At 41.0% G+C, this 51,126-nt stretch overlaps 2 protein-coding genes across 2 annotated transcripts; both read left to right on the forward strand.

Annotated features, from left to right (window-relative positions):
• Positions 1-345: 345 nt before the first annotated feature.
• Positions 346-1,281, forward strand: LOC101795902 (taste receptor type 2 member 40). Its single transcript, XM_005016437.3, has one exon. The coding sequence runs from the start codon at positions 346-348 to the stop codon at positions 1,279-1,281; it is 936 nt and encodes a 311-aa protein (XP_005016494.3).
• Positions 1,282-21,260: 19,979 nt separating this feature from the next.
• LOC101795583 (antigen WC1.1) lies at positions 21,261-48,154 on the forward strand. Its single transcript, XM_072032531.1, has 16 exons — positions 21,261-21,396; positions 24,185-24,499; positions 26,938-27,246; positions 28,363-28,677; positions 29,438-29,749; positions 30,186-30,503; positions 31,440-31,754; positions 38,239-38,553; positions 39,466-39,525; positions 39,608-39,922; positions 40,098-40,130; positions 40,437-40,574; positions 44,354-44,581; positions 45,012-45,145; positions 47,128-47,455; positions 48,054-48,154. Exons 1-16 carry the CDS (start codon positions 21,327-21,329, stop codon positions 48,152-48,154), a joined length of 3,606 nt encoding a protein of 1,201 aa, XP_071888632.1. The 5' UTR covers positions 21,261-21,326.
• The last annotated feature ends 2,972 nt before the right edge of the window (positions 48,155-51,126 follow it).

Consider the following 51,126-nt stretch of genomic DNA (forward strand, 5'->3'; position numbering starts at 1 on the left):
TCTCCATCTTTACATAAATAATTTCAGAGGTCTCTGTAACAACCGGATTACAACACAATCTTAAAAACCCATCTGAGCCCTTTAAATGCAAATCCTTTCTCTAAACTGAAAAGACAGTAATTGAATACTTATCCAATTTGCATGTTTGGAGATAGCAGCTGAGCTATTTATCATCAAACAAATGTAAAATAGCATAAATATTTAATGACTTGTTATAAGAGTTCTTCCTCTGAGATAAATAGATGGACAAGTGCTAAGCTGGGTATAGCATTGCTCTGTATGTCTAGATCTTTCAAGAGCCTATGAAAAGCTGAGTAAAAATTCTGAGTTCTTGATATGTCCAATATGTCTGATTTATTTTCTGCTATATGCCTAATAATTGCTATAATTGAATCAATGATGGGACTTCTTGGAAATGCGACTATTTTGGCTGTCAGTTCAACTAGCTGCATCAGGAGCAAAATATCATCCTCCTATGATATGATTATGATTTTTCTGAGTTTATCCAGATTATTTTTGCAGTCCTGGATGATGCTGGATTTCTTCCTAAGTCTGTTTTGTGAAGCCTCCTATTATGAAGAAAACTTGTATGTAACTTTCAAGACAGTTTTCGTGTTTCTGAACTACTCCAGCCTCTGGTTTGCTGCCTGGCTTAGTGTCTTCTATTGTATTAAGGTTGCCAGTTTTACTCAATCATTCTTCATCTGGCTGAAGCAACGGTTTTCCAGTTTCATGCCCTGGATGCTGATAATATCATCTCTTTTCTCCTTTGTAATGTCTCTGCCTTTTTCCTGGGATATCTACGATGTGCACAACAACTTGACTACTCCTTTAACCATGAGAAACTCTTCAGAAAGGAGAGGCACAATGAAAACTAGTTTGTTAATATTGATCCTTCTCTGTAATGCTGGTATAGCTTTACCTTTAATAATGTTTGTTGTTTCAAGTATCCTGTTGATTAAGTCTCTCTGGAGACACACCAGGCAGATGCAAAATAATGCAACTGGTTTCAGGGATCCTAGCCAAGAGGCCCATATTGGTGCTATCAAGTCAGTCTTTTCCTTCCTCATCCTGTACATTACAAATTTCATTGCTTTGGTTCTCATTTTATCCGATGCTTTCTTACCTTTCAGCATTGGAGAAGCCATATGTATAGTTGTAATGGCTGCCTGTCCTGCAGGACACTCTATGGTCTTAATCTGGAGCAACCCCAAATTTCGAGAGATGCCAGCTAGGATTTTGCAACACATAAACTGTCATGTTAGAACTAGATCCATGTAAAAGACCATGAGCTGTGTAGGATTTTCTATTTAGATTCAAATAAATTAAATTGAAGTCACTGTAGTTGTAAAATTATAGAAACACAAAAGAGTAATCTATAGTCCTAATCTGGAATTATGAAATGGGATTTTGCTTTGTTTGAATGTGACTCTTGCAATGAAGAACTTCATAAACTCTCTCCTGTTTTAAAAGATGATTGCCTGCAGCATGTAAGTATTGTACCTGCTGTATTTTTGTTTGGAAATCTCTATTGTTTCTGAAAGACAGCAGGGAAAAAATAATGATAATAATAAATAAAAAAAAAAAAAAAAAAGACTCAAACAATAATGTAATCTAATGAAATTCTCTCTTAATTCTTCTCTCTTGCCCAGAGTTGTGAATGCCCATCCCTGGAAGTGTTCAGGGCCAGGTTGGATGGGGCTTTGGGCAACCTGGTGTGGTGGGAGGTGTCCCTGCCCATGGCACGGGGGTTGGAATTAGGTGATCTTTAAGGTCATTTTCAACCCAAACCATTCTATGATTTTATGATTCTACAAAATGATTTATATTCTGGGTTACAAATCAGATTCTCACGATGCTAACAGACCTGCTTAAGCATAGACATGCTCAAACATCATATGTGAATTTGAGGCTTGAAGGCTGTTTCTGGTGAGTACACGCATGTAATGAGGATGCTGAGACCCAAGAATCTGGAAATTTCTTACAGATCATTTTTGACTGCTTGTTGATTCTGAAACTGGAAGATTCAAATTGAGTCAGTAAAAAGTAGCAGGTTTTGAGCTTCTTGGAATTGTTGAATTAATAATCAGTGTCTGTGTCCCCAAGAAAAAGATGTATCAGAAAATTGTCTAAAAATATATGATTGAGGCTAATATAAAAAAATATAAATTTTTTTTCTTAATAACAGACTTCTCTGAAGAATGAACATAAAGATTAATATTTCAGATTTTGCTATGGAAAATGAATTCCTCAAATTTAGAATAACTGCATATGTGTACCATATAAATATTGTCAAAATGTATTAAAATACTATTTTAATATTGAAATTAATCATCATTATTGAGAAATTAATTCACCATTTTCAGTGTTAAATAAAAAAAAAAAATAAATATATGGTTTGAAACTCTTTAAATGTTTCTTGAAATAGGCCCATCTCCATAAAGTGTCTTGCTTCTGATAATGGTGTGTCCTGTAAAATTCTTCTACAGAGGGATTCCTTCACCTTTAGAAATATACTGCTACTTCCTGTACAAATCATATATTTGTGAATCTGAAACTCAGCACATTATTGTTACACTCGAAGTGGAATTTTATGATCCCTTTCAGTTGCAGTGGTATGCAAAGTTTACATTCTCTTAAAGTGATCATCACTAAAACTTTTATATATGGTTTGAGCCTTCTGTTGTGATTTGCATTGGACTAAGCCCATTCTCATGTATAATATGTAGTTACAGCCAATCTGTTAAAAGCAATTTATGTGTATTTAATCTTGTTTTGTTCTGGAATGTGCTTTTGTTATCTGTTTTTTAATTTTTAAAATGCCAGATTAAAGAATTATTTCTCTTGGAGTCTTTCTTTCCCGTACAACATAAACTGTTGCACAGGTGATGGATTTTTATTTTTTTTATTTAGCATTTAACATAGCTGATGAAAATTAAGAATGGAAACAATGACACCATTGTTAGGGAAGCATCCATGAATAGCAGTGGTTCCCAGCTTAGCACCATGAAACACTTTTGGAGATTTAGTGTCCTCTCTCCTTTCTTGCTGCCATAGCAAAAGCATCTCATATCTCCCTGAGCACAAGAACAAACAAGGCATACGGGTTATGGCCAACCCATTAAACAGGTATTTTGTCCTGCTCCAGGCAGTTATCAAGTATGTGGCTACTCAACAGAGGCACCCTGAACAACACCTATCACATCACGTGTTTTACTTCATATCCTTTCTTTGCAAACAACTTACATTTTCTAGTGGACATGAAATTTGAAAGAGATTGTTATATTGTTTTAAAGGCTTTCCTCCACAACTTTCTTGAGAGGGAGGATTCTGGAATCTAAGAGGGAAAGTAGACAGAAATACTGGAAGGCAACTTCTAAGGTCTACCTTCTGCTAAACTTTTTTTTAATTATTATTATTATTTTTCCTCCATTGCCCAGTTAACTAAAAATTGTCATATTAATAAAATCTATTTAAAATATGTTTTCTAAACTGTTTACCAAATCTGTTTTGCTCTTTTTGACAAAAGATTAAATAAGATTGATAAGCTTTTATTTTTTTTTCCCTAGGGAAAAAAATAACACACTTGTTAGTAGGAAAAAAAATATAGTTAACAGAGTCTATGATTCTTTCAAGTCATGTATCTTATCTCATAGGAGGCATTTTTCTCTTTCATAAAAGTTTTGTAATCTAGAAATCTAGAGATGATAAAAATCATGCAATCCTGTAACTGTTTTCATTGGGATTCCAGAAAAACTACAATTTTTTCTAAGCAATTGCTACGATGTAGCATAAAACAGATGCCAGCTTTTGGAACCAAACCTTTTTCCATTAAGTAGATTTTTCTGGGTTTCTATAAGTTGCTGGTTTAATCCTAGAACCATAGAAAATTCATTACGGTTGGAAAAGACCTATAAAATCATCTGGTCCAACCATCCCCTTACTACCAATGTCAGCCTCTAAACCCTGTCCCTAAGTACCACATCCAACCTTTCCTTAAACACCCCCAGGGATGGTGACTCCACCACCTCCCTGGGCAACCCGTTCCAATGCCTGACCACTCTTTTTGAAAAGAAATGTCTTGTAATTTCTAACCTAAACCTCCCCTGGCACAATTTGATGCCATTCTCTCTAGTCCCATCACTAGTTTTATGCGAGAAGATGCTGACCCCCAGCTCCCCACAACTGCTTTTCAGGTAGCTTTAGAGAGCAACAAGGTCTCCCACAAGCCTCCTCTTCTCCAGATTAAACAACCCCAGTTCCCTCAGCCAATCATCATAGGACTTGTGTTCCAGACCCTTTACCAGCTTCATAGCCCTTCTCTGGAAATGCTCCAGGGCCTTTATGTCCTTCTTGTACTGAAGAGCCCAAAACTGAACACAGTACTCAAGGTGTGGCCTCACCAGAGCCAAGTACAGGGGGACAATCACCTCCCTGACCTGGCTGGCTACACTATTCCTGATACAAGCCAGGATGCCTTTGGCCACCTGGGCACACTGTCGGCTCATGATCAAGCGAGCATCAATCAGCACCCCCAGATCCATTTCCCCTGCACAACTTTCAAGCCACTCTGCCCCAGGCCTGTAGCATCGCATGGAGCTGTTGTGCTCCAAATGCAGGACCCAGCACTTGGCCACATTGAACCTCATCCCGCTGGCCTCTGCCCATCAACCCAACCTGTCCAGATCCCTCTGCAGGGCCTTTCTATCCTCCAGCAGATTGACACTTCCCCCCAACTTGGTGTTATGTGCAAACTTACTGAGGGTGCACTCAATTCCCTCATCCAAATCATCAATGAAGATATTAAAGAGGATGAGCCCAACACTGACCCCTGGGGAACACAACCTGTGGCCAGTCACCAGCTGGATTTTACTCCATTCACAACTACTCTCTGGGCCCAGCCATCCAGTCAGTTTTTAACCCAGCAAAGAGTATACTTGTCAAAACCATGGGCTGCCAGCTTCTCCAGGAGAAGACTGTGTCAGAGGCTTTGCTGAAATCTGTTGACTATGTCAACAGCCTTTTCCTCATTCTCCAGGTGGGTTACCTGGTCATAGAAGGATATGAGGTTGGTGAGGCAGGACTTGCCTTTCATGAAACCATGCTGACTGGGTCTGATCCCCTGGCTGTTTTGTACATGCTGTATGATTGCACTCAAGATGATTTGTTCCATAACCTTCCCTGACACCAAGATCAGACTGACAGGCCTGTAGTTCCCTGTTTCTTCCTTACAACCCTTCCTAGACAGGCATTACCCTAGCAAGTCTCCAGTCACCCAGGACGTTTCCAGACAACCACAGTCTCTTATAGATGATGGAAAGAAGCCCATCCGCCAGCTCCTTCAGCACCCTCATGTGGATCCCATCTGGCCCCATGGACTTGTGGCAGCCCAGGTGGAGCAGCTGGTCTCTCTTTCCACCTGAACTATGGGGGTTTCTTCTCCTCTGTCACAGACTTCCAGGTCAGGAGGCTGAGTACCCCAAGGATAAGTGGTCTATCTAGTAAAGATAGATGCAAAAAAGGCATTAAGAACCTCAGCCTTTTCCTTACATGTATACTCTATAGTCAAGTTCTCCCCTGCATCCAGTAATGGATGGAAATTCTCTTTTGCCCTTGTCTTGAATTTAATTTATTTATAAAACATTTTTTGTTATCCTTAACCATAGCGGCCAGGTTAAGCTTGTACTGGGCTTCGGCCCTCCTGATTTTTTTCTCTGCATAAGCTGACAACTTCCTTGTACTCTCCCCAAGTTGCCTGCCCCTTCTTCCACTGGACATAAACTCTTTTTCTCCCTCTACCAAACATAAACTCTCTTTTTCTCCTGGACACTCAGCAAAACCTTTGTTTTTGCCAAAAGAACAACTTCCTTGTAAACTGCTGTGTGACGTGATTTCAGTTCCCTGAAAAAGTACTATACAACTACAATATTATGACTATATTTTAATAATGTCTATGAGAAGCCTTGAGATTCCTTTGTAGAAGACAGAAAATCACTGTATGTTATACTACATGGGACTATGGACTATTGCATACTAATGAACTATTTGCAGTAAAGGCACTGAAAAAAATGATTAATGAAAGGGGTCACAGTCAGAACTTCAATTTGTGTCAATATGTGACTTTTTGTGACTTTTTGTGACAATATCCACATATTGTACTAAACTAACCTATAGATCCCTGATAAATCACAAAATCCTTCATAATGATTAAAAAATAAAAATAAATAAATAAAATCAAAGAGCCAGTCAGAGAAAAAGGAACATCAACACTCATTTGTTTTCTAAATCACAGTCTGACAGTCTGGCCTCTTTTTCAAGTAATGAAACAGTAATTTGATTGTATTAAGTAGCTCAGGACAAGAAATGCAAAGATATGCAATGAAATTGACAGCTCACTGCAGCATCCTCTTTAAATTTGCATGCTTATAAACACAGCTGGAGTTTTCATGACTGAAATGCTGGAAAACATGCCCTTTCCCACTAAAAATGTTCATTTAAAGACAACTCAGCATCTGTACAGTGTGTGTGTGTGTAAAATGTTCCTGAAAGTACATATTTTGTCAAATCCATTGTCTGCAGAAATCGCTTTTCTAAAACTTCTAAATTTCAATTTTCCCATTCATACCCAGGCACTCAGCTTTGAAAAAATGGAGTGACAGACATCATACTTAATAGTACAAGAAGAATTAGGTACCAAATTCTTTTCCAACATGGTTTGAACAAAGTTTAATAAGATCCCACTGCATAAGAGTAAGGCATGAAGTAATTCACACACTCTAACTTGGAGACAGTTGGAAAAGAAGACAAGCAAGACGCATACCATGTGCAGGAGACAGAGCCAGCAAAAGGGTCAGAGTGACTAATATTAACCTTTAATTTGTTTTTGTTTTTTTTTCTCAGCATTCAGGTAAGTACTTCTTCCCCATTTGTGTTGGAGGTAAAATAATTTTTCAACTCCTTGACAGTCAAGATCATCAAAGTCTTCACTGTCTGGCACTTTTCTTCTAACCAAATGCAGGAGAATAAGGACACATTATAGGAGTAGCCTATGTCATTTCTCAATAGATTGGTTCTCTTATGGCAAAATGGGGTCATTGTCTGGAAAAGAAGCAGTGAGGGTAACATGTTCACACGTTCCAGTTTTAGAAGAAAAATATAGTGTCTCTTAGGAAGCAAGAAAGACATTGTATTATAGAAAAAATTCAGACACGTGGATCTTCCCTGATCATTTGAAAAATGATTGAAGGAATGTACTTCTGAATAAATCAAAGGTTCTTTGTTTAACATTTTTTAGGAGAGTAGCTGAGTCTTAGAGTCACACCATAAATGAGGTGGGATTTTGTACATTCTTCTGCTTGTTAAATACAAATGAGTCTTAACAGTTAAATGGGTGACTTGAAACTCTATACACACTTTTTAATGTACCGAATATTTTTAAAATAAATTAATACAAGATAATCTTTCAAACTGTTTTGAAATTCCTTGTACATGTATCATATAATTGTATAATTATTTGCTTTGAATATAAGTTCTTACTGTAACTGGCATTGTAGTTTCATACTGTATTTACATACAGTTTCAGATACTTCATAGCTTGAATAATTTTAGGTTTTGTATTTGTAGGGAAAACTTTCTAATGATAAAGCTGTTTTTAGTCCTGTAACTTCGTTCATCAAAAAACACTGTGCTATAGATTAAAGTGTTCTATATCGCATATACAAATGTACAGGCATATGGTATCTGTGTGGGTTTTTCACAGACTATTTGTACAAGTTTGCCTGCGAACACTGACTGAGAATTTGAAATCAAAAAGGTGTACTGTAGTTGCGGTCAAATAGTGTAGTTTATTTTTACTAATGGGTTAATCAAAACATTCATGAACTGTGATATGTGCTTGTCTCATGTATGAACAACATTACATTAACAGGTCTGTTATTCTCAAGGAATCATTTTTCTCCTTTCACTGACATGAGTTTGTAAAAACTCCCAGGTGCCCATGTTCCTGATAGGAAGTTGTAGGGCCACAGGCTACCTGCTCATACATAAAAATGGTGTGATAGTGGTCTCTTCCTCTAGTTATTGTTGCACTTTTTTATGTTTTTGAGGTTTGCCAGCAATAACTCAGCTTGAACATTGGTATTGTCAAATATAAGTCATTGTCACTCTGTTCGAATCAACAACCACACTGTTTCTGCAAGCCAGAAGAGGACTTAAAACCCTCATTATTTCCTTGATATAGCATGTTGTATGAAAGCCAAATACTAAAGAGAGGTACAAAAAGCACTGGAAGAAACTTATAAAATTTGCTAGATTCTATATTGTCTGCTTATTTGTGAATTTGTGAATTTTGAATTTCAGTTGTGTAAGAACTGAGAAATAGTCTATCCTATTTCTCATTTTAATTCTGGAGAAGATAAAATAAAACCTAGGTAAGGCAGCATATACCTTCTTCATGCATTATGTTTGTCCTGTCCATAGCTAGCAGATCCAAAGACTGAATCACAACTGACTTACTTTCATTAAAAGTTGGTAGGAGAGGAATGTGCTTCTCCTCCCTTTCTTAGTCTAATGTCTAGAATACTTCTTCAAGGAAGAGGAGCAGTATTTAATGTTCTCTTCAACCTGATAACAGGCAAACAAGCATTCTTAACTTCAGGATGCTTACTATGCATTGAGGGGGTTGGCTGCAAAGGAAGTTCTTTCCATTCATTTACTGATGTTTCATTGTGTAATACTAATTGGACAGAGAACATGACTACCATTTAACATAAACTGTCTGGGTCTAGGAGAGAAGAGTCCTTGTTTCCAGACCCTTCCTATTGATAGATTATCAGTTTTACATGAAACATTTATGGAATTAATATCCAGTAGTATTTGGGGAAAAAAAAAAAAAAAAAAAAAAAAAAGACAATACAACATGTAGACACTTAAACGTCTTCCTGGGAATGTGATGTCATATTCATGTTTTAGTTATACATTTTTGGCCTATATTTTTCAATAAAACAACCCTAAGTATTCCTTGTTTGTATATGGATTACTGCGTCCTTGTGGGAATCCTATCATTTTGCATTACCAAATCAATTTCTTACAACTGCCAAGAGCCTTGATGTTGATATGAACAAGGTCTATTCTACTCTAGGTGTAAAATACTCAATTCTTTGTAGGCTGTCTAGCCACCAGCTACATAAAAGATACAAATTAACTGGCACAGCTTGAAATGTTTTAATTGCCTGTTCTTTCTGGGTGCGTGTTGCAGAAAGGTGATACATAGATTGACCATAGAAAGAGTTAAATTATGAAAAGAAGATATGCAAACAGGCATGCACTGTAGTTTGCATCTTTGTGATTACTGATTGGACTTTTAAAATCAAAGTACTATTTATTGAGTGAAGAGAAGTAGAAAATCCTCTTGTATCTCTGAGGCTTTCACAGAGTTCTGGGCACTTTATCTTAAAAGCGGTAATATTATCCTGATTTTAATTCCCTTAATGCCTGTACACATATAGTAAATATGTAAAAACTGGAAAATAATTTTAAGAGAGTGTGTAGAAAATACATAAATATATGTAGTATATATATGTGGTATATAATATAAAAATAGCTCATATTTTTCAGTGTCTCTCTTTAAGTAATTACTTTCACAAAGACAACTAAATTCAACAACTTCTGCTTCTTGACATCTTTCTATCTATATTTTCCCTTTTTTTTTTTTTTTTTTTTTTTTTGGCCTGAAGTGGGCTTCATGAAACTTACCTCATTAAGCAGATAAAATATCCTTCTAGATTATGACATATATTCCTTATGGCAAAAAATAAAACGGAAGTAAATAAATAAAGTGCTTTACAGAGGCAGAAATGAAAACTCAAATATCACATCAGTAAGGGCTAGTAATAATTGCTTTAATCGTATTATGTCAGTCAGTTAGATAATTTGAAAGAAAAGATTTGTTAGTATCTCTGAAGAAACCAGAAGAGAGGTAGTTGGGATACAAAAATGAAAGCTCAGAGAGACTCTGTAGAAATGACAGAGGCTAGCAGGAAGTGGAAAATCAGTATATTTGTAAGGGGTCATAAAGTCATAAAGTCCAAGATTTTAAAAATCTTAGACAATAATGAATTTTAATCCCAAGGCTCATTTTTAAAAGGTGTTTTCTAGAGTTTCCCTTAAGATCCATGATGAATACATGGCAAATCATTGTTTATGACCCTTATTTAATGTTTGTTACTTGTGTATTTTTATTATTGTGGTGGAGTTCAGATGCCTAGCAAGGCAAAACCACCACAGCTAGTATCATTGATCCTTCAGAAGGAAATTTGCATACATGAGGCATCACCCTTTCCCTGACATTTTAGGACACAACCAACTACATTGGATCTCCAGGAGGTACACTGTACTATTTTGGCTTCAGCAGTTGTTGTGCCTTTACAGATAGTTTCTCACATTTAGGGGTGTTTTGTAGCCTTTTTTTTTTTTTTTTTTTTTTAGTGTGGCACCACACAAATGCTGATTGAGGTGTCCATGGTTTCTTTCTCCTCTCGATCCCTTTGCTCCTTTATGGAGGGTCATAAGTCAAACTGAGATCTACCCAAGAAGTGAATGTTTCTTTTGAGGATTTGTTGATACGTTTCCTAATAACACTCTAGAAGTTCAGAAGTGTATGCTTCAATACACATTCCAGTTCCCACACTATAAATAGCAAATTTCAGGACTATTAAAAAAAAAAAAAAACACTTTTCAGTCGTCAAGATTCCTGAGACAGTTAAGTTCATAGGATACATATACTTCAGATTACTAAACAAAAATCTGTTTAAGGATATCTGGCTAACAGCTATGCAAATAAGCATAAATCAATAGGAAAAACAGTGACAAATTAGGAACTCAGACAAACTAATCACTCTGAATCAGCTACTCCTAAAACCACTGAATAATTTAGTAATTGCTCCTGTTGTAAAATACTCATTGGTGATTCAATTCTCTTTGGAATGCTGTAAAAACTAAGGCAGACTATTGCATAAAAATGTAAAGCAGTTAAAATGGGGTGCTTGGGGGAAGAGGAGAATTTGGGGATTGAACAATGCAATTTTGAGGGGTACAGGAGGAATTATGGGTTGCTTACAGGGATGGGGGTGGATCATGGAGGGAAATAGAAAAATGGGGGAAGTGGAGTATAAAAAAGCATTTGTACATTGGTATTGAATTAGTCTGGCCAATCCTTGCACCTGATCACTACGGGCTGTCTTGTTTCCTTATTAAACTCTAACTATTTTCATGTAAGTATGCTTTCTATTTCCTCTTGTGTGTGGTTTGTCAGCAAAATTCAAGCTGGACTAGCTTGTCAGTAGCACAAGAAATTTTGGATGAATCTGAAGGTCTGGAAGGCAGCTACCAGAGATGCCTTATCCACTGTTTTTTATCTGTGCCTTCAAAATCAGGAATGAAAGGTTTAAATGTTCAGACAAAAGAAAAACTTAACTTATAAAGAGGGACAAGCACAAGCATGCATATATCATCTCCTTCCTTTTGGAACTGGAATCATTTGGTCTTAAGAATTGAGATCCTGACATTTAATAACAGCTACAAAAAGAAACTACCAAAGTTTCTATGTATAAAATAAAATATCTCAGAGAAAGCTCACAGAAAACATCTGCCTTAGACCATAATCCAAAACAGAATAATAAAATAAAATAAAATAAAATAAAATAAAATAAAATAAAATAAAATAAAATAAAATAAAATAAAATAAAATAAAATAAAATAAAATAAAATAATAAAATAAAAAAAACTTTAATTTCAATTTGTTTTTTAACTCTTGGGGACAAATGCTTCATATATCATAGAATCAAAATGTGGTTTATTTTTAAACTGAATGACATTATAACATGGCTTAGAAAACATATCAAATTGGTTTGTACTTGTGCAGTCTCTAAAAACAAATTGTGTCAAATCTATATGTTTCTTTAAAATATGCTTTCCTTAAATCATTGTTTTTAGATACATACTTTTATTATAAAATTTGATTGTCATTCCTCCAAAAGAATTTGGGTCCACTAGACAGCAGCAAATGTGTGACTAACTTTTGGAAGTTTTTGAAAAATACATTCATAAGAATTTACAAAGGCAAGTGATTCCAGATAACCTAATTTTAGATATTTGCTTAAACCATTGTCAGTTTGAGATACAGAGATTAATCCTTCTCAAAGTTCAGGTTTAACTTAACCACAGAATACATTTAATTTCTCTGAAATTCTAAATTCATCCAGCACAACCTGAGCAAGGAAGAAGGTGGTTTCCTTCCTAACTGCTCATTTTCCTTCAGACCCACTCCCTCCCCATCTTTACCTTATCATTACATATATTAGCTCCATCTGTTATAAATATATATATATATATATATATATATATATATATATATATATATATATATCTTTAGTTTAAAGATAACAGCAGTTCAAAGATGTGTGTACTTTTATAGCCCCAAAACAAGATTTGTAATACCCTGTATAAATTTTGGACCACAAGATATGACTTTATATATGTTTATCCTCCTCACTCACTTTTCACAGATGTATGGGCCTGAAGGTCTTAATACCTGGAGGTTTTTATAAATTTGTACAGCCTTCCATACAAAAGGTTCTGCATTCTGATTAAATCCATTTAATAGCACTATAGGACAAATACCTAAGAGTTTTTGGTTTTGGTTTTCACCTGTAAGCCTGATGATTTGAAATCTTACCAGAAGCCATTGTCTAGTAAGCAGAGAGTACAGTGGCTTTTTCTGAACACTATAGAGCAGAAATTGCCATATTATTGGGGCAGTAGCCCCTTCACCTGCCTACTTATAGCATGCTAGATAGGCTGGTGAGGGTAGGCAGCCAAGGGGCAACAAAAGCAGCTGCAAGACGACAGTCACAGGAATGCTGCCTAACTTTTCTGGATGGAGACTGAAAAATTACAAAGATCTGCCATGCTCTGTCAATTTTAATTGGAAAGCTGTGCACGCCTGGAGTCCAAAGTGTGGAAAATAGCTGTAGAGTGATACAGTTCATGCTATTTGTGGAGAAGACTGTGTCAGCATGTAGTAGAGGGTATCAGAAAGGTCAGACAGGAGCTATTTACTACCTAGTTATGTTGCGGTAAGTTGCAATTCTAAGTTTTACTGTACCATATCACTGGTATACATTTCACATAAATAGAAGAGAATTGTGTCCAGAGGAGTCAAAGCTAAAGATTACTTTTGCAAGCTGAAATCCTGGGATAAGGGGGCACCTTATGGGACACATGCTGGTTTATGCCTCTGCTTAGATACTGCATTTCTGTCATAATGTCATAAAAGATCCTACTAGGCAAATTTGTGTGAATGAGCTGTGCCTATGTGTGTGAAGGAAGAAACAGTAACCAGAAATAAGGACGTCAAAGAAAGGAGAGGTAGGTGCTGAAAGGCAGCACGTAATGGTCTCCCAAAATACGTAAGATGAGTATTCTTGCCTACCCTCCCAAGAATATATAAGATGTGGAGACTAGCAATCTTGTGGATCCACAAGAACAGACTAAGTCAGAACATCAAGAGTCAGACAGATTAGACAGAGTCACCCAGCACACAATAATCTCAACAGTGTGTTGCGTATCTTAGTCCTAGGATGCAGTGACTGCTATGTACAAAGATAAAGACTGGCTTATCCTGTTGAAAAATATACCCTCAGAAGCCTTTCTGAGCATCAGTCAGAACCTTCTGGTAAAGCATCCCTCTGCTTCTGGGATGAGTTTCTTGGATCCTGCTGTAAACAACTAACTGTTACTGAATGTCTGTGTGTGAGGCAATAATTGAACATACTGTGTGAATTGTTATCTGCTATTATAATAACAGCTTAATCCTATGGATAGCAGTTTAACTAGCAAAATGTGATCTAACATACATTGATTATGATATTTTTCTCTCCTGGCTTGAACCATTAATGAGGAAAAAATATAATTCTACTAATGAAACCATCCTGCTCTGTGATATATTTCCTACAGCCAATTCACTGTCATCCTCAGATCAGCCACTTCCAATAGGATCCTCCTTTGCACAGTTGATGTATGCTAACTTTGCTCCACCAGCCCAAGACAGTTTTCCCACTTTCTTAAAGGAACAGCATACTTGTTTCTGTAGACTATCTAGATAGATGTGGAAATTTCCATTCAAAAGTACTTTTACCATCAAAAAGAAAAAAGGGAAGAAAAAAAAAGTTATAAAATATAATAGAAAAAAAAGAGAGAGAGAGAGAGAGAGAGAGAGAGAGAGAGAGAAGAAGCATGCCAATTCTGAGAAACTGAGAGTATTGGAAAATAGCACAGACATACAGATTAAGTCTGATATACAGGGAAAGGTAGAAGAGTACAAGGTAAAATAAATAAATAAATAAATAAATAAATTTAATGTTAGGTAAAGAAGACCAGGTCTGGGGATCACAAAAATGTGGACATTTGAATTAGATCTGTCAGATCTGAACGATGCCACACAACAGTATTAGAGCAGGAAAGAAGAAATGAAGGATGGAAGGGAAAATATATGGAAAACAAGCAAAAACTTAGAAATAATGAAAAAATCTGAAATTTCTTCAGAAATTGACCTCAGAAGACTGAGGTGACAGGAAGATTCTAAGAATAAAAGCAAAAGTAAAGATATAATCATGACCTAAAAGGAAAACAGTAGCGTATATCTTGAAATACAGTTGTGTGCTGTTCCTGAAATTAGGGTGTTTCCAAATCTGGGACCCCAACAGCAGCAAGACAGCCAGAACAGTACTGTGGGTCCAACTAGTAGTGAGGCTGAGCATGTGTTCCAGTAGTCACAAAAACAAACACATGTATACAATACACATACATACATACACACAGCTGGCCACAGAATATCACAGACAGAAGCATCCAACACTTATGCAAGCATGAACAGCACCAATGGCCTCATTCTGTGCCCCTCTTTGGCTTACCAGGTTGAAGACTGTGAAATGTATACATACAGTATACGTACCTCCAGTAGCTGGACATAGATGTGCAATCTATCCAGTTGCTGGTCCTTGAATTCCCAATTCTCCCCAGCTGCTGACATCTGAGCATACGAGTTTGTAGTGGGTTTATGTGGCAAGGTGGCTTCTGTGAGAAGAATCCAGAAGCTGCCCCATGATACATATGGGGCCCACCGCTGGCCAGAGCTGAGCCAAAAAGTGATGTTGTTTGTGCCTCTGCGAGAGTATAAGAACAGACAGAGAGAAAAAAAAAAAAAAAAAAAAAAAAACACTACTGCAACAGCAGTTGGGAGAGTGAGGAGTGAGAACCAGCCCTGTAGACACCAAGATCGGTGAAGAAGGAAAGAGAGGAGGTACTCCAGGACTTCTGCCAGAGCAGAAGTGCAGCCTCTCCTGCAGCCTGTGGAGAGGACCATGGTGGAGCAGGCTGTCCCCCTGCAGCCTATGGTGTACCATGGTAGAGCAGGGTTTCATGCTGCAGCCCATGGAGAGGAGCCCACGCAGGAGCAGGGGTTCTGGGGGGAGTTGCCACCCATGGGGGACTTATGTTTGAGCAGTTTGCCCCTGATGGATGGACCCTGTGGTACGAACTGATATCTGGAGCAGTTCTTGAAGAGCTGCTGCCTGTGGGAAGTCCACATAGGATCAGCTTGGAAAGGACGACATCCCATGGGAGGGACACCACATGGAGCAGGGGAAGAGACTGAAGGAGTGGCAGCAAAGTGCTATACGCTGACCACAATCCCTATTCCCCTGTTCCCCTGCGCCACTCGGGGGGAGGAGGTGGAAGTGGGTAGATGGAGTGAAGGTGTTTGCAGTAAGTTTGCAGATCACACCAAGTTAGGTGCGTGTGTCGATCTGCTCGAGGGTAGGAAGGCTCTGCAGGAGGATCTGGATAGGCTGCACCGATGGGCTGAGGTCAACTGTATGAAGTTCAACAAGGCCAAGTGCCGGGTCCTGCACCTGGGGCGCAATAACCCCAAGCAGAACTACAGGCTGGGTGAGGAATGGTTGGAGAGCTGCCAGGCAGAGAAGGACCTGGGAGTGATGGTGGACAGTCGGCTGAATATGAGCCAGCAGTGTGCTCAGGTGGCCAAGAAGGCCAACGGCATCCTGGCTTGTATCAGAAACAGTGTGACCAGCAGGGCTAGGGAGGTGATCGTCCCCCTGTACTCGGCTCTGGTGAGGCCGCACCTCGAGTACTGTGTTCAGTTTTGGGCCCCTCGCTACAAGAAGGACATCGAGGTGCTTGAGCAGGTCCAAAGAAGGGCGACGAAGCTGGTGAGGGGCCTGGAGAGCAAGTCCTGTGAGGAGCGGCTGAAGGAGCTGGGCTTGTTCAGCCTAGAGAAGAGGAGGCTCAGGGGTGACCTTATTGCTCTGTATAAGTACATTAAAGGAGGCTGTAGCGAGGTGGGGGTTGGCCTGTTCTCCCACGTGCCTGGTGACAGGACGAGGGGGAATGGGCTAAAGTTGCGCCAGGGGAGTTTTAGGTTAGATGTTAGGAAGAACTTCTTTACTGAAAGGGTTGTTAGGCACTGGAACGGGCTGCCCAGGGAGGTGGTGGAGTCACCATCCCTGGAAGTCTTCAAAAGACGTTTAGATGTAGAGCTTAGGGATATGGTTTAGTGGGGACTGTTAGTGTTAGGTTAGAGGTTGGACTCGATGATCTTGAGGTCTCTTCCAACCTAGAAATTCTGTGTGTGATTCTGTGTGATTCTGTGTGTTTTTGATTTCTTTCATTTGGTTCTCATTTCTTTAGCTTGTTAGTAATAGGCAATCAATTTTACTAATCTCCCTAAATCTAAAACTAATCTGAGTCTGTTTTGCCAGTCACAATAATTGTTCAGCAAGCTGCCTGTCCTTATCTCAACCCTTAAGCCCTTTGCATCGTATTTTCTCCCTCTTTCCCTTTGAGAATGAGGAGTGAGAGAGCAGTTTTGGTGAAGCTCAGATGCCCGCCTAAGTAAAACCACCATAAATCTTCTTAAGATTTATGTGTATCTGGTGATTTATGCGTATCTGGTGACCTGTGTCTTACAGTATCATTCCTAATGAAGAGCAGTTGCAGGGTCAGAGTTACTGCAGTACCTTCACATAGTCTTGCTTGGACCCATGGACATTATGCACCTTTTGTCTTGTCTTAGTATGGTCAGTGATGCTGCTGAGTTGTGTTTTGGTTATGCAAGCTGGCGTAGGAGCTTCATTGTTTATAGTACATAGGTAAATAAATTCCTATCACTTTCACAGATCACTGAGTGCCAGGACAACACGTTCAACACAATAACATAGTAATTCTGTGTAGTTGAGACTGTTTTAACCCTGCCAGCCTTAAAGTACCTGCAGAATCAATGGGGAAGGTACCAGCCATGTTGAAAGGATTTTCAACACAACTGGCACAAAATGCAAGGTATTCATGTGGGCTTTGGGCAATGACCTTGTGTGACCCTATTTTTTGTCACAGGTGACCCTAAAGTATACTGTTTCAGAACTGGTTGTCAAAAAAATACACATTGATCAGGCTACCCCAAGATAACTCCAAGAGAATTTAAGAGGCTATTTTGCAGACACTGTGAGGGAAATCACGTCTTTCAGGGATTTCATGTATCAGGCTGAGACAAAAACTGTGATGGGTGAAGCTGTCCCACACAACCTCCCAGAAGATGTTGAGGACTGTATTAGGCGTGGTAGTGACCCAAATCACATCTCTCAGAAGCATGATTTAGTAATCTAAGTCACTGAAAACAAGTTGAGCAAAGCTGTTAATGGGGATGGCCAGGAGTGTGCCAAGTGACCAGATTTCTGTGGTCATGTATTTTTACATTGATGATAGAGACCTCTTGAACTGATTGACTAATTTCTACTGTGAATTTACAACATGTGTTTGAATATCTAACAATAAGACTGTGGTATCTGAGTAATTTACATCATTACAGCTTTTAAAATGTCTTGTATAGCACCACAGATCCTGTTCCCTTCCTAGGCTGGCATTGCAGTGGGGTTTTAGGGAAGGTTTGACAGTGTCTGCCTGGTCTTCCCCTTACTTCCAGCCCTGAATGCTTTCTCTTCCTATTAATGAATATTGGTCATCAGTCACTACCTATGGTAATATGATGTCAATTGTGAAACCAGCTATATATTCCATACAAACGATTAGGAAAAGAATTACAGAGCTTTCAAAGTTCTCTGTAAATGCTTTTTTGAAGTCCCTGTTTAATTTCAACTGAGGTTGCAAACGTAGCTGAAAAGTTGGTAGTGAGAATGAGAATTGCATTTCCTGAGGGGAAGTGATCAGTTGGGGCCAGAGGAAAGCAGCTAGGGGAAACCAGTGATCAGTTGGGGCCAGAGGAAGGCAGCTAGGGGAAACCACTTTTTCCTTTCTCTGGTCTTGCTGGATGTATTTGTGTGTAAGAAAGCAAGTCAGAGTATTTACTGTGTCTCTACAGTGAAGTGCTGTCTTCTAGAAGATTAAATCTTGTATAGGACTGATAATGTTTTAAGTAGCTACCTGAGAAAAGTCTTTCTGGAGCTACATGTTTGTGTGTTTGCTGATTTCCTGAAAGTATATATTATTTCTTTTGTTTTCTATTGATTATAGCAAATATTTTTAGGGACAAGATCTGAGATAATCACATCAAATAAATGTAATAATTCAAATGTCTCAAGTTTGACTTACACATATCTTGTAACACACACACAGTTTCAGAGCTGCTCCCTAGGACTTCCTGTATTGCTACCTTGATGTTGGCTCTCAGTTGTACATCAACCAGAGACAAGAGGTGTTTGTCCACAGAAGTGAGCTGTGCACAGAAGACAGAAAAGTCTTAGACATTCTTAGCAGTGATGTTTTATTTTTTGTGACCACCAAATGAAGGTCCAGAGGTTCTTATGTGTTCTTAGAAAATTTTAATGGATGCTTAGCAATCATTGTGATTGTTTGTTTGTTTGTTCTCTTTAAGAGAATAGACAAAGAAGTCTTTCTTCTAACAAAGTTCTAGATTTTCCTTTAAAGTGAAGGATTTTCTGCTGTGCCTGGAGATATTTTCCAACTGCACTTTAGCAACAATATTGCTAATTCCACTCTTCCCTTCTGCTTGCACCATGATGCCTTGTAGTGAAGTTTGTGTTGTAAGTGCTGTGCTCGTAGAAAGAACACTCATTCGTGTTACTATTTTTACATGTCTCATGAATAGGATAATAGCAGAGCTGATCTCTCTCACCTGGTTTAAGGTCCTCCAGAAGTTGCTTTCCTCGACATGAGATAATCCACCTGATTTTGCCATTATGAAAACAACAAAAATTCCATATGCTGTGAAGCAGACTTCATTCCTGGTTAATTCCTTACCTACTTTACCGTATTTACCATGAAGGTGCACATCTGGCCACAGAAGCTGTGATATAAGGAATGTAGATGACAAGCATTCCTGGTGAATAACTTAACAGCTGAGATACAGTAGAGGGCTTTAATTATGGAGCTGGCCTAGCTTCAAGTATACTGTGCCAGTGTAGGAAACATACATGATGAACTGACAGCTCTGTTTGTCATTAAACCATGAGACAGCCAAGAGTGCTGCATGGGCATCAGTATATATTGAAGCATCTACTTGGCAGTATGATGGTTTAACAGCAATGGTTACCTAAACATCATACAGCTTCTGTCTCACTGCCCATCCACAACAAAACAGATGATAAGTTTTTCTGAACCACCCACTTTTTCAGATGATAAGTTGTTCCTCAACTTCTTATTTTATCGATGGTATCTTCAAAATGTCTCCAGTTCTTAAAGTGCCACAAGGATGTCCCTGGTTCCCAGGCCAAGTTTTGAAGTCAAAGGCCAAGTTCCCAGGCTGAGTTCCCAAACTGGCAGTTATTTTCTTCTGTCAGTGTTTAGCAGCCATTTTATATCAGTATTTTCTCAGTATATTCAGGCTGGCCCTGTAACTACTGCCATCAGTGCTATTGCAGAATGTCACTCCATCCAGACAGAGAACACCAACAGTAATGATGAGTTGTGCAAAGGTAACCTATGGATTACTTCTCCATAAAGAAATATGTCATGTCCAGGTCAAGTGAGAAGATACCCTTGAGGTCCTTCATAAATGCTGCTAGGTACATAAGGCTGGATGGCAGACATGCTGTCATGTTGCCATTGATCTTGTCCTTAAATAAATGCCTTCTCTTGGTCATTTGACTATAAAAACATCCTGGTGTCAGTAGATAGCATCCATGTACCTGGTTAATTGGTTGTAATGCCCAGGAGCCATACTCTGGTCATCAAGGGCCTGCATGATGAAGAACAGATCTCACTCTTAGAGGGTTTCAAATGTTAATAAGAATTCTGTTCGTGGCCACTAATCAGTAAGGAAAAGAGTTCTAAGAGAAGCCAATGAAACTAAATCTCACTAAACTTGAGATTTGGGATGAACATCAGATAGATTCCATCAGGTAACAACCACACATGTATCAGTGTCATAAACTGTGTGTTCACATTGGTGCAAACAGAAAGAACATTGCAACTTGTTCCAGTTTCCAAGAACATGCCAAGTAGCCAGAGTTAAAATTAGAAGCAGCTTTTATTCCCTAAATTCATTGTTTATTTTTACTTATATACATATATATGTGTGTGTTATAAATAGAGTGAAAGAGAGAGTAGGCGGAACTACCAGAAATGGTCATACATAACAAAAAGAAACTCAGCAGAAAATACAGGAAGTCCTACAATTTTAATACTAAGGAAGATGTTCTTTCAACACTTGAAGAGCCCTTGCCTCAAAGACAGAGTGGATGTCATTTGTTACTTACAAAACTACCGCCAGTGATACTCCACTTGGGGATTATATCATGAGAGTATAATTGCTCCCAATGAGATTGATGAGTTGCAAATTTACGAATTTTCTTTCCCTTTTTACCTTCCAAAATGATTCACAAAGTGACCAATGTTCTGCATTTTCACAATGCTTTATTGGGTGAGAAATAATGGTTTTACTTATTGCTCTGCCTGTACCATGAATGTCAAACCCATAGTTAAAAAAAATACGGCATCGATGATGACATCAGAAGCGCAAACATCCCTCAAATATGGTCACAGGTACAATTTTCAAATTTTATTGGAGGTTTTGGTTCTTTCAGATTTGAGATTAATCTGTTGATAATGTCTAAAAAGGTGAACAATATTTCTATTGGTTCCTTCTTATAGCGCATGCTAGGATGTGAATCTATATATTTCCTCCTTTGCAGTCATTTGTGAGGCAGAGAAACCCATGAAGTGGGTTTCGTCTTTGCAGTGCCTAACAGAGAGTGAAGCTTCATCTGTCTGCAATAAGGATGGCGACAATGGGGCATCTTTCTACTCCAGTGTTGAGGCTCCTTCTCCTCTCCATAAAGGTTTCCCTGGGTAAGTATGTACTTTATTTTTCACTAGTCACTGAGCTAAGAAGAGGATGTATATTCAGTATAAATGGGTTGTTACTCCATTTGCCTATAAGCTAAAGTGTCAAGAAGGTGTTTAAATGAAGTTCTCTTTGATTCAATCTCTTTCCTGATCCTGGGAGAAAGAAGGATAAGCCGGTCTCAGTATTTTACTGAGATATCGGTGACCAGACATTCTCGCCAGACTTCGAGTCCATATTCAGTGAAAAGTCTAGCTGTAATGGAAACCAGATGTGTATTTTTACTACTGTCCTGCCTTCCCTGTTGAGCTCTGTGTAGATGCAGTGAATAACTCTGGGTCTTTATTCAATCACATTTAAAATGATGTTGCTGTGCTCTGTGGGTCCTGTAGAGTTTGACTGGGTGAGGTACTATCCTCTCAGTTGTTCCTGTATATCTGAAGTTTACCGCTATTTGTCTCTCTGCTGTTGTAGAGCTATGTGCAGATGTTTGAAACTGACAATGAGAACCAGATTTTGGGGTCCCCATTTTTGTTTCTGTACACATGGAGGTGGTATTATGGCATTGTGTCTGGGGGTTGCATCCCTGTATAATGAAAATAAGACTTCATAGTTGATACTTCATTTACCATTGCAGGCCCCTAGTCTGTTAGATTCCCTCCAGTTGTATGGATGTAAATGGATGGGAAGAAGAGGCATATAGCGCATGCTAGGATGTGAATCTATATATTTCCTCCTTTGCAGTCATTTGTGAGGCAGAGAAACCCATGAAGAGGGTTTCTGTGTAAAGGAGAAGGAACAAAAATATTAAATATTTTTATTTAGTCATCTCTGTAGCAGTGTTTGAGTGTGAACTCAGCAGTACTGTACAAAGGAGAGTGAGTTTTCTGCCATCTTTTTTTTAGTAACAGGGAACAGTAGCAGAGTGACTCACTAGCAATGCAGACAAGAGTAGCTTTACCTTGACATCACCATCAACATCTACGATCCATGATTTGGTCTGGCTCTGGCTGTACTTACACTCTCCGTGCTATCACAGCCCTCTGCTGGTCCCCAGGAAGGATATAGAGTGAGAGGCACAGACATCAAGGAGTGAGATGGCATCCTGAGATCGAGGCAGCCTCCACATACGGTCTGAGTACAGGGGCACATGCCTCTTCCTCATCCCTGGCTGATGAAGGTACCCAGGTCTTCAGATGAAGCAAGCACAAATGTGATGCCTTCTTTTCCAAGCAGAACCACTTCCTGTGACTAGTACCACTGAGTTTAATGAAGATCTTTGTGGGATATGCTATGGAGTGTGAGGAAACACAAAAGAGTATGTCTGTAGGTATCAGAAAATCACATGATATTGATTACAGTAAATGGCAGTTTTAATTAGGGAAGAATAAAATCTGTTGGCTACTGTATGCCTAGCTTTTCCTCTGCATACAGCCTTGCATTCTGTCATGTGTTGAAAACACAAAATGTTGGATTATTTAAAAATGCAAGAGAAGATCAGTCAAGTGAGGAGCTGTCTGTTTTACTCCCATATGTGGCTAAAGGAAATAGGTTATCTGGTTCCTTTAATAATGTATTATGACTTTAACTTATCTTAGAAATTACTTCTCTATAAAATGTATACATTTTTAAAGTGTACAAAGTGTCTAGGGGACTATATTCTTTAAACAAATTGTAAGTTGATCTCCAGAACATATTTCATGAGGCTCTAAAGCTTACCTACAAAAAAATACTACCTCTGAGACAATACGTCACAAGTACAAAGGTTTTTTGTAGTTCTTAGGTGCTTGTGTTATGTATTTGAGAGATTTTACTCAGGAAATCTGAGAAAAGATGACAGCATAAAAATAGTTCTTTGATGTTACTATTTGTCAGTCACTTGAATAATCTCCCTTAAACTTTTTGTGTTTCTGAATCTAAACGATAAGCAGAAAACTGGGGGAGTGCAGCAATATCATCACAGAGGTAGTGTTATTTTGTGGTTCCACTTTTAAAAGGACTGAAATATTAGTGGAATTACCATATCAGTGGAAAGAGATAGAGCAGCAGACAGTGGGAATACAGCAGAACAGAGAAGACTGGGGGGGAATCAGTCCCACCCCAAAAGATGGTGGGGTATGAGGAACAAGATGAAGACCTACCTATCCATCTCTGCTTATCCCGCTTCATCTCCTAAGATAGATCATCAGATCATCAGCCCTTGATGACATACTCATGGGTCATTATGAGACATCCTCTTCTCTTGTCACATACCCTTGAGTAGGGGACCCAATGGCTATGGCAGGGGAGGAGGGGAAGACGAAAGAGTTTTGTGACACCTATTTGCAAATAATAGTTTGTCTGAGAGGAAGAAGTTGAGACGGATGATAGAAATTGCTTCTTCACAACATATTGAACATGTGAATAAAGAAAACAGTGCCCAGTGAGCATTTTCAATTGGATATCATCATGGTAGAACAACAAAAAGAAATTAGAAGCTGCTACAGAAGCCTTTGGGAGTCACACAGCAGGGCATTGCTTAGCATTTCCCATTTCTGACAGGTCAGGAGGAAAGAAATCTTGCCTGTCATTAGGAATAACTTAAATTTTAGCAGTTTGGTTGGCTCAGACTTGTAAACTCACTATAAACAAACACACAAACAAAATTAAATAGGACTATTTAGAAATGTGATCCTAATAAGTCTGATTTAAGTGTAATTTAAAAATAATAAAAATCTCATTAACCATCTGCAAGAGATAATAGTGATAAGTTTCTGTCCTTTCTATAACCTTGTTCTTTCTCTGTGTATGAAGGGGATGATGAATTGAGGCTGACAAATGGAACTGGCCCCTGCTCTGGGAGAGTGGAAATAAAACATAAAGAGGAGTGGGGAACTGTGTGTGATGGTGACTGGAACATAAAAGATGCTGAGGTTGTTTGTAAGCAAGTAGGATGTGGATCTGCTGTTCACGCCCTTAATCGAGCTCCTTTTGGAGAGGGATCTGGAAAAACGTGGTTGTATCGAGTTGACTGCCGTGGTGATGAATCTGCTCTCTGGGACTGCCCACATACAGGATGGGATGCCTTTACCTGCCCTCATTATTTTGATGTTGGAGTGATATGCTCAGGTAAGAAGTTATACAACCTTTTATAATAGAAAAATTCCACAAGGCAAAGGAACTGATGTCAACCTTAGTCCTAGCTGAATAGTCAAGTATTGTGAACAGAACAGAGGTAACATTTTCTCCATGGTCTCTCAACCCAAGCAAGTCACTATCATTAAGACTTGTGCTGACCACTAGCGTATGCCTGCTTTGCCTGGGCACAACAATGATACAGAATAGAAATAGACAGAAAATTACATAGAATAGAAATAGAAACACTATTTCTTTTTAACACCCCTCCAGGCAATTTGAGAGCAGGACTAGATTTGCCTTTGGCCGGAAAAGGAAGCTAACAAACAAGGAGATGGAGAAGCAATAAAATGCTGTTATGCCATACATCCAACCTCCTTCTCTAGATCTTCCTGTAAACAAAGTCAGGAGATTCTGCAATGGCAAAGAAACTCAATGTCTCCTGGCTGCCTTTTCCTGCAAGATATGTTTGGTTTTGCTACTTGGATAAAGAACCATTGTAAAGGGTTCTTCCTTACTGACTTTAGGACTTCACATTTGGCCTTTCTTATTTTTATAAGGTTCTTGTCAGCCCATTTCTCTATCTGTCTAGGTTCCTCTGAATGGCAGCTTTGAGCTTGGGGTTATCTCAACTTAGTAATAGTGTACTTCTTCACCTCCAGGTTGTTGATAAAGATACTGAATGGAACAGGTCCCAAAAAAAACCTCTGTTGTACTCCACTTGTTGCCAGCCTCCAGGTAGAGTGCAACCCACACAGTCTGAGCCTGACCATCCAATCAGCTTTTTGCCCATCTATTTGTCCACCCATCAAGACTGTCACATCCTAGTTTGGACACAAGAATATTGTTCAAGATAGTGTCAAAGGCTTTGCTCTAACTTTCAGGTAAATATCATGCACTGCCCTCACTGTCATCCAAAATCATCTTTATCAGACAAAATAATCAGGTCATACAGGCATGTTTTATCCATGGTTTATCTTGGTGAATCCCCTGGTTCTCCTCTTTCAGCTTCATCTTCTTGTGCCCAGATATATGTTCCAGGATGGCTCTCTCCATGTTTTTCTAAGGTACCAAACTGAGACTGACTGTAGTTCTCCAGATTGTCTTTTCAACCTTTCTGAAGATAAGTGCAACATTTACCTTTTTTACTCTTGTTATAGACATAATCCCCACAACCATTCCAAGATGTTAGAGAGCATCCTTGCAAGAACATTGACTAGCTTGAATGCACCCCATTGCATCCAATGGATCTGGAAGGTCAAATTATCTCAAGTTATCTGATGGCAGTCCATCTCCTCATTGATCTGAGCCTCTAATCAGAATAGACTGAGAAATCTTGCTTGTGAAAGCACAGAGTACCTCATTTTTTTTCTGTTCTCCATCAATAAATCACTCACCCCATCCAGTAGCAGGCCTGTATCTTCCTTGTTCAGCCTTTTATTACAAAGGCGGAAAGAGAATCTCTATTCTTTCTCCTTGATGTCTCTTGTGGTATCAACTCAGTTTGAGCTTTGGCTCTCTGAATGTCATAGCTACATGACCAGTCAGTGTTTCTGAATTCATCCTTTGTGTCTTGCCTGCTTCTACCTCCTATACACACCTGTGGTTTTTTTTGTTTGCTTGTTTTTGTTTTTGTTTTTGTTTCATTTGAGTGTTGTTTTAAGCTCCCAGCTTAGACAAGTCAGTCTATTAGGCCATCTACTTTTTTTCCTCATACCGTAGTAGACTGTCCTCACACTTGGAAAATGATGTCCTTAAAGACTTTTGTAGATTTCACGAGCTCTTCTGCCCTTCTGAGTTGTTTATCTTGGGATTTCACTAGCCAGTTTCCTGTATAGGCTGAAATATGCTCTGTTTGCACTGTGCTTCTCCTCTTCCTCACTGCTTTCAGGATCTGGAAATCCACATTTCAGTTTCACCTATAGCCAAGGCTGTCAAAGATCACCATAACCCCAACTATTTCTTCTCTGTTACTGAATAGCTATGTGGTTCTTTGTTGGCCCATGCAGTGCCTAATCAAGAAGTCACCCTTGACACCCTACAGAAATCTCTTGGACTGCTTCCATTCCACCATGTTGCCTTTCAGTCAGGTGCCATGGAGGCTAAAGATCCCCATAAGTATAGATTTATAGAATCATCTAGGTTGGAAAAGATTATCTTGAGACACACTTTTTCTCTTGTCAGTAGCATACAGGAATTGCCACAATGGCTATTTAAAAGTGTCACTGGTCTTCTGAGATGTGAATACCATGTGCCTTGCCTATGGATGTATGAGAGTGATTAAATTAGGTCAGTGTAATGAACAATTAATGCTGGATGTATTTCTTTGTTTTGTTTGTTTGTTTGTTTGTTTGTTTTCTCTGATGTATTTCTTTGTGTTTTTGTTTGTTTGTTTTCTATTCCCGTTTCTCCTCCCCCCACACCTCCCCCAGGTTTCTCTAGGCTGCGTCTGGATGGAGGGGACACTGCCTGCTCAGGACACCTGAAAGTAAAGCAAGCAGAAACCTGGTCTACAGTCTGTTATTCACATATTGATTTCAGTGCTGCCTCTGTTATATGTAATGAGCTAAAGTGTGGCCACGCTGTGGATATCATGAGAGGATTTCACTTTGGAAACAGTCATGAGTTGATCTGGCAAGAAGAGTTCCACTGTGTGGGGAATGAGACTCACCTTGCACACTGTCCCAGAATGTTGGACCGTACCAAGGCATGCTCTCATGATGCCTATGTTCTATGTTCAGGTGAGACTTCGTACGCAGGTTACATGTATCCTATATGTCTTCTTGTCAACTCACTTTTAGAGTCTCTGCATATCTCTGGGGTCCTAAGGATTCCTTCTCTATCATGCCTGAGTTGTTTAGGGAAGGCCCAGAAGTAAAGGAGAGCATCCCCACAGTCTCTCTTTCACTCTACTAAGAGTCTGCCTTTAACATATCCTTTTCTAACCATTTCAATTTGTCACCAGGGATGGAGAGTCACAAAAGGATTATAATTTCTCTTATGCTACTAGAGGCCTTTCCTGAAGGGCTTGTGCATTCTATAAGAATTCCTTCCTTGTCTTTCTTATATGCATAAAAGGAGAGATGGCCAGAGCAGACAGCCAGGAACATGGAAAAAATAATTTTCTGTTCAATGTGTGTGCTAAACCCTGGCACTTCAGTTAATTATAAAATTGGAAGAGGAACATCTCCATACCTTGGCTCCTGTCTCTGTCCTACAAGATTTATAGCTCTGAGAGGAAATCCATTTCTCATTAGAAGCTGTATGATGCAAGGGGGAGGCAACAGTAAGTAACAACAGTGTGAGAAGATAGAGGAACAATGTAGGGCTGTCAGTAGGACACCCCAGTCCTACCCATATCACACTTAAATTATTGTGAATGCACTGATGGGCATGGCCTGTTGCTTGTGCTTATGCTGTGGCACAGATGAAAGCTGAGAATTTCACAGAGCGGCTGCTGCTTACTGTGTAACATGAGAGGACCCACTACTAAGAAAGTGTTACTGGTAGCTTGTACTCTGTTTCTCACATGTGCCAAAAGCAAGATAATGCTGGGACTCCCTCTGCAAGAAAAGATTTGACAAAGTAGCAGCAGCATTGTGGGGGAGGACACATCAGAATAAGAGAGACTGAACTACAAGAATTTGCATGTCTTTTAGTCTTGTAGTACAGGCTATAACATTGATGATAAAGACTTGTTTCAGAGCTGGCTTATGCAAATCCTGGTCTAACATTCTCCCCAGTCACCTAGGACACAGAAAGTACTAGTTCCATTCTGGTAGATATCTCTCTCAATTTTCAGTGCAATAGCATGAAAATAAAAATGTAAATGCTAAGGTCCTTTATTCTTCCTGCAGGCTATGGTGGATACAGGCTGGCAAATGGCAGTACCACATGTTCAGGGAGAGTAGAGCTTCTTCATGGAGGCTTGTGGGGAACATTCTGTGACTACCTGTGGAATTTCCCAGCTGCCAATGCCCTCTGCCAGCATTTGGACTGTGGAATTGCCCTATCAATACCGGCTGGACAGTCCTTTGGAAAAGGAAATGGGTCTGTATGGAATGGCACGTTCAGCTGCAATAAGGAAGGCTCACACTTGAGAGAATGTCCTGTGAATGTGCTAAGGCAGAATGAATGCCCTGCTGGAAATGAGGCTCGTGTGGTGTGTTCAGGTGAGCACTAGTAAAGGTTAAGAGGATAAATGAAAAACTCCTTCTTTGAGACAGATATGGACCCAAAATCTAGAGAGTCTGCAGAGCCAAGCTCCATCTTTTGCCTGCTGCCACAGGCATTTCCAGAAGCTGAGGCTGCACTTCACTTGCACCATGAGCCTGGTCTCTGTGAAATGCTCCTAGTGCCAGGCAACAGCAAGAGAAGGGGTACTCCACAGGAGTGGTTCAGCTGGGTGCAGAGGGTGTGGATAGCACAGGCACATTCCACCAGGGCACAGTCCAAAGCATCTGAACAGAGGACAGAGAGAAGTACTGAAAACAAGGTCTGTGCCAGACAAGGCAAAGTAATCGATCAGCTTTAAGGTCTAACTGGAGAGTACAGTCAGGAGCAGCAGGAGACAGGGCTGGAGACAGTTACACCAGTCACTTAGTTAAAGCAAGCACTGAAGGCCTGCCCCAGGCTTCAGTGAGCCCTTGGACCAATGGCCTGAAGGTGTATAGCTGGGGGACAGAAATGAGGATGATCAGAGCAATCAAGGTTCACTTAAAGATTTGAAATCTAGTGCCCTGAATCTAAAAATTGCAAAGGGGACCAGATCCTGATTTCTAGTCATTTTTCTTGGCAACATAGGGGAGACTGAATTCTAGTTGTAAGTACAAAAGTTCTAGTGTCCTATTGGAGACATTTTTGCTACTCCTCAGTGCTAAGAAAAACTCAGTCCCAGTTCACAGTCACATTCAGATTTTCTCTCGTATTCAGGGTGTCCAGGGAGCAGATTAGTGAATGGCACCACATGTTCTGGCAGAGTGGAGATCCGTCATGGGGATACATGGGGAAGAATCTGCCGCTCCCAATGGAATTTGCAAGATGCTAGCGTTCTCTGTCGTCAGCTGAACTGTGGCTATGCAAAGTCAATCGAGACAGGAGACCTTTTTGTGGATGGGAATGGGTTTGTATGGAAAGATGTTTTTCACTGTGAAGGGTCGGAATCCTGCCTGTGGGACTGTGCTCGAGTGGTTTTGGGCAATCCAACCTGCTCAGCCAGAGAAACAGCCACTGTTGTTTGCTCAGGTAAGTCAGGAATGGCTTTTTACATGTTCTGTAACTTCAGACCAAAGCAGTCTTGACCTCATTCTGCTAAGTCAAGTATCTCAGACCATGTTTAATGTCCTTTCCCTTCCCTCACCACCAAACCACCACCCTCTCACCCACAGTTTCAGCATAAGAACTTCATTTAGTAGAATTCTGTTCCGGAGGGATTCACATTATTTAGATGTTCCTGATTCCTCATAGGATCTAGCCTTTGAGCTGGGCAAGTCTTGCTGTAGCAAAATCTTGTGTGCATGGAGGCAAGTAAAGCCTTAACACAGGCTTCATCCTTAACCAGTGGTGAGAAATACTTTTCACCAACATAGAAATTTGACTTCCATCTCTCTCACATGTTATGTCTACTGTGGTAAGATCAGTATATATTATTCAATACCTTTTCCGCATCTCTTGAGCCCAGGCCTTCCTGATTCACTCAGACTCTCAGATGGTGAGAGCCGCTGTGATGGGCGAGTTGAGATCTCCCTCCATGGCATGTGGGGTAGAGTCCTGGATGATGACTGGAGCATTAAGGATGCTACTGTGGTGTGCAGACAACTCCAGTGTGGAATAGCCAAGAAAGCCTATTACCTTCCAAGGTCTGAGAGAGGCATCGGTCTTGTGGGCTTAAGAAGTGTCCAGTGTGATGGAAATGAGACTCAACTGGTGCTCTGCAAGACCTCCCATTCTCAGGCACTGCCAACAGGAGTTGCTGAAGATGTTGGCGTGATTTGTTCAGGTGAGTTACTGCAATACAAAAGAATCAGAATGCTTTCCAGGGTTACCTCTGACCAGCCTTTTGCTGTGGTCTCACCAGATCTTAAACAGGCATGGATCTGGTGACCCACCTGCTTGTATACTCTAAGGGACAAAATATGGTCAATGAACCAAGTGTAATTTACCTAATGCTTTCTTCACCCAAATTTCTTAAGTAACTTAGATCACAGAATTGAAAAGAAATAATGTAGTACAGAAGTCATAAGAATACTAATTTGTCCATGGCTACCATGCATTCTGACTGACACTCGGGAATTAAATAAGTTTGGTTTTGTGACTTTTCTTTATATGTATTGACACATGCAGCCTTTCTAAGCATGCATTTAAAATAGAACTGTTGCTACATTTCTTATTTAGTAACTTATCTGTTGCAGAAAGTATTCCTGAAACAAAGGAGTTTAGTTAGAAAACAGCTTCTCTTATTTTTAGTTTGCTTTTATTTCTCTCTGCTCTAATCTGTTATTAGCTGGCAATAAATTAAATTGATCTTCCCCAAGTTAAACCTCTTGTGCCCGTGATGGTAACTGGTGAGTGACCTCCCTGTCCTTATCTCAGCCCATGAGCTTTCTTCAGGAATGTTGAAGCAGAAAACAGCTTCTCATACAAGATAAGGTGATCTCTACATACATCTGTAGAGATACACTCCAACCCCTTTGGTACACTCCTACACTTTTGCAGCATCCCATAGGAATTATTTAAACATTTACCTCTTGCAGGATTTGTCCTTTTCTATCATGTGGTTTTAGCTTCATAGGATTTCTGCCCAAGAAACCATAATAAAAATACTGGAATGTAACAAGAACATGATGCCTTAAAGGTGCTTTAAATATACAGCCATTACACTGACTTGTGCATTATTATTATACTGCATGTTGATATCAGGTTTTTCTTCCTGCAGAGAGCAAGAAGATCAGGCTGGTGAATGGGACACAACGCTGTGCTGGGAGAGTGGAGATCTATCATGATGGCATATGGGGCACAATCTGTGATGATAACTGGGATCTATCAGATGCAAATGTTGTTTGCAAACAGCTGGGATGTGGATATGCCATCAAGGCATTTGTCTCTGCTCATTATGGTGAAGGATCAGGACAGATCTGGCTGGATGATGTGAACTGCACCGGGGCTGAATCTGGTCTCTGGGCATGTCCCTCCAGGGCATGGGGTCAGCACAACTGCCAACACAAGGAGGATGCTGGAGTCCTGTGCTCAGGTGTGTTCAGAGACTCTTTTTTTTTTAGACTGTGGGTTGGAAGAGAAGGGATATGAAGAGGGAAGCCGAGACTTGGTAGTCTTTCTTGGACAGCCTATTATTCCGTCTTGACTGCAAGCATGGCTGGACAGCACATCTTGTATCCCATCAAAATACAAAGGGTGTACTGAAGTCCTTATTTTTCATTAACAGACACACACACCAAAGTGTATGGTGGGGTATTGTGATAATTTGAGAGGGTTCCCAAGCAATAGGATGTGTGTCTGCCTTCTTGGAAGGAGGTCATCAACCGTCATGTGCCATTTACAGTCAGTTACAGCCGGATCTGAAACTGATAGAAACAACCCACTGTGCACCAAAGCATCAACCAGTCAGAGGAGTACATGGTGCCTCTGCCCAAGTATCTGTTTAATTGATCTTTTTTTTCCCCCTCAAAACCCAAAACAATCATTAAGATTGTGGTAAGTGGCAACAAATACTATTAAGTAAGATTTCCCAAGTAGGAACTGTTTTGCCTGTGATAGCAGATGGTAAGTGCAGGAGACACTCCAGCAACAAAATGGCATGCCCTGGGACTGGACTAACTTGTAGTAACTCAAGTTGTCCTTTCAGGTAGCTCTTGTTAGAGTAACTAAAGAAATCTACAGAAAAGGGAGTGTGACCTAGAGTGTGACCTAGAGTGTGACCACTCAGTGGGTCTTTACTTGAGTCAAATTAAAGAAATGTGAGGAAACTTACTGACACTGCTCTAGGGAGAGGCCTCTGCAGTGGATATAGCATTGCTGGGAAACCAGATCTGATGTGATACAGCTGAAAGCTTAAGAGAGCAGGAATTTGGGGTGTTCAGGGCCTAAGCTATTTGTCAACACCATCCTGTATAGTGGAGTATGTCTTTAGGTTCAGTTTATGGAGAGTTATGTTGAGCAGTGCCTAATTCTGATGGTCCTACAAACAACACACTTTTGTTTCCTATGTAGAAAGGACTGTGAAGAAGGGGATAATCCACTGCAGTTTCTTGGGCTCTTGAATGTGCTTACAGGGAAGAGGAAAGCGACACTGAAAGGATTGTGATCACTGATGTTATGGCTTGAAGAGTACAAAGGCAAGGCACAGTAATTCCCTGCTGATATTATCTGCTGGGATGCTCTGTTGTTCAAGAAGTGACCCCCTCAGCCAATTGCCGCATGCAATTGGGTAGCATGGGTAACAAACAGGAGGAGCTGGAAGCCATCATGCAGCAGGCAGGCTACAACTTGGTTGCCATCATGGAAACGTGGTGGGACCACTCTCATGACCGGAGTGCTGGAATGTCTGGCTATAGGCTCTTCAGAAGGGACAGGCAGCACAGAAGGGGTGGTGGTGTGGCTCTCTATATCAGAGAGAGTTTTGATGTCGTGGAGCTTGAGGATGGGAATGATAAGGTTGAGTCCCTATGGGTTAGGATCAGCAGGAAGGCCAACAAGGCAAGCATCCTGGCAGGGGTCTGTTACAGACCGCCAAACCAGGATGAGGAGACAGGTGAGGAATTCTACAGGCAGCTGACAAAACTTGCGAAATTGTCAGAGCTTGTTCTCATGGGGGACTTCAACTTCCCAGATATATCCTGGAAGCACAACACAGTCCAGAGAAAGCAGACTAGGAGGGTTCTGGAGAGCATGGAAGATAGCTTCCTGACACAGATGGTTAGTGAGCCTACCCAGGGAGATGCCCCACTAGACCTTCTGTTCACAAACAGAGAAGGACTGGTGGGAGATGTAGTGGTTGGAAACTGTCCTGGGCAGAGTGACCATGAAATGGTAGAGTTCTCCATTCTTGGAGAAGCGAGGAAGGGGACCAGTATTGGACTTCCAGAGGGCTGACTTTGAACCGTTCAGGACACTTGTTGGTAGAGTCCCTTGGGAGGCAGTTCTGAAGGGCAGAGGAGTCCAGGAAGGCTGGGTGCTCTTCAAGAAGGATATCTTAATGGCACAGGAGCAGTCTGTCCCCCGTGCCCAAAGATGAGCTGGTGGGGAAGAAGACCAGCCTGGCTGAACAGAGAATTGTGGCTTGAGCTTAGGAGGAAAAAGAGGGTTTACAATCTTTGGAAAAGAGAGCAGGCCACTAGGGAGGACTATAAGGATGTTGCGAGGCAGTGCAGGGACAAAATTAGAAAGGCCAAAGCTCATCTAGAGCTCAATCTGGCTACTGCCATCAAAGACAACAAAAATTTTCTTTACAAATACATCAATGCAAAACGGAGGACTAAGGAGAATCTCCAGCCTTTACTGGATGCGGGAGGGGAACTTAGTTACAAAAGATGAGGAAAAGGCTGAGGTGCTTAATGACTTCTTTGCCTCAGTCTTTATCGGCAAAACCAGTTGGTTGCTCTCTGGATACCCAGCACCCTGAACTGGTGGAAGGGGACAGGGAGCAGAATGTGGCCCTCACTATCCATGAGGAAATGGTTGGCGACCTGCTACAGCACTTGGATGTATGCAAGTCGATGGGGCCAGATGGGATCCACCCGAGGATACTGAGAGAACAGGTGGAGGAGCTGGCCAAGCCGCTTACCATCATTTATCAACAGTCCTGGCTATCGGGGGAGATCCCAGTTGACTGGCGGCAAGCAAACGTGACGCCTATCTACAAGAAGGGCCGGAGGGCAGACCCAGGGAACTACAGGCCTGTCAGTTTGACCTCAGTGCCAGGGAAGCTCATGGAGCAGATTATCCTGAGTGTCATCATGCAGCACTTGCAGGGCAAGCAGGCGATCAGGCCCAGTCAGCATGGGTTTATGAAAGGCAGGTCCTGCTTGACGAACCTGATCTCCTTCTATGGCAAAGTGACGCGCTTGGTGGATGAGGAAAAGGCTGTGGATGTGGTCTACCTTGACTTCAGCAAGGCTTTTGACACCGTTTCCCACAGCATTCTCCTCAAGAAACTGTCATGGCTTGGACTGGTGTACGCTTTGTTGGGTTAAAAACTGGCTGGATAGCCAGGCCCAAAGAGTCGCGGTGAATGGAGTCAAATCCAGTTGGAGGCCAGTCACTAGTGGCATCCCCCAGGGCTCGGTGCTGGGGCCAGTCCTCTTTAATATCTTTATCAGTGATCTGGATGAGGGGATCAAGTGTATACTCAGTAAGTTCGCAGATGACACCAAGTTAGGTGCATGTGTCGATCTGCTTGAGGGTAGGAAGGCTCTGCAGGAGGATCTGGATAGGCTGCACCGATGGGCTGAGGACAGCTGTATGAAGTTCAACAAGGCCAAGTGCCAGGTCCTGCACCTGGGGCGCAATAATCCCAAGCAGCACTACAAGCTGGGAGATGAGTGATTGGAAAGCTGCCAGGCAGAGAAGGACCTGGGAGTATTGGTGGATAGTTGGCTGAATATAAGCCAGCAGTGTGCTCAGGTGGCCAAGAAGACCAACAGCATCCTGGCTTGTATCAGAAACAGTGTGACCAGCAGGGCTAGGGAGGTGATTGTCCCCCCGTACTCGGCTCTGGTGAGGCCGCACCTCGAGTACTGTGTTCAGTTTTGGGCCCCTCGCTACAAGAAGGACATCGAGGTGCTCGAAAGAGTCCAGAGAAGGGTGACGAAGCTGGTTAGGGGTCTGGAGAACAAGTCCTACGAGGAGCAGGTGAGGGAGCTGGGTTTGTTCAGCCTGGAGAAAAGGAGGCTCAGGGGCGACCTTATCGCTCTTTATAAGTACATTAAAGGAAGCTGTAGTGAGGTAGGGGTTGGTCTTTTCTCCCATGTGCCCAGTGATAGGATGAGGGGAAATGGGCTAAAGTTGCGCCAGGGGAGGTTTAGGTTGGATCTTAGGAAGAACTTCTTTACTGAAAGGGTTGTGAGGCATTCCAATGGGCTGCCCAGGATAGTGGTGGAGTCACCATCCCTGGAGGTCTTTAAAAGACGTTTAGATGTTGAACTTAGCAATATGGTTTAGTGGAGGACTTGTTAATGTTAGGTCAGAGGTTGGACTCGAAGATCTTGAGGTCTCTTCCAACCTAGACAATTCTGTGATTCTGTGATATACACCATTCTGGAGTCAGGATGTAGCCGTGCTAAACAAGTAGTCATTCATGGAGGGGACTGGAGGAGAGACATGGCCATATTCAGAGGAAGGAAGTCTTAAGTTTGAATAAATGGATTTGGCACACCTTACTTATTGTAGCTGGTCCTACTGCCTCTGCCATATTTGGCATTGTCTTTCTTGACCACTGTAGTTAGATGGATGGGACAGGAAGGCCTAGGATATTTTGAAATAGGCAGTGTAGCTTGCAGAGGGAAGAACTAGCTACCAAACTCCCCAGGACTCTATTTACACCCCAGTGTTGCTGAATTTGTGTAGGTAGACTCAGGCATCAGTGTCTTGGCAACCCAAGTAATTTGCTGAAAGGATCATCAAACTGACCAAGGAACCACTGATGAAAACCCAAAATTAATTATTTCCCTGGGAAAAAAAAAAAAAAAAAGTGATGGTCTTAAACAACAGTCAAATTACAACACTCCTGCTTGACCTGTATGGAGGCCTGTTAGAAAATGTTAGTTTACAGTAGACTTTAAAGCTTTGAAAGAGATCACACCATCATTAACTGTTACAGTTCCAGACATATTGCAGCTCTTGTATGACCTAGAAACCCAAAAATATACCTGATATGCTATAATTGGTATTGCAAATGCTTAAAAAAAAAAAAAAATCCCAGTCATCAAAGAAAGAAGACCTTAGTTTGCCTTCACCTGGAATGGTGTCCAGTACAGCTGGAACCACCTGACTGAAGGGTCCAAATATTCCTTACTATATGCCATGTCATCATCCATCAGACTTTAAAGCAAGAGATCTCCAAAGAACTTTTTCTCTGCTGATAATGGGATAAACTACTTTAGAAGTACTAAGTAAAGGGCAACAGGTAATCATCACTTTTCTTGGTGCTAGATTTACCATTAGGGTCTCCAAAGCAAAAAGGGACTTTCAAAAAATGCAGGTTTTAGACATGCACTATGAATAAAGATACATCCCAGCTGACCAAATTGCTTGGATAAGCACCACAGACACAATAAGCAAGAAACACAAGCCTTCTTGGGCATTACTGTATTGGAATATGCACATCTGTTGTTGCTGCCAATTGACCAAACATGCATCTTAAGTGATCTGAAAAATATATATATATATTAAAAGTAAGAAGAACACCATTGAGCTTTGGAGCTAATCAACAGGAGATAGCCCATGCCATCAAATTAGGACTAATTTGCATAGGTAGTAATGTAAAAATAGAAAAAATAAATACATGTGCAGGAAAGAGGCATATCATACAGAGTTTGTGGAAATCAGCCTCTGAAGAGATGAGAGAGACACTTGGAACCCTGGAATCTGAACCACAAAAGAGCAGAAAATAAATTCTCTCTAGTGGAACAAGAGTTCCTAGCTGCATATATAGAGGGTGTCTGAGCATCACAGAAGTGTTGGAGTGCAGAGCAGCCACTGTCATTATGCCCTCCATAAGCTATCCCGAATTTTATGTTCAAGGATTCAAAACAACTGAGGGAAGAACAACCACCATAACACGGCAAAAATGTGTCCTAGCCCTTAGCCAATCTTTACATATTGTTTCAAGCTCCAGATCAGGATTAGCTGAATTTATTAAGTAAATGGCCATCAAATCAATAATGTGAGGAAGGCCAAACACCTTTGGCTGTTGAAGCTCTAGCGTATGATGAAATAAGTACTGAAAATAAAGAACAAAGTTTGTTTACTGGTGGATCCTGTAACAGCATAGCACGAAACAGGAGACAGAAATCCTTGGAACACTTCTACAGGAGAAGCTGCCATCTGGGAGGAGGCTTGAAGAACTTTGAAAGGCTTTGAAAATAGCCTTAGAATATACTCAGAAGCATCAATGGGCTAGGGTATATGTAAATACAGAATCCTGGACAGTGAGTAATGTTGTATGGAAATGGCTTAATGAGTGAAATTGTGGTAATTGGCAGCAGTTAGGAAAAATATTTTAAGCAGAAGTATGGAAAGCAGTACAACAGATGCTTGAGCAGAAAGACTTAAGAAAGACCTAACGTCAGGCTAATAATGTACATATCCCAAATTCAAAGGCAACTTAAGATGAACACAGTAACTAAGCTGACTAGCTGCCTCAACTTTTTTCCTTAAAACTGTCCTAAAAAACACCAGAAAAAGGGTCTGTTGGGATTTATGGCATCCTCACCTTCCTCATCTCCAGAAAAATGTGTGACCAGCTTATTTATAACCAGGACTATCTCATAGGAGCACTGAAGAAAAACATATATGCTGAGCTCGGTTGGATGATAAAATACCAGCCAGCCTTGGGGATTCTTGGATTGCGAAGACTACAACAGTCAAAATCCCTAGGGAAGTGGCCCTTATTGTTTGAAGAGCAGGGTTTACTTACTGAGTGGTCTCTGGAAACAGAACAATGAAATGTGTGCTGAATCATGCCCCTCTAATTCCAATTTTATGTCTTTATTTTTAAGAGTTCTTGGATCTGAGGTTGGTGAATGGCAATGACTGTGCTGGACGGCTAGAAGTTTTCTACAATGGAACATGGGGGAGCATTTGTTCCAATCATATGTCTCAACTGACTGCAATAACTGCATGCAAACACCTGAACTGTGGAGATGGCGGGGAAATTGATAAAGATTTCAAATACGGCAGAGGTTCTGGGCCCACGTGGTTGGACCACATTGACTGCAATAAGCAACACAGCTCTCTCTGGCATTGTCAGTCAGACCCCTGGGATCCTCAGTCATGTGATAACCGAGCAGAAGAGACCCATATTTCTTGTACTGGTAACTACAAATGTATCTGTACAGGACCTCCCAAACATACAGAAACCTGTGCATGCATATGTGGACATTGTAGTACTTACAACATGTTCAATTGTTTTCCAGTTTATATAATTCTTAGTTTCATGAAAATGGTACAAACATTTTTGTCTAATTCCTGTTGTAAATTAGTTAATTAAAATGATATGAGTATTGAAATCCAAGGGAAGATCCTGATAGCATGGTGCCATTGCATATCTGTAAATTAAAAGTCTGTGATATGCAGTTAGTCTGTGAGATCTGAGATAAGATCAGATTTCTCAAGAAGTCTAGAGGCATGTATGCATACATGTATGGACGCATACCAGTGCATGTAGAAACGTGAATGCACAGAAACATGTACAAGTGTACTTTAGTTCAATTCTAAAGGTCCATTTCTGGTGTCTGCTCTTATGATAGTATTTCATATCTGTGGGTTCCCACTGAAATATACACGAATTTTAGATAACATTCAGATCTCTTGAAAGGCACTTTGAGAGGAAAGAAAGCAAAGTCCTCAGAGAGTTTCAGGAATATTTTTTTTATTTAAAGCAATAGCCAAACCCAGCAAGTATTAAATACTCCATGCATACATTACAGGAAAAAATGAACTTGATGATTAATCATAGAAACATAGAATGGTTTGACCTTAAAGATCATCTAGTTCCAATGCCCCCTGCCTTAGGCAGGGATGACACCCATTAGACCAGATTGGCCAAGGTCCCATCCAACCTGGCCTTGAACACCTTCAGGGATGGGGCATCCACAGATTCACTGGGCAACCTGCTCCAGTGCCTCACCAGCCTTACAGTGGTGAGTTAATGATCAGGCATTTTATGTAACTTCACTTTTTTTAGAATAATCTAATGATTTATTTACAATATTTAATTTCTGCAGGAAGAAAAGGGACAGCAACTCCAGCTACTGCTGAGTGTCCAAATTCTACAAGTTGCTCAGGTACCTCTACTTTGTTTTTTCTTATTGGTCCCTGTGGACCTTCCTGCTGTTCAAGCAACACAGAAGTATGTTTGTTTTGCAGACAGGGAGAAGTTACGTGTTGTAGGAGGAGAGGATGTGTGCTCTGGAAGAGTGGAGATTTGGAACCACGGTTCTTGGGGAACAATCTGTGATGATTCCTGGGATATAGCAGATGCTAATGTGGTATGCAGGCAGCTGGGTTGTGGGTCTGCTGTGTCCGCTCTGAGTGAAGCTGCCTTTGGAGAAGGGACTGGTCCCATCTGGTTGGAGAAGATCCACTGTAAAGGAACAGAACTGTCTCTCTGGGACTGTCCTTCCAAGCCCTTGTTTGGCAAAAGTTGTGATCATAAGGAGGACGCTGCTGTGGATTGCTCAGGTTAGTAAATGGTCCGTTGGTTCATTACACAGACTAGGAGAGGAGGTAGATGTACATCCAAGTGACTAGCCCCTTCATACTTCTGACTGCAAGAACCTCACAAATGATGTGAAGATGTTCTTCCTATTTTTCACACTTACCTATTCCTTAACCTAGACTTGTATTCCTTTCATAGGTGTGCCAGGAACAACATCATCCACTAGAGCAGGTAAAATATTTCCTCTTCCCCCCTTTCTTTCTCCCTACAAATGAGAATTTAATGTCCCTGATACTGCATAGGGGGTAAAAGAGCAATATATTCCAGCTCATGAGAAAGCATCTCACTTAGTCTTTTGTAAAGGATGGTTGAATGGCACCATCCCCAGCTGCTGAATGCTCTTTGCTTGAGCAGGACCCACAGCTAGGCAGCAGGTGACCTGCTTCACCCTGCTACCATGGGCACAGCAGGAGGCTCCAGAGGAGCAGCTTCTGGATCACCTGATTCTCCACCTGTTGCTTCTCTGTTTCCATTCAGATCTTCCCCGCCAACCAGAGACACAAAATGTGAGAATTTCAGCACCTGTCATCGTTTGTGTTATTCTGGGGGCTCTTCTCTGCCTGGTCCTTGCCATTCTCGCTGGACAGATCCGAAGTGCCAGGGCACAGAAGAAAGGTGTGTCCCTCAGTACTGTTATGAAATACCTCCTTGAAGAAGCTGGCAAGTGCTAATTGGCTGGGGCAGCTGGGAGGATGGGTGGCTGAGGTGAATGATACCTGCTGCCACACTGAAATTTGCACTTACCCTCTGGAAGTGAAATAATCCACCAGTGCAACTGGGAACTGGCAGCAGCCAGGACAGCCACTAAGACACTTGCACCCTGTCTTGCTCTGTACAGGTCTTGCAGTGACCTGTTTGTGCAGAGAGAAATAGAGACAAGAGGACAGGAGATTTGGATGACTGCAGCAACTGGAAAATTTACAGCCAACACATTAGATCTCAGACAAATAGAATCATAGAACCATAGCATCATAGAATCATAGAATCGTTACAGTTGGAAAAGACCTCCAAGATCATCTGGTCCAAGCATCCCCCTACCACTAAATTTCCTCATCCAAATCATCAATGAAGATATTAAAGAGCATGGGCCACAACATCGACCCCTAGGGAACACCACTGGTGACTGGTCACCAGCTGGATTTCACTCCATTCACCACCACTCTCTGGGCCTGGCCATCCAGCTGGTTTTTAACCCAGCAAAGAGTATACCTGTCCAAACCATGGGCTGCCAGCTTCTCCAGGAGAATACTATGGAAGACCATGTCAAAGGCCCTGCTGAAACTTAGGTAGACTACGTCAACAGCCTTTCCCTCATCCTCCAGGTGGGTTACTTGGTCATAGGAGGAGATGAGGTTGGTCAGGTAGGACTTGCCTTTCATGAACCCATGTTCACTGGGCCTGGCCCTCTACTTGTCTTGTACATGCTGTGTGATTGCACTCAAGATTATCTGTTCCACAACCTTTCCTGATACCAAGATCAGACTAACAGGCCTGTAGTTCCCTGGGTCCTCCTTACAACCCTTCGTATAGATGGGCATCATATTAGCAAGTCTCCAGTCATCTGAGACATTTCCAGTTGACCATGACCACTGATAGATGATGCAAAATGGCTTGACAATCACATCTTCCAGCTCCCTCAGCACCCTCAGGTGGATCCCATCTGGTCCCATGGACTTGGGACCATCCAGGAAGGGTAACAGGTCTCTGTTTCCACCTGAATCTTGGGGGGGTTATTCTGCTCCCCATCTGACTTCCAGGTCAGAAGGCTGAGTACCCCAGGGATAACTGCTCTGACTATTAAAGACAGATGTAAAGAAGGCATTGAGAATCTCAGCCTTTTCTTTATCCTCAGTAGTCATGTTTCCCACTATGTCCAGTAAAGGATGGAGATTCTCCTTGGCCCTCCTCTTACTGTTTATATATATTTTAAAAACATTTTTTGTATCTTTTACCACAGTGGCCAGGTTGAGCTCATGTTGGGTTTTAGCCTTTATGATTTTTAACCTGCATATGCTAGTAACTTCCCTGTACTCTCCCCAAGTTGCCTGTTCCTTCTTCCACTGGACCTAAACTCCATTTTTCTCCCAGAGACCAGTTTGCTAGGCCACTCTCTATCATCTTTGAAAGGTCATGGAGAAAAAGAGTGGTACTCGAGGACTGGAGGAACGCCCATGTCACCCCAGTCTTCAAAAAGGGCAAGAAGGAGGACTCAGGCAACTACAGACCAGTCAGCCTCACCTGTTCCTGGAAAAGTGATGGAATCTCTCATCTCCAAGCACATGGAGAAAAAGAAGGTGATCAGGAGTAGTCAGCATAGGTTCACAAAGGGGAAATCATGCTTAACCAATTAGATAGCCTTCTATGATGAGATGACTAGCTGGGTAGATGAGGGAAGAGTGGTGGATGTGGTCTACCTTGACCTCAGCAAGGCTTTTGACACTGTCTACATAACATCCTCATAGACAAGCTCAGGAAGTGTGGCCTAGGTAAGTGGACAGTGAGGTGAATCGATAATTAATTGCAGAACTCAGAGGGTTGTGCTTAGCTGTGCAGATTCTAGTTAAAGGCCTGTAGCTAGTGGTGTCCCCCAAAGGTCAGTACTGGGTCCAGTGTTGCCCAACTTATTCATCAATGACCTGGACAATGGAACAGGGTGCACCCTTAGCAAGTTTACTGATGACAAAAAGCTCAGAGGAGTGGCTGATACCTCAGAGAGCTGTGCTGCCATTCAGACAGGCATGCACAGGCTAGAGAGTTGGGCAGTGGGGAATCTCATGAAATTCAACAAGGGCAAGCACAGGGTCCTGCACCTAGGAAGGAATAACCCCAAGCACCAGTACAGGCTGGAGGCTGACCTGCTGGAGTGCAGCTCTGCAGAGAGGGACCTGGGAGTCCTGGTGGACAGCAGGCTGACCATGAGCCAGCAATGTCCCCTGGTGGCCAAAAAGGCCAATGGGATCCTGGGCTGTATTTGGAAGAGTGTTGCCAGCAGGTCAAGGGAGGTGATCCTAACCCCTCTACTCAGTCCTGGTGAGGCCACACCTGGAGTACTGAATCCAGTTTTGCACTCCCCAGTACAAGAGGGACATAGAACTACTGGAGTGAGTTCAGAGGAGAGCTATAAAGATGCTTAGAGGACTGGAGCACCTGTCATACAAGGACACTGAGAGAACTGGGCCTGTTTAGCCTGGAAAAGAGAAGACTGAGGGGAGACCTCATCAATGTGTATACATATCTGAGGGGAGGGCGTTGAGAGGATAGAGCCAGTCTCTTTTCATTTGTACCCAGCAACAGGACGAGAGGCAATGGGCACAAACTGAAGCACAGGAAATTCCAGCCGAATATGAGGGGGCACTTCTTTACTGTGAGGGTGACAGAGCATTGGAACAGGTTTCCCAGAGAGGCTGCAGAGTCTCCTTCTCTGGAGATACTCAAAACCCATCTAGTGCCATCCTGCGCAATGTGGTCTAGGTGACCCTACTTGGCAGAGGCTTGAGCCAGATGACCTTCAGAGGTCCCTTCCAACCTTGGCCATTCTGTGATTCTGTGAGACTCAGCAAAAGCTCCCTCTTCAGCACACTGGTCTTCTCCCCCACCAGCTCATCTTATGGCACACAGGGACAGCCTGCTCCTGCACCCTTAAGGCTTTCTTCTTGAAAAGCATCTAACCTTCCTGGACCCCTCTGCCCTTCAGGATTGACTCCAAAGGGACTCTCCCTACCAGTGTCCTAAACAATTCAAAGTCTGCCCTCTGAAAGTCCAAGGTAGCAGTTTTACTGACCCCTCTCCTGACTTCACCAAGAATAGAGAACTCTACCATGTCGTGGTCACTCTGACCAAGACAACTCCCTACCACCACATCTCCCACCAGTCCTTCTCTGTTTGTGAACAGCAGGTCTAGCAGGGCACCCCCCTGGTAGGCTCACTAACCAGCTAAGTCAGGAAGCTGTCTTCCATACATTTCAGGAACCTCTTAGAATGCTTCCTCAGGTCTACATTGTATTTTCAGCATATGTCCAGGAAGCTGAAGTTATCTCCAGTTCTGACTGTAAGACCTTTCCCTAAAGTGCCAAAAACATCAGAAGAGTTTTCAGTATCCTTAGTGAGGAACTATTAGAACACAAATTAAAACATACATTTAAACCAAGAAACTCAGATCTGCACAGAGACAGAATAAATCAAATGGATTTGTTAACACACCTGCTTCCCCATCCAATATCTACCGTCCCCTTGTCAAGATAAACTTTTTCTCCAAGTTTATTCTCAGACAGCACCTTCCTGTGACTTTCTGGGTAGTAAATAGGCCGTGTAGACCCCTTTATGTCATTCATTTTCATTACCCCAACCTAAGTATGAACAGAGACTGTGTGAGTGATCATGTGTTTTACTTTCAGGCTCCAGAGTATCATATGACCCCTTCTCTGAGGCTGTTTATGAGGACATTGACTATAATCTGATGAGAGAAAAGCAGGGGATGACTCACCTCTCAGGTCTGTGTGCCTTGTTCTTATCAAGAGAAAATAAATTGAGGATAACTCCTTCTGGAGGCCCAAATCCCAGTCTGAAACTTTGCAGTTCCCAAATCTACCAGAAAACTGAACAGTTCCTTGAGTTGAAAAGAAGTATTTTCTGACCAGTGGACTGTAATAGTTCCTCTTCAAGGGACAATTCATTTTGTGCTGTCCCCACTGCAGCTATAAAGCACAGAACAATATGCCTCCACCTCCTGTCTGTCCAGTCACCGCCCTCCCCCACCAAAAAAAAAAAAAGAAAAAAGAAAAGGAAAGAAAAAGAAAAAAAGCTTTTGTTGCAATTGTTTAAAGTAGGAACAAATAAACCAATAATCTGTATCCCCCTTCTGGTAGCCACATGTGTCTATAGGCTTCCTTCTGTTGATTGCTTTCTGCTTTTACGGCTTGCCTTCCCTATGAGTTCCAGAAGAATTCTTATCTATTTCAGTGTAAGCCCTTAAGGACTAATAATACTGACCGCCCAAGAATCTGCTTCTCCTCCAGAGAAGCACCTTAGCTCACTTGGTTATCTTTGCTACAGGTTTTGTTGAAGACTACAGGCACTCTTCCAAATGGCAGTATAGACTATGTGCTACAATCAGAAAGAATGCAGTCAGGTTTGACTGGCTTCCTGAATTTACAGACCCAGGCTACCAGTCCTCTTATATGCATTTGGTTACTTTCCTGTACATTGTATCATGCATTGTTTAGTTGTTTTTTGTTTGTTTGTTTGTTTGTTTTTGTTTTTGTGTGTGTGTGTGTTTGTTTGTTTTGGTTGGTTGGATGTTTGTTGGTTTTTTTTTGGCTGATTCATACATTCTATGAACTGGCATGTTTGGGGTTATTTGGCTGTTTTGTTTTGTTTTGTTTTGTCATTGCCTATACTTTATCTGTATGCATTCAGCCTCCAATCACAAGTAATATAATTTGTTTCTTCATGCCTATCCTTCAGAACTATTTAGATACCTCCCCTGCTATCCCTATACATAACCATAGCTGCCTTAGCAAACAGCTGCATTGGAGAGCAATAAACTGAATGTATGTATAATCCATACAATCAGCCATACTCAACCTCAAGTTACTTGACTTAGATCTGCAGCCTTATTGATCCTGGTCTGTTTTCCTCATGATGCAATTTAGCAGCTCAGGAAAGTTTACTCTGATTGCACACTTTCTCATTGGTCCTGTAGCAACTCAAGGTAATGTAATGGAGATCCTACAATGAAAGAGACACTTCTAGCTTTTAATTTCCAAAGCATTATTGATTATTAAAACACTTTTTTTTCTTTTTTTTTTCCTGAACTTCATGTTCATTAATAATGTTAGATAGTAAGTGAAAAAATTCTCTTTAATTTTTGTGGTGGAAATGTGTCATACAATCTTGTATAAAAGTGCCAGACTTCTCTTTTTTTCTACTTTTGAGGGCTGTCTTCCCTCCCTGCCCACTTTTTTATGCAGGGGGATGAAGAGTTCTTGCACACTAAGGAAAACATCCTTAAAGAATTGCCAGCTCTGCTCAGCTCCTTTGTCCCTAAGGATGGTGTTCCAGGGGAATGGTGTTCTCATCTACTAGGTCTTTAAATAGCTTGAAGTTCACTCTTCAGAAGTTCAGATCCTGACTTTGCTCTTTGCCAGGCCTGTATTCCTCAAAATCACAAACTCAACCAGAGCATGGTTACTGCAGCCCAGTCTGCCTCTAATCTGGCAACTGCTTCTCCCAGGAATAGTAACTGTAATAAGTTGCAAACTATTGTTTCATTTCTGAGATAAATGTGGGGAATTAAGACAGAGAAAAAACATGCTGTGGGTGGCATACTGCTGGAGTTGAACAAGAAATGTTCAGCCCAGTGACCCAATGAAAAATGCAGTCTTCCAGGTATGGTTTTGCTGGTGGTGTTTTTCTTTTTTTGTTTGTTTCTATTTGACAATGGAAAATGGAAAATGCTCCCCGAAAGGGAGAGGAAGTATCTAGAGAATTACTACATTTTCCTAGTGCAGATCAAAAACCTCATTTTAATATTGCCCTCAGAGATATCAATTGTCAAAGGCCCAACCAGTTGTGGACTTCAGCTGCCCACATCCCTAACTCTCTGCTGTGCTATGTTTTTATATATTTTATTGTGTTCGCTATATTTAGGGTTTTAATTATTTAAACTAAAAGCTTTTATTTTTCTTACTTGTTTTGAAGTTTTCACCAAGAAGATAATTATTCCAAATGAGATCTCTTTTTTTCTAATTCACATTGAATGTTGAATATTGTAAAAAAAAAAAAAAAAAAAAAAAAAAAAAAAAAAAAAAAGAAGGAAATGCGAGCACATTGATTTGCTTTCATTTCATACATGTTTTACATGTATGTGTGTTTGTGTATGTATATACCATAAAACAGTGAAAACTAAGATTCTTTGAGGGATGACTTCCAGGTATGTCCAGATCACAGAGCTACCTACCCCTGAGAAATCAGAGCGCTCACTACTCACAGAAGTAGTGATACACAGAGATAAACAAGGAAAACTTATTATTTTGTAATTATTAAATGTAATAGGGAAGCTTACCTTATCACCAGCTGCATTCTTCCAGACCTTTCCCCCTTTCACGTTCATCCTCCATATTGACTTCTGTTTTGTACTTGTTACAACAATGTATAACAATTATTGGAGCTATATCACTGTCATCTGGAATACTTTAGAGCTCTCAGGAGGATTCTTAATTTCTTATCATTCATTTTCATCACGGTACTGTCAGTATTGCAAACCCTTATCTTTGGATTGTCAGCTACTGTTATCTCCAGTGGAAGTTCTCTCCCTTTTACAGTTAATACCAGTATCATTCCAGAGGTCCCACTACTGCCTGGAAATACCCTGGAAGACGGTTATGATGATGTGACAGAAGATCCTAGATCTAAAGATGCTTCCCTTCCAGGGAAGAATGAGCAAGAAATCATTGGAGTTCTGGACAAAAGTGATGGAAACAGGTATTCGTGGACAGGTGAGTCCAGAAGAGCAGTGCTGCTAATTTTCATAACCTATAGTTATTGTGCTGAACTCAGGGGAAATCAGTGTGGAGTATACCGCAAGAGATCACCTAGATTTATCTAACCACTGTAAGGAAGGAACACTACCTTCCTACACTCTTCCAATTAGATGTTTGTCTGGTCTTTCAGACATTCAGTAACAATATTCTCACAACCCTTGCAGGTAATCTATATCCATACCTTGGTTTCCTTGGGAGGATCCAAATCAGGGCGTATTCATGGGAAGAATAAATCTTCAAAATTTGCTATGTGTCAGATAAAGATAGCAAAAAAGCTTTTTAACCCTTGAGGTGGTAAAGCACTGAATCGGGTTATTTTGTGTTATTGAATACAGATTGCCTTTATTAAAAATGTTTATTATTAGATCAGATCTGAGAAAAGTATGCTTGATCCTTGGATATGTGTACGTGTAGCAGGAGGCAGAATGTAAAAACTGTTCTCAAGTTTTTCTAAAGGAGACAACTGCCAACCCACATTTTCAGCTGCACAACTGTGTAGAGGTAAAACATACAGAATGTGCATTTGTCTGTGTTCTTCCCTTCATGTTTTCAGACTCTAATGTGTCAAGAAACAGGACATCTGAGACTCAAAGAGATTCATTCCCTGGTCTTGAAGACACAGTTTACGACGACATTGAAGAGACGGGACCCTGATCAAGATCGCTGAGCAGTACTGAATACTTTTGGACGTACTCCCCTGTTCATAAAATGCTAATCATGTACTATCAGAACCAGAACAACCTGCATTTAAAATTAGTTTTCATAAGTTTTGTTTATTTGCAGAAAAGTGATTACATATTTAGAAGAAATACAAGCATTATCTTGGTTAGACAGTTTTTCAAGCTTCTCCTAACTACCTGGGCACTTTTTTTTTATTATTATTTCTAAATAGTTTCATTGCTTCTTTTTCCTTTTTTTTTTTTTTTTTTTAAACTGAGGTAATTTTTCAACCATGATATTTTCTTATTAAAACTGTTTAAAGATCTTTTCTCAAATGTATGTTACTCCTCGCGGATACACTTCAGTGTATTAGGAATTTTGATTATTAGGAATTGAGACTGAACTGCAAGAAGATCATCAAAGCTGTGTTTAATCTTTTGGATATTCTTATTTGTCACATAGAATGTGAGAGCCAGAATTAATGCTAGGTAGCACTTTGTGAGATAACAAATTAAACGAGAGGTTATTCTTGTCCTCACTTTAAATGCAGGGCTGTCATTTGAACTACATGCAAGTGAATTACAATTTGGACTGGGTGGAAAAACTCCTCTTTTCTCCCTCTACACCATGATGAATTATTGTCTCCCAAAATCGTATCAATTATACAGTAATAGAAAGTATAATTTCTTTCAACATATGACAAATAGTGGTCATATCTATAGGTTTCCATCGTGTCATTTATTTTCATCATGTGAAGGCAGACTGCAAAAGTCCACAAGTTGATGGAGTAGAAGTACTGTTGTCTTGGCTCCTAATAAAATTTCTTTCAGGTTTTGAAAGAAAAAGCTTCCCCTGAAATCTGCTATCTATATTGGTGTACTGGTTTTGGCTGGACTAGAGTTAGTTTTCATCATTGTAGCAAACATGGTGAGGTGTTTTGGATTTGTCATGAAAAGCAGTATTGCTAACACATTAATGTTTTAGTTTCTGCTGAGCAGTGCTTACACAGCATTAATGTCTTTGCATCTCATGCTGCCCTGCCAGCAAGGAGGCTGGGAATGCACAAGAAGCTGAGAGAGGACAAAACCAGAACTGATTCAAACTGACCAAAGGACCTTTTTATACTGTATGATGTTATGCTCAGCAATAAAACTGGGGGGAAAGAAGGAAGAAGAGGGAATGTTCCGAGTTATGGTGTTTGTCTTTCCAAGTAACAATTATGTGTGATGGGCCTTGCTTTCATGGAAATGGCTGAACATCTGCCCATGCTTAGAGACACGGTTACTGCCCGTGCTTAGGGACATGGTTTAGTCGGTGATACTGGTGATAGAGTGATGGTTGGACCAGATGATCTGGGAGGTCTTTTCCAACCTTAATGATTCTATGAAAATCTGAGCCCCACCTTTCCAATAGCCACTCCCATGCCACCCAACAAAGCTGCATTTGCATAGAGGATGCCACTGTAAAGATATGTCTAGATGATATATCCATAAGAGTCAACATAATGAAGATGAGACTCTCATTTACATATAAAAACAACAGTTGTTCTAGCTAGCATGGTACATAACAAAGTGTGAGTTTGTCCCAAACAGCAGGGAAGACAAACAGACAAGTAGATCCTTGCCCAAACAATCTCACTAACCTTGTTAGCCCACCATCAGGACACCTTATAACCTTGTGCCAAGGACTGAGGCAGAAGAAGTTGCACTGAAATTAACTTAATATTTCTTTGTACTCACTGAGGATCCTGGCAAATCTATGCTTCTCTGGATGTCTGCCTCTCAGCACCAAGTAGAGCTTCACTGTAGAATATCATGAGAGCACAGTGTTCTGTTAATCTGTATTGCTACTATTAAGTAATATTTAGGATATTTCTATCTGCATAGCTTTATCCTTTCTGAACTAGACTGGAAGGAATGAATAGGAAACCAAAAAGGAAAGGCAAATTTGGCAAAGATTAAGCCTTTTGTTAAAATTCCTAAGGGAATGTAACCACCTGGACATGTAGCTCCAAGTAGGACCTGTTTACTTTCTCCCTAGTTATACCTACTATCACAAGAGTACATAAAGTCATTCCAGTAGCCAATTATCCTGGTCCCTCTGGTAGCCGAGTCCTGTTTATACACAACTATCCCTTTTTATCCCCTTATACCTCTATTTCTGAAGCCTTGTTCCTCCTCACATCACTTAGATATATTCCTTTCCCTCTCTTTGGTTCCTCCCATAAAAAAACATGAATTTTGTGCAATCCCAAAATGCTCTTCTTCTGCATCTTATAAGGTATCCCAGATCCCTTTGCAGTAATATCCTCTCAGTCCCTCTCCTGTTGACTTGATGGGTTTTATCCTTGAATAACGGGGCTGATGGCTGTCCTAAGGCAGCCCTGTGAGGAGCCTGGGAAAGTGTTTTCCAGCTCTTGGAGGGAGATGGAGTTTGAGTTCCCACCTGCTACTGTGCCCCTCAACTCCTCTGGACTTGTGGAGATGGACCTGTGACAGGCTCCTGTGAAGAGCCTGGGAGCAGACCTTTTACTTGGGCAGGGTATTACTTGTCATTCCCACCACCTACTCCATGCCCCCATTTTCTCTCTTCTGCTCCTTTTTGGATATGCACTTGGGGGTTTTATGAGATCACCCAACAACTTCAGGCTGCATTGCACGGTGAGTCGGAGGAAAACCTGCCTCTAGAAAGACTGAATCTGAGCTGGAAGTAGCTAAGAGAGCTTGGAGCACAGTTCAAAGGCCAAGATAAGAGCCTTTGCTGAGCATAGAGGGATCCATGAGTGCTTGTGAAATAGTTGTCTAACTGTATGCCTCTGCTAGCAGGTATTGAGTTGAATAAGATAAGGTAATACTTGTTAAGTAGGAGACCTATATACTTGGCAAAAGGGCTCAGGGCATGATGGACTGACATTCCATGCTGATATTCAAGGGATCTGCACATGTGCAAGTGCTTGTGAATCTTAG

The sequence above is a fragment of the Anas platyrhynchos genome, chromosome 1, assembly GCF_047663525.1.
Source record: "Anas platyrhynchos isolate ZD024472 breed Pekin duck chromosome 1, IASCAAS_PekinDuck_T2T, whole genome shotgun sequence".
NCBI lineage: Eukaryota > Metazoa > Chordata > Aves > Anseriformes > Anatidae > Anas > Anas platyrhynchos.

Coding starts and splice junctions, on each gene's coding strand:
- LOC101795583 (XM_072032531.1), top strand. CDS start 21,327: ATGGCGACAATGGGGCATCTTTCTACTCCAGTGTTGAGGCTCCTTCTC. Junction 24,500..26,937: donor TGTTGGAGTGATATGCTCAG/GTAAGAAGTTAT, acceptor CACCTCCCCCAG/GTTTCTCTAGGCTGCGTCTG. Junction 28,678..29,437: donor GGCTCGTGTGGTGTGTTCAG/GTGAGCACTAGT, acceptor TCTCGTATTCAG/GGTGTCCAGGGAGCAGATTA.
- LOC101795902 (XM_005016437.3), top strand. CDS start 346: ATGTCTGATTTATTTTCTGCTATATGCCTAATAATTGCTATAATTGAA.